This window comes from Protopterus annectens, chromosome 16.part0, assembly GCF_019279795.1.
Source record: "Protopterus annectens isolate FY-2018-M chromosome 16.part0, PAN1.0, whole genome shotgun sequence".
In the NCBI taxonomy this organism is placed as follows: Eukaryota; Metazoa; Chordata; order Ceratodontiformes; family Protopteridae; genus Protopterus; species Protopterus annectens.
In genome coordinates this window covers 646,301,231-646,373,319 of record NC_056750.1, presented here as the reverse complement: position 1 = coordinate 646,373,319, position 72,089 = coordinate 646,301,231, and positions in this window count along the sequence as shown.

Sequence of the window (72,089 nt, the reverse complement as noted above, 5' to 3'; positions counted from 1 at the left end):
CAGTTCTATAGCACAAGCCACCCCTAGTATTGGTGCATGAGAAGTTTTCCCAGTTAATGGAGGGGTAGTTGATGTGGCCCAGTATGACAGTGTTAGGTTGGACCCTAATATTCTCCAAGGTGCTTAGGAATGTGGAGTGTGAGTCTTGGGACATGGTTGGGGACCTATAGCAAGTTATGACCTGAATCACTGTCTTACCAATGTTAACTGTATTCATAACATGCATATACAGACACACACACACACACACACACACACACACACACACACACACACACACACATATATACATATACCTCTCAACTGTACAGATTTCTGCAGAATGTTCAGATTTTTACCTCATATTTTTGGTCCATTTCTCATAAATTGTGGTTTTCTGACAAATTATTGGCAAATCATTAAACATTAAAGTTAGAAAATAATGACAGACATTTGAGTTTCAGACTTCATACCCTTCAGAACTGCGGTGGTGGTGCTGCGGTGGCGCGTTTGCCCACAGTTGACAATCATTAGCGGACCGGAGTTCTGCTGTGGCAACCCCTAACCGGGAAGAAGCCAAAAGATACAACAACTTCATACCCTTCAGAAAGTTAATGTTAATGCAAAACCTGTTATTTTATCAACTTAGTAAGTTTGTAAGAGCAATATTTAAAAATTCTCCTATTTTTGGTCCTTTGTCCCACATTTACATATGGCTTTGTCCAGATTTCTTGCCCTAAGTGGTTGAGAAGTACGATACACACACACATATATATATATATATACACACACACACACACACACACACACACACACACACACACACACACACACACACATAGATATACACATATGCACACACACACACACATATATATATATATATATATATATATATATATATATATATATACATCAATCCATCCTCAACCCCACTTCCCATTTTGCATATGGGGTCGAGGTGTCACTTCAGCAGTGACAATCATCTTGGGCCAAGATTTATACAACTGGGTGGCTGACTGTGCTGGGGTATTTTATTCGTACCACACACTCAAACACACACTCTCACCTACGGCTAAATTAGAGTGCCCACTCCACCTACTGCATGTCTTTGGAGTGTGGGAGGAAACTGGAGCACCCGGAGGAATTATACGTGACCACAGGAAGGACATGCAGATTTCACACAAAAAGGCACCCCAGCAGAGAATCGAACTGGATAATCTCTTATATATATAAATCATCCTCCTTAAGGAAGAGTAAACCTGTCTGGTGGACATTTGCAATAAATAAACTCCATAATAAAAGGGAAAAAAATCTGCTGTTCAGGACCAAGAATGAGCAGGTGGCTAATTGGAAACAATCTCTTCTTAGTCTGAACAAGCTAAAAAGAGCACTAGTGAAATCCTCCAAAGCAAACTTTGAGTTCAAACTGGTGACATCTACTAAAGACAATCACAAGGCTTTCTTCACATATGTCCGCAATCTCAAAGGAAGCACCCAGATCTGCTCAGAACTGGTGGTCAAGGACACTACATACTCAAATGCCATAGACATAGCCAACCTGCTGGAAGACAAGTTCACTGAAAACTTTGCTCTTCTTTCTCCCCAATTAGTAAATCAGGACATCCCCAGCATCTGTCCCCTCCCCTTATCTCTAGGGAGCAAGTCATCACTGCCTCTCAAAGACAAAAAAATACAGCCTGCATGGGACCTGATAACATCTCAGGCTGCATCATATATGAACTCAGGCACAAACTTGCAGCACCATTAGGCACCCTATTCAACCAAAGCCTGAGTACTGGCTTTGTCCCAGCCGAGTGGAGGATGGCCACTGTCATCCCTTTGCAAAGAGGTTACGCGTCCACCAATCCAGGAAATTTTAGACCCATCAGCCTAACTAGCCTGATGTGCAAGGCCATGGAGCGGATTATCATGGACTTCATTAACAAGGACACTGGCACCCTCCAAACACTCGATCCCATAAAGTTTGGTTTCATCAAGGGGGGGTCATGCCTGATAAATTTGGTTGAGTTCTTTGAGACAGTCACCAAAGCCATGGATGAGAAGAAGATGGTGTGCACCACCTACTTTGACCCTGGCCAAAGCCTTTGATACTATTCACCACTATGGTATAACAGATAAACTGTCTCAACTAGGCATCAATCCATATGTTACCAAATGGATAGCAAACTGTGTGATTGATAGAACCCACCTAGTCAAAATAGGGGAAGCTACCTCAAGCAGTCGACCCATAACAAGCAGTGTACCCCAGGGATCAGTCTTGTGGTCTTTGTTTAGTGGGATATACTTTTCTGAGGTGCACACCAAAACTGGTGGGCTATGACTGACCAAGTTTGCAGATGACTGCAAGCTAGGCAATGTCATCAATTCCCCCAGTGATGTGGACATCCTCCAAGAGGGTCTCACCCAAACAAATGACTGGTGCCTGAAACATGATCTCAAACTGAATGACAAAAAATGTATCATCATCCCCTCTGGGAAGAGTGATGTCCCCACAAATTATCACATTAATAACAAGGACCTAAGCATGCAATCAGTCGTGAAGGACATGGGCACCCAGGTGGATAGCAAATTGACTTTTGGCCACCATATTGCCTTGACTGTATGGAAAGCTTTCGACATGGCCCATTTCATTATTAAGGGTATCTCATCCAGTGTCAAGGTGGTCAAAACGAGCCTGTATTCTTCCTTTATAAGATTCATTATTGAGTACAATGTCCCTTTCAGCATGTACCTAACAAAGCACTTGCAGGAGCTGGAAAGACCACAGAGGTTCCTCACCAGAAGAATCCAGGGTCTCAAACATCTACCCTACACAGATAAGCTAAAGGCCTTGTCCCTCTACTCAGTCTCCTAAAGACTCCTCAGAGGTGATCTCTGTCTGGCATACAAAGCAATCTCAGATCTTGCATTGATGGGACTGCTGCATATCCGCAGGTCAAGCTCCACTCAAGTAACCCACACACATAACCTCAATCTGGTCTGTGACAGCTATAGTACTTGTTGGCAGGACAGATTTGTGTCCCAGACACTCACCTTCTGTGGAATAAAATCCCTCTCCATGTCAAGCAGAGTATCTCACTGACCCTTTTTAGGGGCAACCTGGACAGCTGGATGGGGAACAGAAAATACTTATATATATAGTCCAAGAATGAATGAAACGTAGGTAAAATCCAAGGTAAATGTATTCACTCAGGTAAGCGCTTTCATGTTACACATATCACTTCTTCAGACATTCAAACAAACACTTCCTACCCAACTATATTTAAACAGTATTCAAACCGATCAAATCAAACCAATTAATGCTAAAAGTAATTAGTACTTAAAGTAAACCCAGTCATTCTGCAATATGTACAAAGTCATATTGGAAAACATTTCAAGTATAGATATTTAATAAACATTGTAACATAAAATGCATTAGTTAAAAACAATTAAAATATATATTTAATATGTTTCTCTGCCTTTCATTAAAATACTTTAATTTAATTTAATTTGAACAACCTCTTATTCTTTAGAACTGGTTTCAAGGGTATTCTATCATTGAGGCCCTTTCTTTTATTAGCTGTTAATCTGATAATCCACCTAGTTTCAGAGGTCTCTGTATGGTTCCTTATATCACCACCTCTCTCATTAGGAATAATTCTCTCAGTAACTGAGAACACAAAATTATGGTCACTGCCTTTAGAGGACACATGTTTGGCTAACGCATTAGTGGCAACACCATTCCTAATATTTAATAAGTGTTCCCTAATTCTAAATCTTAGCTGTCTGTCAATCTTGCCCACATAAAATGCAGAGCATTTCTGACAGACAGCCAAGTAGACTTTGTACATATTGCAGAATGGCTAGTTTTACTTTAAGTACTGATTACTTTAAGGATGAAAACGCTTACCTGAGTGAATAAATTTACCTTGGATTTTACCTACTTTTCATTCATTCTTGGACTGTGTTTAAACTAGGACATTCTGTGCCTTGGTTACTTTACCATTTCTTTGTGGATTTTTATAACTTTATTCTGACTTGGTGGAGTATTTATCCTAGCTGTTTCCTGTCTAGTGTTTTCTTGTATATATATATATATATATATATATATATATATATATATATAATATATATATATATATATATATATATATATATATATATATAGAGAGAGATATATATATATATATATATATATATATATATATATATATATATATATATATATATATATATATATATATATATATATATATATATATATATATATATATATATATATATACAGACACACACATGCATATGGACATATTTATATATATATATATATATATATATATATATATATATATATATATATATATATATATATATATATATATATATATATATACACACAATATCTATAGGGGTCACCATAGTGGAACTCCGGTCTGCTAATGATTGGCAATGGATTTTTATAGTGCCAATGCGCCAGCCCAATGCCCAACCTTCTAAGAAAGCATACCCATTCATGCACACACCTACCTGCATGTATTTAAACGTCACTCGAACACGGGGAGAACATGCAGACTCCACACAGAAGGCACTCCAGCCGAGAATCAAACCGGAGAGCTCCTTGTTGTGAGGCGACAACGCTAACTGCTGCACCACAGCTATATATAGATATACATACAAACACACACAGATATATATGACTATCCTTAAAAGATCTATTGGTATATGTGAGCATATATATCACATTAGAAAACACTTGGAACACAATGCCTTGGCTAAGCACACTATACAATATGATGAAAGCCATAGCTTCCTTTTCAGAGCCCTGGAGGTCATCTCACCTAGCATACGAGAAGGTGATATTAGGAACCATACTGAGTTCAGGGAGAATAACTGGATCATTACATTAAGGGCTGATAGAGGAAAGGGACTCAATGAGAGGGCATCACTTAGGAAATGTTGTAATATTAGATAATACTAGATAGTGCCAAGGATGGTCATAGATATATTGTAAACACATATATATATATATATATATATTTATATTTTTATATATTTTTGTTTTTTATTATATATATATATATATATCTATCTATATATATTCTTTCAGTTCATGGATAGTTTCTATGAATCGATTATAATATTCATTATTTACACATACATTTTTCATATGCTTTTTCATTTGAATATGGAAGATTGGTGGTACTTAACTGTGTCCACTATTTTTGTATATTAATTATATGTAGTTTTACATGTACTATGCAATTTAGAGAGGAAGTTATATTAACACCTTGAATTGGGACACACACACAAATATGTATATAAACATTTTTTACTTTTGTATATGTTTATTTTTATGATTTTATTTGTTTATGGTAACTTATTTAAGAAGTTAAGGTTATGTATATGTAAAAGGTTTTTAGTGAATGCCCTTTTAATACATGTTGTCTTTTGACATGTTGCTTCTTTAAGGCTATAATTGAAGTAGGGGCTAGATTGGCTAATAGTTTTTTGAATTTATGTATAAATGGTTTGAGAGAAGGATATTTATTAATGGATCTGATGAAGCTCTATGCGAAAGCACGCTCATCCGTTTTACTTGTTTGAATAATAAACTAGAGTGAATATTAGCTATTCCTGCTTTTGGTCCGTTTTTACCATTGTTGACATTTTAATTTTAAAATAAGCATAGTCACGGAGCATTTACTTGGTTGGCTAGCAGGAAATTTCTTGCTTTTGATCATTTAATAATTGTTTGCCTTTCTTTCCTGCCTTTTTCTCATCTGTTACATCACAAAGGCAACTAAGAATGGTAGAGTGACTAGGTAACGTCACTTATCCCAACTACAGTGCCATTCAGAAAAACAATGCCTCTTAAACAATGGCATTCAATTGTGCTTTATCAGTTGCAGACATCCAGCATCATACCTCAGATAATTAGTGTAACCTGGAGTCTGAACAAAAGCAGGGCTTTCAAGCTTAGTTTTCAAATGCAAATGTCTATCCTTTTAATTAAACTCTCAGTGTCACAAAGAAAGATGCTCATATGACTCCCCTTCCTTTCTGTCTGTTTTTGATTTTGCATTTTATTTCTGCACTGTATTTTTCTATAAAAGTGTATGTTCTTCTGATGGTTTGTATAAACATTTTTGCGTTGTATACATTGTTTTGTTGAGACAAGTCAGCGAGTTGAGGAAGAAGATTAACATCAAAATCTAATTCCGGCTATAGTGTTTTAAACTGTGAATGCAACACAAACCATTTTAGCCCAAGTAACACACATTAATCACAAGGGTCAGATTTCTCACACTTGGACAGTTGTTACTTTGAAAAGAATAATTAACGTGTCTACATTTTGAAGCCTGTCATTCAAACATTCCCTAAAAGGCTATATCAGAGATGGCCTCTAATGAAAATCAAATTAAGCAAAGTAATTAAAAATGTGGATTGATGCTGACTGTATAAAGTAGGTAGTCATAGGAATGTTGTAAAGTGATGAAACAAAAATCAAAACACAGTAAATGATCCCCTCATCACATGAGCTTCTTTCTGTCCCTCGAAAATGACATCAGGAAGGCAAAGGCATTGACTGTAAAACAAAATCATGTTACCCATGGCAGCTCCCTTCCGGGTCATTTTTGGGGTGTAAGAAATTGTAAAATAATGGTTACCAATTACTTTAATACAGAGACATTAGTAGTGCTAAAACATTCAAGATTTGCTGATAAACATGTTTTCCAGTTTTAGGTGTGGCTCTCATTTAAGCACAGTTGAAAATTAGCCCTACTTTTTTTTCTTGGATAAGTTTTACAGATTATAACTGAGCTACCAGAAATTAAGGAATATGTGATCTAGGTTTAACTTATTTGAAGCAAATAGAGTTTGCTTGGGAAAAATGTGCTTACAGCTTTAAAAAGAATTGTTGTCATAAACTGCTTGCTCTGTCAATGTATGTAAAATATGTTTGTAAAACATGCACTTCTGTTATGTTGCTATGTGGAGGTTTTCTCCCCAGGCCTCCGCTGAAAATGGGCATGCATCCAGTCAGACTATCCCAGTCAACAAATGTAAAATAAATAAAATAAAGATAAATAAAAAAACATCATTAGCCATAGTAATTTGTAAGTGAAAACTTGACAGGAGCATTGCTTAAGGAAAGATTAGAGGATGAACTTATTTAATTGATGAGAATAGTGTGGAGTGATGCAAAGTTTTAAACTAAGAAATTATTATGTCTCAAAACTTCATAATGCACCTCTTTTGTTCACAGATTCATAGCTGAATACTAGGCTAATTGTCCTTATGAGCCATTCTAAGCCTAGCCAATTATCCCTTCAGTTCAGATTACCCTTACCCTACTTCAAAGTCTATATTTATATTGTACAGATAGGCTAGTGATTAGTTCTGTGTGAGATGGTGATTACTTATAGGGTAAAACCACTGGTATTTTTAGGGATCATGTTGTGGAAAGACTATTAAAGTGCTTCCTCTTTCCACAAGTAGTACAGGGGCCAGTTCCTGGGGTAAATTTCCTCATTTCCATCCACAGATCCAGCTTATGCTTGAATAGGGAAAGGGATGAACTTTGCTTTATATGGAAGGGGAATCTGTTCTAGAGTAATGGTAACCTCTGAGATATGTACTTGTCTCTTCAAACCATCCTGTTTAAGTTAACAAAGAGGTTTATGTCCCTGGAAAGATTATTTCTTATACCATTTGACTTGCATATGTACAACAGGTCCATCAGTACTGGGTGAGAAGATGCCTTTTAAGCTAGACACAGGTCCCATCTCAGCAGACTGTAGCATACAAATGCAGTAACAGTGCTTTGAGGTGGTCCATATAGGGCATATGTTTTAGGCCCTGTATTCTATTTGTCAGGAGCCTCTGTGGGCATTTGAGTTATTGCTTATGTCGGGCCAGATACATGGCAAAGGGGGGATTTTACTCTAAGACCAGCTTGTAACAACAGAATAAATGGGGATAATGACATCCCTGGGTCTGGAAGCTATCCCTTTGTTTATAAGCTGGTTAGTATATTAGGGCTTCTTTACCAGTATGTTCACATGTTGGTTGAATGCTAGGTCACAGTCCACATATGTTGCCAAGTCCCAAAGTACTGGGTCAGCTCTTAGGGGTGTAGTGTCAATATGGTAATTTCCTGGAATAATGGACTTCTGAAGGGATATAATAATGCACTTTTTGGAATTGAGTTTTAGTGTATGGCTCTGGCACCAGTTGTTTGTTTGGGACAAGCCTACCTGTAGAATGACCGGATTATATGAGGATTTATTGAGGGCAACAAACTGGCAGATGTCCACAAACTTTGTCAGAGACCACTGGTGTTTGCCTTTATTTCAGGGAAATAAATGCCAAACAGGAGCAGTTCCAGCACTGAGCTTTATAGGAATCCACTGGCGACCAGACTTTTTGACAAGGTAGATTTCCCTAGTTTGACCTCCTGAGTCCTGTCTGTAAACCATCTAGCTACATAGCTTGGTCCTGCATGAAAGCTGTGGGGTATCAGTTACTGCAATTTCATGAGAGAGAACAGGTGGGAGGTGAAAGAGTAGTGAAGCTGTAGCTGAATTTATCATGTAGTATGTTTGCTATGTCTTCAGCTTTTGTGGTAGTGATGTGGTTCACAATCATCTTAACACACTGCTGCACAGAGAGTTTGAGGTTGTGAGCTTAGCCAAAGAAGGCTTTATGGTTGTTCTTTACATGGGTGGTATTTGCCTCAAACTTGGCTTTGGTTGATTTAATTAACCTCTTGAGTGGCTTTTTTATTTTAATGATGGATCTAGCCTGCTGTAAGGTATTGTTCTGATATTTGGCTATGATTATTTTCCTTTTAATGTAAAGCTTGTTAATGTTGTGGTTCCACCAGGGAGTTTTGTTTCTAGGGTTAGCCCTACACTTGTTTCTACAGGATACTGCTGTTTCTGTGAAGCTGTTGACATGCTGGTACAAGTTAGTAGTTTATGCTTCCATTTACTCAGGTGAGTTTATCAGGTTTTGGAAGGGAAAGATTGAAACTTGTCAGGGTATAGCTTAGAAGTAGGAAGTTTGCTTTGGGGAAATTTCTAAAACTTCACTGACAACACTCTACTAATAACTCACTCTTGTGCACAGTTAGAGATGTATCTACACCAAGAATTTTGGATTCAAGTTCTCTCACATTCAAAACAGTAATATGAGTTGTCAACTCACCACCACTACTTATGCACATAGTACAAATACTCATACACATAGTTTGCATCAAACACAAAAATCTACAGAAGTGGATGTTCTCTCGAAAAACTTACTTAAACACTAGAGACTTCCAAAATACAAGACTGTTGTAACTAACAAGTTCTCACAGCACCCATGACATACAGCAATAGCAGTGTCTCACCCACCAAGCCTGTAAGGCGAAACACACAAAAAACTAATTTTCTTGTCATTGAGACTGAATAGTGAGACACATGGATGCCCACTCACCAGGGTGGACAAGGAGATAAGTTAGAGTCAGCTGCCTGTCCGGTGCCAGGATTGGTCAGATCACACATGCACTCAGGTCACTCAGCAACAAGTACCATTATGACTCTGTCATAGTTCATGTTGTTGTGAACGACCTGGGATGTTCCTCAATGGACTATGAGCTCTCTGAGTGGACCCACCCTGGTGGAATCACAAAATGAATAGGCTGTATAACAGGAAGAAGAAAATCATGACAAAAATTCGGAGGTGCAGCACCCAGAATGAAACTAAACAAACAACTTAGAGGGCAAAGAAAGTCTACCAAAGCCAAATTTGAGGTAAGTTGGCCTCCCAGAACAGGGACAACCACAAAGCATTCTTTAGCTATGTCAAAAACCTTAAAGGAAATGTACAATTTTATGCAGAGCTCATTGTAAATGGAACCACTTATACTGAGCCAAAAGACATAGCAGACCTCCTGATTGATAAATTCATAGCTGGCATTAGACACCCATGAAACCCACTGCTGCGTGGAGCCCCCAGTTACCTCCCTGTGAATGAAGGCCCCCCATCTAGCAGCTGGGGTTACTCCAACCGTTACTTCCTCAGCTCGGCACCTCATGGAAGGCTGCACAGTCTCACAGTTCCTTCTTGTCAACGCACAAATATAAAGTGTTTTCCTTTTTTTTTTTTTTTTTTTTTTTATTTGTTGGCAAGCTGCACTCAGTCAGATCCGCTTCAGTGAAATAAGGGATCTGACTGTCTACAGCAGCGTGGGAACTAAGTTCCCATTTTTTTTTTTTTATGACTTTGGTCTGTGACAATTTTTTTGCTTTGGCCTTAGTTGTGTTGAAAGGTTGGCAGTGTGGTTGGGGCTGTGAGACTATTGCACAACGCTCAAGTATTTGCTTTGCATTTTTTTGTTAAACTCAAGTCACGCAATGTATAAGCACGTTGTTACTGTTATGCTTTTGTCTTGTTTTTTTACCACTTCATCCAGATTTGTGCTGAGACATTGGAGGTTAGGGACTGTGAGCATTCTACAGAATGTACTGATGCAGTAATGCATGCTAATGCGCAATTACATGTTTGCCTGGTATTTTCGGTTTGTTACTCATCAAAATTGGGTTCACACAATGCATGCTACTGCAGAGTGTTCTACCATTTTTAATTCATAAGTACAATGTTAAAAATGCCTAATGCTGGGAGGGGTGGTTAGTGGATGTGAAAATGTTGCAGAAGATACAGACGTTTGGATGCAATGCAAACCCTTTTCCCCTACTATTGCATATACCAACAATGTTCAACTGACTGATGCAATTACTTTAATTTTTTTCATTGCCCATAGTTATTGTGTTGAAAGGTTGGGAGTGTGGTTTTGGCCTGTGAGAATGCTGCAGTGTTCAACTGTTTGCCTGGAATTTTTTTTTTAATGTGGGGTCACGTACTATATAAGCACATTGTTATGCTATGCCTTTGTTTTTTTTTTTCACTTCATCCAGAATTATTGTGCCAAGACTTTGGGAGGCTGAGAATTCTGCAGAATGTACTGATATCTTAATGCATGGTAATGCAAATGCAAATGCAAATGCAAACACTGTTCTGCTATCTAGGTTTATAGTACTGTTTTAAACTATCCCTGATGCTATGCCTGGTTCTGCAGTTATTTTTGGCTGTTTGAATTATGCTGAGAGGTTAGGAGATTGATGGGGCCTGTACATTGTGTAAAATGCCTAATATTGAGAGGGTGGTTAGCGGCTATGAGAATGTTGCAGAAGGTATAGATGTTTGAATGTATACTAATGTAAACCCTGTTACACTACTATTGTGTATAACTACAATGTTCAACTCACTGATGCAATGACTCATTTTTTTCGTTGTCCATAGTTATTGTTTTGTAAGGTTGTGAGTGTGGTTAGGGCCTCTGAGAATGTTGCAGTGTTCCAATGTTTGCCTGGAATTTTTTTAATGTGGGAACACGTATTGTATAAGCACATTGTTAATGCTATGCCTTTGTTTTGTTTTTTTCCACTTCATCCAGAATTGTGCTGAGACTTTGGTGGTGGTGGGGGGGAGAATTCTGGAGAATGTACTGATATCTTAATGAATGCTAATGCAAACACTGTTCTGCTATCTAAGTTTATAATAATGTTTTAAACTATCCCTGATATTACACCTTGTTCTGCAGTTATTTTTCGCTGTTTGAATTATGCTAAGAGGTTAGGAGGTTGATTGGGCCTGCGAGAATGTGCACAATGTCCAGATGCTTTTGGTCTGTTCTCACTCACAAAATGATTGCATAGCACAATGCTGAATGCTGAAGCTACTAGCAGAAATTGACTTCATGTTTCATATCCTCCACGTAATGCATGGCACATTCCCTGGCTTTATGCTTTTGTCCACAGGTCCTGTGCTAAGGGGGGTTGTGGGAATGTCTCCCAATGTTTGATTGGCACCTCTACATCCCTCATAAATGAGGTTTTCTCGCAAATCCATGATTTTACTCCTTTTTTCAACAAATGATTTTGATTTGCTCAAGTGTGCCAAGAGATTGAGAGGTAGTGGGCAGGTGTATGGAAATGTTGTACACGTCATGCAGTGCCTGTCATTGTGACACTGCATTCCTAAATTTTGGCTGGTTTGTGGTAAATGTAAGGATAGTTTTTGGAAATGTCTTTTCTGCTCCATAGCCTTTATCTTGCCTCATAGTTAGGTGTGTTTCCCTTCAAACTTATTCTCTCCTAGTCATTTGTTCTTTCAGACTTTAGTAGCAGAGAGCTTGTAATATCAATATTTTACATTGTTTGGGGCCTCTTCACATGTTTGTGGGGGGGGGGGTGTAAGGAAAAGAATTGTGTAGAAAAAGCTGAGGTTCACCCCTCCAGTGTTAGGTATTTAACATAAAACTGTAACTTGGGTCATTCTCATTAATTTATTTGCCTACTGGTTAGTCATTCTTCAGTCTTTCTGCATGTGCTGCAATAGTGACTGATGTCAATGCAAGTCATTATGCAATATGTATTTTGTAATGCACTTCAATTGTGCCTATTGCCTATGTTAGTTTTTCACTACTGGTTACTATTACTCAGCAGTTCTTCGGCCTACAGTATGATACTGTGTACTGTATAGCTTGTGCTTATGAACAGCATTCAGTATTAGGTTGCTCATTCTTTTGTGCCTGAAGTCATACTAACGTGACTTTGGAACCTAATCCATTTTTCTGGTTTATATAGCTGCACTGCAGTTCTTTTGCCTAATGGTCCTTGTTTCTATTCAGCTCTGCCTACAGTGTAATGCCATCCTTAGAATGTATTCAGAATGCTAACGTTTGTTATTATGCAGTCTGGGTAGGACAAAGAAAGTTGCATAACATGTACCTAAAGTTTAGTGCTTTTTACTAACAGTATGACAAAAGGACTCTGTCTGCATGTGTAGTAGTTCTGCTTAACTTCCATTCCCAGTTAGAGATGAAGTGTACTTATTTGTCAGGAGCAGCAAAAAGAAAGCTTCAGCAGCAGAGGAATGAAGATGCAAAGAGACAGGGTTCCATTATGAAATTTTTCTGTGGGTCATCAGAGAAGGGAGATTCAGGAAAAAGTATGTCTTCAGGACAACACAATGGTTCTGCATTACAGCCTGCCCACTGTGAGGCCAGCATCCTTGTGATAGAAAGTGACCACTCTGTTGCAGCTATACCATAGGCTACCTCCTGTGCACCTACAGCCACTACCATGGGTGAAAGCATGTTAGCAAATGCAGATTCAACTTTAGAGGTGTTGCCTAGATCACCAGAGTTTGATACAGAAGTAGCCCATACTTCCATAGTGGCAGATGTGGCCTATGACTTGCAGGGAGTGTCAGGTATACCTTTTGAGGATCTAGGAACTTGGCCAGACTTGATAAGGAATGAGTTTAGGGTAGCTGCCATTCAGCATGGACATGTGCAAGTGGTGGTGCCACCGTTCCCAGTCAATGAACAGAAAAGAAGATTTACATCGGAGAACTATTTCCATGTGCTGCCTAATGGGGAGAGAGCAAAACACACTTGGCTGACATATTCAGTCTCGAAAGATGCATTGTTTTGCTTTGCATGCAAATTGTTTGGACATTCTAACCATATTCTTAGGTTAGGTGGTTACACAGCATGGGGAGACATGTCCAAAGCTTTACACAGCCATGACCAAGCACCAGAGCATATGGCATGCATGCTGAAGTGGAAGGAAATGGACAATAGAGTAAAGAGTAGACAGACAATGGACAATAAGAGGCAAGTAGTGGTTGAAAAGGAGATAACTCACTGCCATGGTTTGTTAGAATGCATTACTGCTATTGTCCGATACTTGGCAGAATGAAACACGGCATTCCATGGTATGAGTGATGCCCTGTACACCCATGGCAATGGTAATTTCTTAGGCCAAGTGCAACTTTTGTTGCAGTTTGATTCTGTCTTGGTTGAACATTTACATCGTATTAGAAATAAAGAAGTAATGGATCACGATCTTGGGAAGACATACAGAATGAAATTATCCAGCTGATTGCTATATTAAGAACCATTGTAGGGAAGGTGAAAGACGCTTGGCATTTTTCTGTGATTCTTGATTACATGCCAGACATCAGCAATCAAGAGCAAATAACTGTAGTAGTTAGGTATGTGGATATTTCAAGGACTGCAGCCACAGTTGAGGAACACGTTCTGGGATTTCTGCATGTGAAATGATACAACTGGAACAAGACTTACAGAAGCACTTCTTCAGACTCTGCAAAATCATCAGCTGGACATTAACAACTGTCGAGAACAAGGATATGATAATGGCAGCAACATGAAGAGGAAACGAGCTTGAGTCCAGGCCCGAATAAAACAGATGAATTCAAGGGCTTTTTATGTACCATGTGCCTGATATAATTTAAATTTTATAGTTAGTGATGAAGCACATTCATCACTACAGCCAGTGTCATTCTTTGGATGTTTGCAGAACATTTACGTACTCTGTTCAGGATCAACGGGCGATGGCAGATCTTGAAACGGCACATAAACATCACTGTGAATCCACTGTCAGAGACTCACTAGGAATGCAGGATAGACTCTGTCAAGGCAGTAAGATTTCAGTTGAAGGGAGTCACTGAAGCATTAGAGGAGATCGGTGAAGCTGTACGTACAAGTGATGCTGCAACATATCAACAAACAAGGGGACTGAGCCTGAAACTTATGTCATAGCAATTCATTGTATATTTAGTGGTTTGGTATGATGTGCTGACAGAGGTAAATCATGCAAGCAAAGTTCTGCAGAGTCCATCTGTTGATATCTCAATGTATGTCAAAGTGATGGCATCAACTATGGACTTGCTGAAGAATTACAGAGACAGGATTTCAACTTGCCATGGGTGAAACCTGCAAGATAGCAGAAGAACTGGATGTTGGCACCACATTTCAAGGAAAGAGGCAGAGGAAAGTAAAGTGCTTCTTTGACTATGGAGGAGAAGATGAAACTGTACAGGATCCAATGGTAAAACTACATGTAGAGTTCTTCAATATGCTGCTGGACACATCAATCCAATCATTTACTGACTAGTTTGAGCAGTTTTCAGAGTTTGATAAGGCCTTTGGATTTTTATCAAATATTAAAGCCTTGAGTGATGTTGCAGAAGACACATTGCTCCAACACTGCAAGGCTCTGAAAGAACAACTGACTGACAGGATAAGTGGCCACTGTGATACTGATGACTCTGACCTTGGACACGGACTGAAAAGCAAATGACTGATAATGAACCATCACCACTGACTGTGGTAAATGTCCTCATTCGCAACCACTTGCAAGACATACAGATAAATGCTTATGTTTCACTGCACATTTATTTGACAGCACCCTTTACACTGGCTACTGCAGAACACAGCTTTTCTAAGCTGTAACTCATAAAGACATACCTGCATTTGTCAATGAGTCAGGAGATACTTTCAGGCTTAGCTGTGCTCTCAACTGAGCATGAAGTGGGACAAAGTGCATCTATGGCAGTCTCAATGAAGACTTTCTCCAGAAGAAAATTTGCAAGATCCCAGTAAAACTCTAGGTATGTGCTCATATTTCCTTTCCAGTAATCTTTTATAATGCTGTAAGGCAGTAAATTTCAGGTAGCACCTTACCATGGATTGTATAATAAGCTCTGTATTCAGTGATTTTTTTTTTTTGCTTACTCCAGCAAGTAGGACCAAGTAGCACAATGAGGATGAAACTAGCAGGATGTTAGGCAAAGGCAGCTAGGAGCAGCAGCCCTCATTGTGAGGCCAGGACAGTTGGGAGCAGCAGGACTCATCGGGAGCAGCAGGACTCATTGTGAGGCCAGCACAGTTGGGTGCGGCAGGATTTGTCGTGAGGTTAGACAGCTGGGAGTGGCAGGAATCATTGTGAGGCTAAGGATGGGAGCACAGGAAGAACAGATAAGTGGCAGCAATCAAAAAAGCTGAAGAGGTATCTGCACATTGAAGATGAATGACACTCTGGTCTTGACTTCACCTGTTTCTCTCTGGGTTTGAGTCTGCCTCTGTCAGACTCAGTGGGTTCATATTACGTTATCAAAACTTTATAAGTGCAAATGCTATATGGTCGAACCCATATGTTCTAAATTTTAAAATTTCAAAAACGACAAAAAGAATAAAGTAAATAAAAAGCACAAAAAACCTATCAAATGGTTGTAAGCATGGGGGGGCAAGCCCCCCTACACTCCCCACGTGGGGGGGGGGCTGCACCCCCTACACCCCCCACTCTTTAAATATACCAACTCAGAGACCGTACTACAGTGCAGTAAAGGGATATCTTCCCTTTTCGCACTGAACGGAGATCTCCGTTAACATGTTCGAACTATGGCATTTGAACTTTTAAAAGTTCAACAACGTAATATGCACCCAGACTCAGTAATCCCCATGGCTCTCTTGTGTTTCTTTGGGTTTGAGTCTGTCTGCCTCAGGCTCAGTAATCTCCACTGTGCTCTCTCATGTGTTTGGGTTTGAGTCATCTGCCTCAGTCTCAGTAATCCCCATGTATTCTCTTGGGGTTGCTTGAGTTTGAGTCTGCCTCAGCCTCTGTAATCCCCATGGCTTTCCCTTGTATGTCTTGTGTGTCTGTAGTCTTTTCTATGTCTGTCTCATAGCTGTGTTGTGTACCTCTGCAGTGTGACTGTTCTGCATGTCAGTAATTGCCTTGAGTGATGTCAGTTTATCTAATGCTGCTTGTTTCAGTCTTGCCATATTGCTGTCATCGTCTTGTGTTTGGGAGTGGTGTCTCAGTTCTGTTTTGTAGCAGTGCTAACTTAGTCTTGTGCAGGTTTATGTTCAGTCTTGCTGTAGATTTGTCCTGGTCTTGTCTCTGTACTCTGGGGGTGGGTGCCTCTGTCCTGTGTCTGTGTGGGTCTTAATGTTCAGTTTTGCTGTTGTGCTGTCTTTATCATGTGTGGGTGTCCTGTGTGCAAGATTCTGTGTAGCTGTCTGTCTTGTCTCTGTTCAGTCTTGCTATAATGTTGTTTTTATCATGTGTGGGTGCCCTGTGTGCAAGAGTCTGTGTCTTGGTGTCCTTCTGTTCTATGTGAGGGAGTCTGTGTGGGTGTCTCTGTTCAGCCTTACTGTATTGCTGTCTTTAACTTGTATGTGCTGTGTGTGGGAGTCAGTGTGGGTGTCTTTGTATGGGAGTTAGTGTGGATGTCTTTGTGTGGGAGTCAGTGTGGGTCCCTTTGTCTTTGTGTACCTTTGTTGGACTGGCTACTTTGATGTGGTACAGAAGATTGTTGTAATGCAACAACATTGCTACTAATTGCCAGTCAGTGTGGGTGTCTTTGTGGGGGAGTCAGTGTGGGTGTCATTGTGTATCTCTGTGGTACTGGCTTCCTTTATGCGGTACAGAAGATTGTCATATAGTAACAACATTGTTACTAAATGCCAGTCATAGCTCTCAATCTCATGGCACAAAAAATCTGGACAAAGCCACAGATAATGGAAGTACAGCCCCAAAGATCTAGGCAAATTTTAAATATTGCTCTTATAAACAGAAAAATTTGCTACAATAAAAGGTGTTACCATGCATGTTCTGAAAGATATGAAGTTAAACTGAAATGCATGTCATTTAGTGAATTCAATCATCAATGATTTGCCACAAAAAAATCCAGAAAACTACAAACTTTGAGGAACAGACTATAAATGAGTCACATCTGGACATTCTGTGAAAATCTCGGCAGTTGAGGAGTATGCAGTCAGTGTCTCCACCTGTGAATGGCTACCTTGCTGTGGTACAGGAGTATGTCATAATGTAACATTGGTACTAAATGCCAGTCACTGTGTGTGTGTGCTTTTGCAAGTGGCTACCTTGCTCTGGTAGAGGAGTTTGTCATAATGTAACATTGAGACTAAATGCCAGTTGGTGTGTATGCACTCGTGAGTTGCAACCCTGCTGTGGTACAGGGGTTTCATAATGTAACATTGGTACTAAATGCCAGTCAGTGAGTGTGTGTGTGTGTGTGTGTGTGTGTGTGTGTGTGTGTGTGTGTGTGTGTGTGTGTGTGTGTGTGTGTGTGCACCTGTGAGTGGCTGCCTCGCTGTGGTACAGGAGTTTGTCATAATGTAACATTGGTAATAAATAGCAGTCGGTGTGTGCACCTGTGAGTGGCAACCTTTCTGTAGTAGAGGGGTTGCATAATGTAACATTGTTACTAAATGCCAATCAGTGTGTGTGTGTGTGTGTGTGTGTGCACCTGTGAGTGGCTACCTTGCACAGGGGTTTGTCCACACTGGCTTGTATATTAACCTTGTGTAATCTGTATGTGGAGCTTTTCTCCCCAGGACTCTATTGAAAACGGGTTCTTCTGGCCCAATGGACTATCCTGGTTAAACAACTGCAAATAAATAAATAAATAAATAAATGTAACATTGGTACTAAATGCCAGTCGGTGTGTGTGCAGCTGTGACTGGCAACTTTGCTGTGGTACAGGGGTTTCATAATGCAACATTGGTACTAAATGCCAGTGTGTACCTTGGCACATCAATTCTTAATGATCTGAATGTAGCGACACTAAACTGGTTTTTATATGGTGCTGGATGACTTTGACAGGGAAGGGGATGCAATGGCAATGTGGTCATACTTGATATTCTCCTTAGTAGGCCCCGCAACTTGAAACTTGCTGGGGGCCCCCAAAATGCTAGCACCGGCCCTTGATAAATTCCCCTCCAACTTTACCCCCCCAAACTTTCCTCAGGAAATATCATCAAATCTAACTCCCCTGCTATCAGGGGGGGGGGGTCTATATTAGCCAAAATATGGTGATACTGTACTTGAGGGCCTCACCAGATGCACAGTAGCAAGCCCCACCCAAAACCCACCCCCATGATATGTCATTCATGAATATGTGTTCCCTCCAAACGTACAACAAAATGTAAAAAGAAAACAATAAATAGTTTCACAAGGGGAGTCCTTACAAGTACAATATCGCCAAAAAATGATTACATCTGTGCTTATTCTGAATACAGTTATTTTATTAGCACACTGTGCTCCATGTTGTGACTCTGAGGAGGAAGCTTTAGGTAAGACTGTGTTACTTTCTTTCTATGCTCTTATGTCCACTTCTTTTATTACTGGTTATTTCAGCTTCCACACACACACACACACACACACACACACACACACACACACACACACACACACACACACACTCGTACCTACTTTTTTTTTTCTTTTGAGACCGGACCAGAACATATATATAAAGGTAAATATAATAGATAAGACTTTTGAAAACGTAGCATCAAGTCTGGATTATTTATAATAGTGATTAATACAGCTGTACTTGTACAAGCTTCTGAGTATTGATGTTTTATAAAACTTCCTGAAATGATTGTTTTGAGAATAGGACCATCACAAGCCAGTTTTTCAAAATTTACAGACTATTGCACATTTTATTACTTGCTACCTTTTATTTCAAATTTATTAACCACCTGGTTTATTTAATTGATGGGTGGAGTTTAAACTTAATTGTTGATGCTATTTAGAAGTTGTTTGGAATGGACAGTTTGTTTGCCTTGAAAAAGCCAAATATTCACCTATCTCTAGCCTTGAGCAGCATGCTACCCTCACATAGATTGATGCCACAGTACAAACAAAAAATGATGATGACTGGCTTAGGCTTTAGTGTTTTTAGTCAATATCAGTTTCACATTGTACAGTTGTGAGGCGGTGTTTCTATCTATATACAAGATAAATTCACCTCCTGTCTAGTTAGATTGGACAACTTCATGGAGTTACTCCAAGCTCAGGTTACAATGGTAGAATCCATCCTCAGTCAGTCATAGCTATTTACAGATTCCTCCATGTGGTGATGTCCTAAAATACTTGACCAAACTGAAGACAATCCAATTTTAAACAAACACTCTATGGGGATTTTAATTATCACCATCAACTGGGAACCCTACGCTGAAGCCCCCTTTGCTAGTGTAAAGTTCCCTGATTCTAAAAATTTCTGCCCCTGTAAATAGTTTGTCCCCTCATGAAGGAATGAAATGTCTCTACTCTACATCCTCTCCTCATGACACAGTAAAACACTAACTATACTACCCAGACTGTCATTAGTTAATGCATTCCAAGGCCAACTCCAAGCTGGAAGTGGTAACTATGCCAAAGTTTACTCTAAAGCCTTGCACAATCATTTGCATAAATGTGCATGCCTCAGAAAGAAATAAAAGAACAATAAGCATGAAATCAGTAAAACTGCTATGACATGATGCATGAATGATATTACAAAAAACAAAAAGCAAAAATCCAGAAAATTGTCAAAATAAAGGCAAGTATCCCACATTCAGGCATACTGATAAACTTAGCAAACTGAAAGTATACCCTTTACTGTAATGGTGACTGGAGCAAACTGGATGCACAGTATCAGTGTGGGTGATTCCACATCAAACAGACAAGGTCTGTTTTGCTCATTTTACATTCTAGGGTCTCAGGCAGGCCAACAACTGGTGTATTAGTCACAGTCTCAAACTGAATGCAAATAAATGCATCTTCATTCACTTTGGCACAAACAGTGTCCCTTCACACTATCAAATTAACAAGTACCCACAAAGTAGTAAGGGACCTGGGATCATATGTTGACTGTGACCTTCACTTCGACCACCATGTGTCCACTGTAGTAAGGAAAACTTCCTACTTAGCACACTTGATTAGTAAAGGCATCACCTCAAGAGCAAAAGAGGTTATAACCTTTCTATAGTTGGCTCTAATCTGACCCATAATTGAGTGTAACACCCCATTCGGCATGTACCATACAAAGCACCTGCAGCAACTGGAGAGACCTCAAAGGTGGCTCCAGAATGTACCTTACATAGACCAGGTAAAGTCCCTGTCACTGTACTGAAGTTCATTTTACTGAGACCACAATACCTAATTTTCAAAAGGCTGAAAACTCATTTGACTGAGCATTGTTATACTGAAAGCTTACAATGCAGAATTTCAAAATACTGAATTTTAAGTCATAGACATGCACACTTACAACACCAACAACTAACTCTTTTCAAAAACATAAAAACTACTTACTTAGCCCTTAACAGAAACCGGATGATATAACACCAAACTAGGTGGGGAGCTGTATCCCCCACACCCCCCAACTACATACACTAACTCCAGGATCACACTACAATGGGGAAAAGGGCATATACCTTTTAATTACTTTACAATATTGTACACACTGCTACTACTGCTGGGAGCACACAAAACATGCACCATATTACTTTAGATACTTCCCATAAAAATGGAGAGAGACATACCCACATTTAGAAACACTACTTTCTACACTACTATCGGTATTCTGACAGTCTGCACTTTAAGTTACAGTAATTTTTTTATGTTAAGCAAGTCACAGGTGAAGGGAAACACTCATCACATCTATGGCTTAAAATTCAGTGTTTTGAAATTCAGCACTGGAAGCTTGCAGCATAATGAAACTCCGTCAAATGAGTTTTCAGTATTTTGAAAATTAGGTATTGTGGTCTCAGTCAAATGAAATTCAGTATTTTGAGTTTTCAGTCATGTGAAGCAGATCCATATCCTCCCAGGTATGTATATGTATATATATATATATATATATATATATATATATATATATAAATATATATATATATATATATATGTGTGTGTGTGTGTGTGTGTGTGTGTATATATATATATATATATATATATATATATATATATATAGAGAGAGAGAGAGAGAGAGAGATAATTAGATATATATAGATAAAGATATACACGCACAAACACACACAGATATGCATACACACACACACACACACACACACACACATATATACATATATATATATATATATATATATATATATATATATATATATATATATATATATATATATATATATACACACACACACACACACACACAGAGACGTGTGTGCAAGGCATACATACATATATGTGTGATGCCTCACCACTTCCTCACCACTGGCAACAGCTGGGGATGTACAAACTGGGAAGATGACAGGTGCACACACAATAAAGTGCAATTTCCCTTAAGAGTAGTTGGGGGGTGTGGGGATACAGCTCTCCACCTAGCTGGTTTCTCCCTCTTTCTCTAGGACCCTGATAAGACTCCCCACTGGCACAGCTATAGAGTTGAGATCTCAGCTGAATGGCCAAGCTACAACCTCCAGCACCCTTTCTGTCCAAGCAGTACTTCATGTCCTTGCCCAAGTAGCTGACACACACACTCTTTGAAAATTGTTTTTTACACAAACACACACATGTGAAAGGCTGGCACAGGTTTACTAACTATGTTCCGTTTTGTTCAGACTATAAGGTAGTTTTGCTTCCCACCAGTCACTCCTTATCAGCTACTTTAAGGCCCTTAACAAAGGGTGTCCAATCCTACTGTGTAATGTAACTATTAATTCAAATGGTAGTTTGACCAAGAGCAAGGCTATTAGGAGTGGCCTGCACAGTGTCACCAAATAGATATGCAGGTACTCTCAGAACTTAAATATGTCTCACAAACATCAGCAACAATGATAGATTTATATATATATTTAATAATAATTAATAAAAGAACAAGAAAATACTCAGTAAATCATCACAGTAACATCAGAGTTCAAAATCACAGGAAATATTTAAAACAACATTGCAGGACAGTCTCAAATAAATACAGAAAACTTCTAAGCTATACTTCACTATATTCCTGTCTGAATCTAAGATAAATTACTGTACCCTAGTTAACTTACTTACAAAGCAAGGCAAGACAGATGTGAGTGGATGTTTTCATCGGGTCAAAGACAAAATACAAAATGCAAAATTATGGCTAGGCTTGTATAGGCCCTAGGGCTGATAGCCTAGTACCAACCTATGAACCTATGTACAGTCTCTCTCAGAGATTTCTTAAATTAATATCAAATATTACTGCTGGGTTAGCTTGCATGATGACATCACTTCTTGTCATCTCACCTTAGTTCCCAGGCTAAACCCCCATTGCTGGAAACTACCAGCATTTAGCATCTCCCTGTGAAAAATACATAGCTCTCAGATCTTTGCAGCTGCTGGAAGACATAAAACAATAAAACACTTACAAGACAATGCAGAAGACTCCCTAGTTTTAGACATCCTGTCTCCTTGCTGCAATGAAAAAACTTTTATGGTGCAGCTATAACACAATTTAATTTCAACACTTTTTCTGAAGGTTTGCAAGTTAACCTTCTATGTTCCAGTTTCTACTGTTAAATGATATAGATTTACACAGTTACTATAATGTGTATACATTTCTGTGTTTTTCCAGTAGGGTACACTGTGGAAACATTTTTAAGCAGAGTACTATACAAAATATTTCTTCAGCACAGATGTCTGTGCAAACCATTTTATATAACATACAGTTATAATACATTTGTAACACAAGCATATGAATCATGTTGATATTCGCAAATGACACACAACCATTTACAAAATTCCAGACAGCTGTGCTGGCAGTATCTCCTTCTGTCACACTTGTATATATATCATATTAATATTAATATTCACAAATGACTCATAACCATTTACACAATTCCAGATAGCTGTGTTGGCAGTATCTCCGTCTGTCACACTTGTGTATAAATTATATTAATATTCACAAATGACATATAATTATTTAAAAAATTCTAGCTAGCTGGGCTGGCAGTATTTCCCTTTTGTCACAATATCCACACATTTATAAATTATGAAAATAGAGCGAACTCAAATATGTGGAGCTGTATGAAATGCCAAAATACAATATTGTTTGAAAATTATGCATTTTATTTGCAGATGCATTAGGACAATCAAAGTATAAATTGTGAAACATCTTGGTTTATATACCTGTATTTATTACTTATTTGTTTTTGTTTAAGTGTGAAGTTCCAGTTTGTTGTAGCTGTTTTGCAGTGAAGGACTACAGAAGAAAGCTCCAAGGACAGCCAAACCCAGCTGTAAAATGTATATACATTTGGCAGACCAGTGATAATGAAATAACATCAGAAAACAGATGCAAAATTAATAGTCATGATGCATTAGTCACATTTCATTAATGTGCAGATCTTACAATGGTCATTTTCTATTCTGTATTATGTGGCATACCTCTCAGCTCTACAGATTTTTGTAGAATGTCCAGATTTGTACTTCATATTTTTAGTCCGTTTTTCACAAAATTGCATTTTTTTGGCAAATCATTGGTAGGTTATTAAAGTCAAAAAATTATGGCAGACGTTTGCGTTTAAGACTTCACACTCTTTAGAAAATTCATGCTAATGCAAAACCTGCTATTCTATCAACTTTATAAGTGTGTAAGAGCAATATTTAAAAATTGGCCTTATTTTGGGGACTTTGTCCCCCCATTATTTATTACTTTGTCCAGATTTCTTGCTGTAAAATGTTGAGAGGTATCTTATGTGGTAATGATAGGAGAGGCTTTGTAAACCAACATTGATCTTAATCCCTGCAGAGTTTGTTATTGTTATGGTAGGTAATAAGGAGTTTGAAAAAAAATGTTATCATTACAATGTAACCTAGGATGGGAATGGTTTATGAGTTTATGACTGATAAATACATCCATGCGTCCACACACACCCTTTTTTCCAGTCTTTGCTCATAGCATTTGGGTGTCAAATCAACACTGTCAAGTATCTAGAATCCATGTTTACACACCAGGTGGGCTGAACTGCCACAATTATTTTTCCATACAACACACATGCATGTAAGCTCACACCTATTGTCAATGTAGTGTGTCCACTCCAGCTACTGCATGACTTTGGAACATGCAAGGAAACCAGGACACCCTGAGAAAACCCGTGTGAACAGCGGTAGGACATGGAAGCTCTGCACAGGAGGCACGACAGTTGGGAATTGTACTTTAGAACATCTTGCTGTGAGGTGACAATGCTAACCACTGTGTCACTATGCCACCCTACCCAAGAAAGCTATATAATTGTATGTCTCTTAGTTAAACAGAAACATGGACAGAACTGTGTTACCACATGTTGAAACAATGCATCTCTAACTTTTCAGTAATTAACTATCTTTAAAAAAATAAAAATTATTTCCATATTTTTTGTTTACTGAGTTAGTCCCATTTGGCATAGAGATGATTCCTAATGGAGACCCATGGTAATATTTCTGTTTACTATTACAAAATCAAGGTTCAGAAACTTGACTGGAACAAGTCTGTACATAGAATACCAATAAGCAGGGCACTGAAGACAAGCAATATTGAAGCCTGACTTTGCACCCCTCCCTCTAGCACATGTTAGCACTTGCTTTTGGGTCTGGAGTGGTAGGGTGTTTTAGGATTTGAGATTTCTGCATGGTGTATCTCTGGCGTTATTGTTTCAGCAGTGTGTTTTGGTGATTCAAGTAGTTGCACTTCCAATCCTTGAACTTGTAATATTAGCCCAGTATTTCATACTTACTATAGAGAACTCCTCAGAAAAGTCAATTTTTTCTTCCCAAAATTGATTTTGCTTTCCCATAATTCAACAGTAAACACTTCACATATATTAAAAACATAATTTAATAATTGGTAAGAGTAAGAAATAACACACCAACACATGGCTGAAAATAAAAGGTGTTTAATAAAGGTAATGACTTTCTTAATCAAATGATTGCTACATTAGTCCATAATACACAAACAAAAGCAGATTAAAATTAATACCCAACCCTAACCAATCAAAATACATTTAAAACATATACATCCAATCAGAACACTTCCTTAAACAATGATATGCTAAACAGAACGAATGTCTGTAATATCCATTCAGAAACACATTTATGCATCAAAATCATAAAGAGCAATAAAAAGGCTGGAGTGGGTAAAGAGAACCCATAAGAATCATTAAAGAGTATTAAAATTAGTAAATGCAGCATCAGATCAGAGCATGCATTTCAGATGTTCTATCCAATTAACAAAAATTACAATAATACTCTTGACTAGATACTAAAAACCAAACAAAATCATGGAAAAACTATTGAACAGAACACCCCTCAAAGCTGAAAATCATTTAGTTAGATCATGGTACTTTAAAACTGGTTTATGGAAAACCATGTCATTCAAACCTGACCCCCTGCCCACTCTAAATTTAATAATCCAACTCAACTCTGTCCTCTCCATTGCATTATTAAAATCACCAAGCCTAGCCATTCTTTTGTAATGTCTCAAGGACCGTTAACTTGAACATATGTGAAGCACATTACATTTCAATGTTTTCACCAAAGCATTCAGGGTGTTGTATGTACAGATACTATACACATGTTCTCTAATCCTTTCCCTCATATATCTAGTTGATTTCCCTACATAAAAGGATTTCCAAAGCAAACAATGTGGAAGATAAATTAAATTAAAAGTGCTGCAATCAGCCATGGCATGGAAAGAATATTTTGTCACTGTATCAGACTGGATAAAGAAGTCACTATCATCCACAAAAACAGTTGCATTTAACACAAGGTGATGTACAAACAGCCTCTCTGGTGGAAGCATTACCTCTCCTGTCATTGAGGTAGCATAATCTTCTCTTAAGGAACTTCCTATTTTTAAAACATAAATCTGGTGCTTCATCTACCAGATATTTGATTCTTTCATAAGTCATAAGAACTTACCAGTGTGTTTTAAAGACACTGGTAACCAGATTCACAACATTGGTATAAAACAATGGAACCGGGACATATTGAGTCTTATTCACACACTTGTCTAGTGGGTCAGGCTGAGAAGAAAAATACGGTGTGGCACGGCTACTCCTGAGGTAACTAATCTGGGAGAGGTTCATATCAGTCTCTTGACTCTTATAACCTCTATCCAAGAGGTTACATTTAAGCTTATCAAGGTCATCAGTAAAGCCTCTTTGACTGGAATTCGGTCTAGAAACTCACATATCTTGGCCTTTCACCACATTGCTGAAGATGTGGTTGGGATGCATGCTACATCTATGTAGCAAGGTATTCCTGTGACAGTCTTACCTGATGAGGCTGGTTTCAAATGATTTATTTTACTTTTATTTATTTTACATTTGTTGACCAGGCTGGTCTAACTGGATACATGTCCATTTTCAGTAGAGGCCCGAGGAGAAAAGCTCCACTGTAACAGTCTATGGTAACACACTTAAGAAAAAAATATATACAAGAGTTTAACTAAAACTACTAAGCAGGAGATAGTAACTAATTAGAATACAGAACAACAGAAAAGCAATTAGTGTAACAAAAACACACAGCAATAAGAGCAGTATTATAATACAGAATAAAAAAAGTTTTTTTTTTTTTTTTAGCATCTTAGAGGTGATAGGGGGTAAAACATAAGCAAAGTAAGTAGTGGTAATAGGAGGTAAAATCATAAGAAAGAGGAAGTCACAAGCTGAATAGAGTCAAGGGAAAAAAAATGAAGTGGTGGGAGGAGTGGTATAAGCTAGATGGAGACAAGGCAGAGTGAGAGAAGGAGAAGTAATACTTATCTATATGATGGGTTTGTACAGTGCAGATAGAGGTGTTTGGAAAAGAGGTGGAAAGATGTGGAAGTAGGAAACGAGAGTCAGTCAGGAGAAGAGCAAGGGCAGAGCCAATGTGATTTGAGGTGTATCTTTAAATGTTTCTTGAAGAGGGGTGTTGAGGTCAAGGTAGTAAGTTCACTAGTGAGCTTGTTCCAGTGTGTACCCACAGCATTTGAGAAAAGGGAGTCACCTGCTTTGTTCTGAGATTTACATGTGGCTACTAGAAGTTTATTAGCTGAGCGCAGGTTAGTGAGATTTTTATAGGGGGAAATAAGAGTATTAAGAATAGGTGCATTAGAAGGGAAGTGGAGTATCCTGTGGGCAATAGTCAATTGGTGAAGTAGAATGAGATTTTGCAGTTCAAGCCAACCTAGCTGTCTGAGATTTAAGCAATGATGAGTCCGATATGGGGCACCTGTAGCAAACCTGACAATGTTGTGGTAGGATGAGGCTAGTTTTGATAGGTTTGTTTTTGATTGGTTAATAAAGGTTGGAGAGGCATACAGTAGTGTTGAGATGAGATGTGTTTGAGCTAAAGATATCCTAGTCTCTGGTGTGAGAAATTGTTTAAGTCTATAGAGTGCACCTATTTTTTTGTTAACTGTTTTTATAGTTAAATTGATGTGCGCATCAAAGTTTAGTTGATTATCTATTGTCACACCAAGCAGTTTTGTAGTGCTGTCGGGTGATATAATTGTGCCATTGTTAGAGACAATAGTAAAGGAAATTGGGATGGACTTATAAGTTGGAGTAATCAATAGTAACTTAGTCTTTTTAGGATTAAGGAGGAGACAGATGTGTTTGAACCAATTTTCTGCTGCAGTAAAAACATTTTGGGTACATGAATGTAGTTCAGCAGGAGACATTGCAGTGCAGATGAGTGTAGAGTCATCTGCATACTGAATGCAAGTGGAGGATGGGAGGGAGGTATTCAGATTATTAATAAAGATGGAGAAGAGGAGGGGACCTAGAATAGAGCCTTGTGGGACTCCAATGGAGACTGGCAGCTGGGAGGATAAATGACTATCCCAGAGTACTGCGTGTTGTCTATTTGACAGGTAGGAGTTGAACCACAGAATAGCCATTGTGTCAAGAGAAAGGGATTTAAGCATATCAATCAGGAGATGGTGATTTACCATATTGAATGCTTTTGAGAGGTCAAGAAATAATGCAGATGAATATAGATTATTGTTGCAATTTTTGTTGATGGTGTCTGTAAAGGAGAGAAGGGCAGTGGTGGTACTATGGAATGGTCTAAAACCGTGCTGTGAGTCAGCAAGTAGGTTATTATGGAGAAGGTGTTATAGAAGTTGTTGGTGGACACATCGTTCCATGATTTTAGCTAGAGGAGAGAGTAGGGCTATAGGACGGTAGTTTGAAAGTTCAGTTGTATTTCCCCCTTTATGTAAGGGGATGATATGGGAGATTTTCCAGAGAGATGGAATACTGGATTCGGTTATGGTTCTGTTTATTAAGATGGAGACTGGGAATGCTAGTACCTTTGCAGCTAGCTGCAGATACTCTGCTGGCAGTTTGTCTGCTGAGGGGGTACAAGGTTTAAGTTTTTGGAGTTGGTTGTGAATGAGGGCTGTGGATACTTTGTTCAACTTTAAAGAGGGTATTTTATTATTAGGAGGGTTGAGTTCAAGGGTTGTTGGTGGAGTTAAGGTGTTGGCAAGAGAGGTGACTGTTTCTGAGAAGAAGTTATTTATGATGTCAGCAATTTTATTAGGAGGGGTCTGAGTTAGGTTGGCAGGGGTGGGTGTTTTGGAGTTTCCAGGGTATAGGAGTTTCTTGATTCCAGACCAAAATTTTTGAGGGTTCTGTTGGGGGTTTTGTTGAAATTTAAAGTTGAAGTTTTTTGTCAAGGAGTATAAGTTTCTTTGTGGTATTTTTAAGGTGTTTGAAATGTTGGTGGTCAGTGGGGTTTTTGTGGTTCTCCATTTTGCCCAAAGTTTGTTTCTTAGTATCATTTTTTGCTTGGTTTCTTTGGAAAGCCATGGAGCTGCTTTGGACCTTATTTTAATTTGGCGAGATGGGGCATGGCTGTCCAGAATTTGGAGGAATTTATTATTGAAAGAAGTGACTGCCTCTTCGAGAGGAAGGTCTTTGAGAGGTGCCCAGTTGCAAGCTTTAAGTTCTAGGAGGAAGTTGGGAAGGCTAAAGTTTTTCTTACTGCGTATAGTTCGATATACTGACTGCATAGGACTATTATATTTTTGTTTAGAAATGTATGTAAGGAGGTGGTCACTAATATTGTCAGGGAGTATACCTGTTTTATATGCATGGGGATTGTTATTAACAAGTATCCAATCAAGAATACTCTGCTTCTTGGTAGGTTTATGTATTCTTGTAGGGAAGTTTATGATTTGTTGGAACATGTAGAGGTTTATGAGAGAGGTGGGTTTAGTGGAACAGCAGGAGTTCCAATCAATATTGAGATCACCTAAGAAGATAATTTCTTGTGGGATGGTAGAAGAGAGCCAGCTAAGGATATTTTCAAGTGTATTTATATTTTTCCCGGGAGGGATGTAGCAACACATAATATACATTGCTTTGTTCTTATTAATCTGAAGTTTGGAGCAAAGGAGTTCAGCATTTGTAGGGGAGGGAGGTTGGTAGTCTATCAGGCTAATTTGTAATTCAGATTTATAAAGTATGGCAACTCCCCCACCTTTTTTGTTTGGTCGATCGAGTCTTAAAATACTGTAACCAGGTGGGGTAATTTCATTGTCTTTGATTGCTGGTTTAAGCCAGGTTTCTGTTAGGCAGAGGATGTCAGATGAGTAGAAGTCAATTAGGGCATGGAGCTGGGTAATTTTATTTGTTATACTACGAATAAGGGGATTTCATGGCTTTAGTATTTTGGTCAGTGGGGGTAAGTGGAAAGGAGTTGTTAGGGCCAGGGTTGGGATGTATGTCCCCATGAACCAGTAGGAGCAGGAGAGGGGATGGAAATCTTTGTGTGTATTTCGAGTAGGTGAGGTAGAACCTTCTGGTTTTGTAGTATTTGTTGTGGTTTATTTGGTGAAACTGGGGAGGAAGGTATGGGGATGATGATGGCAGGGTAGGATATGGTATTGAGGTTGGGAGGAGAGTAGGGTTAGTTTGCTTTGATGATGTAAGGGAGTCTGACAGACTTAGGTTTTCATAGTAGGTAAAAGTGTAAGATATAACCAGGAAATTTAGGAATGTGAATGAACACAGTATGTTAAGGTAAATTAAAGTATTAGGTTTCATAGTGCTGGAAGTAGTAAAATGGGTGTGGTGTTGGGGGGGGAGGTGTGGATGGTGCTAGATAGGTTTGGAAGTGTGAAATGAGTCAGTATTGTGATAGGTGGTAAGATACTAGGGGGTATGGCAAGGCAAGTATAAGGGTGGAGACACAGGGGGTGGGTGGAATTTGGGGGTAGGGTAGGGGAGCGAAGTGAGCCCGCAGGGTGAACGGAGTGGGTTAACCCACTGAGGGAGTGGATCCAAGGAAAACAATCAGTGGAGATATGAAAGGTAAGGGTAGTTTGGATGAGAGTAGGTGGAAGGAGAGGGCTTAGAAAAAAGTGAAATAAGCAGGGTAGATAGGTGATAAAGTTCAGTAGAGGTCTAAGGGTAAAGTGGAGCTGCAGTACAAGAGGTTGAGTCAGTCTGTGAGCATGAGGAGTGGGAAGGTAGTTAGAGGGATAGCTTCTAGTTGAAAAAATGCCACCTGGTGGCAAGATGAAGTACAACAAGCTAAAGGTTTTGTTTGGGAAGTAGCAGGTCAGGGGATTCAAGGAGGGGAAAAAAAAGTGTAAAGACGTACAGGAGGATAAGTGTAATAAATGGGGAAAATTGAGAGTAGAAAAAAAAAGGTCTTTGCTGTTGGTAGCCTTAGCTGGGGAGTGTACAATGAACCTGAGGTGTAAATACAAGAAATAGTAGTTGTATTGCCTGTAGGTTAAAATAACATACTTTCTTTTCCTTGCTGGACTGAAGCACAGGGTGTACAAAGGTGCAATTCCTTAGTTTTGGAGATTGGGCAGCAGTTGCTGTGGTGGGATGAGTCAGTAGGTCAGCAGCAGATAGGGCAGATTCCCAACTGTGAATCAGTATGCCAGGTTGGTTCATTTCTTGATAGATAAGGTAACCTAGTAATCCTGATGTCTAAAAAATAAACAGACATTCTAAAGTGTTTAATAGAAAAATGAGGTAGTGGTATGTAGATACTTAAATTCATATAAGAGATCCACAGATCCAGTCCATAACATAAAAATATCTTTGACAAAATGATAATACAAATTAATATATTCTGATAAATGGGGAGAAGTAAAAACAAACTGATCCTCCCATTGAGCAGGCACCATATTGGCATAGCTATTGACACAAGAAGTGCCCTTCTAGACTGAATGCCAGTCAAAGAGGCTTTATGGATGACCTTGACAAGCTTAAATGCAACCTCTTGGATAGAGGTTATAAGAGTCGAGATATTATATGAGCCTCTCCCAGATTAGTCACCTCAGGAATAGCTGTTCCAGAACGTATTGAAAAGTATGTCAATATGACTTAGTATGTCCTAGTTCCATTGTTTTATCCCAATGATGTGAATCTGTTTACCAGTGTCTTTAAAATACACTGGTATGGTCTTATGACTGACAAAAGAATCAATGATCTGGTAGGTGATGCACCACATTTTTGTTTTAAAAATAGGAAGCCTCTTAAGAGAAGATTATGTTACCCCATGACAGGGAAGGGAATGCTTCCACCAGAGAAGGTGCATGGAATGTGGTAAATGCAAATATTGTGTTTTTGTGGATGATAGTTACTTCTTTATACATTCTGATACAAGGACAGAATATGTAGTTCATGTCATGGATAATTGTGGCACTCATAATTTAATTTATGTTGCATATTGTTTGCTGTGTAAATCCTTTTATATAGGGAAAACAAATAGATCTCTGAGGGAAAGGATTATAGAACATGTGTACAGTATCTGTATACAACACCCTGAATGCTTTAGTGAAACACACTGAAATGTAAGGTGCTTCACATACGTTTAAGTTTGTGGTCCTTGAGACATTGCAAGAGAATTCTAGGCTGGGTGATTTTAATAATGCAATGGAGAGGACAGAGCTGAGATGGCTTATTAAACTTAGAGCAGCAGACATAGGGTCAGGTTTGAACAGGATGGTTTTCCTTAAACCAGTTTTAAAGTCACCCAGTCTAACTAAATGATTTTCTTCTTTGAGGGGTGTTTCATTCAGTAGTTTCTCCATGATTTTGGTTGGTTTTCAGTATACAATCAACAGGATTATTATGTTTTTTGTTGATTGGATAGAGCATTTGAAATGCATCTCTTATTTGTTCTGCTTTTCCTTAAAAGATTCTTATAAGTTTTATTTTACCCAGTCCAGCCCCTCTGTTGCTCTTTATTGATTGGATGCTTTATCTGAAACGTGTTTCTGATTGGATATTACTGTCATTCTTTCTGTTTAGCATATATTTGTTTAAGGAAGTGTTATGATTGGATGTATATGTCTTAAACCTATTTTAATTTGTTAGGGCTTTGTATATATTTTAATCTGCTTGTGTTTGTGTATTATGGTCTGAAGCGATCGTTTGATCGTGAAAGTGCTTATCTTTTATTTTCAGCCATGCTTTGGTGTGTTATTTGTTACTCTTACCATTTATCTCATTTTTACCTGGTAATGCTCTGTTAGTCCACTTGTGAAGATTTTGTTCTTTTATCATTTAGTATTTGTTTGACTTTCTTTCCTGCATTTCTCTCATCAATTACATCACAAAGGCTACTAAGGATTTAATTGCTTTGCTGTTGATTATTACATAAACCCCGCATTTGCATGGGTCTGCGTCTGTTTTAAAAAATCTGCAAAGAGATAGGCTACCATCCAATGCCCCTCTGTTCATTAAAAGGCACCCAAGAGAGCTACAAACACTAAATTATTTTTTAAACTGTTTTTTTCCTGCACTTTGTGACTGCTGCTCTTTTAATCTTTTTTTACATTAAGAACTGTGCTGCTGTATTAACTGAAAGTTCCATTTTTTTCTATAAACTGTACTGCTTCATTTATTTACTGGAAGTTCTAGTTGCACTTCTGTGACTGTAGTTTTGATTGGATTCAAATTTGCTGGATGCAGTTCTGACTATTGGATTGAGCACTAAAATGAGGATATCTTTTTTTAGGAGTATCCCCCCGTGCCTCATGACAGGAGCGTGCAGTAGGATGAATCCAATAGGAGGTTACTGATTCAGAGCTTAATTTGAGCTTTACTATTGGGTTTCTTCATTTAATTGCTTTGCTGTTGATTATTACTTAAACCCCACATTTGCATAGGTCTGTGCATGTTTAAAAAGCTCCAGAAAGATAGGCTCCCAGCCGCTGCTCCTCTGTTCATTAAAAGGCACCTGAAAGAGCTGTGAACATTAATTTATTTTTAAACTGTTTTTTTCCTGCACTTTGTCACTGCTGCTCATTTAATCTTTTTTACATTAAGAACTGTACTGCTTTATTAACTGAAAGTTCCATTTTTTTTCTATAAACTGTACTGCTTCATTTATTTATTGGAAGTTCCGTTTGTGATTCAGACTTTGCTGGATGCAGTTTTGATTATTGGACAGAGCACTAAAACTAAGATCTTTTTTTGAAGTGCCTCCCATGCTTCGTGGCAGGAGTGTACTGTAGGACTAATTTAATCCACAGTTTTGTGCTTTACTATTGGGTTTCTTCATATAATTGCTTTGATGGGGGGGTTTGTGCACAGAGCGCCTACATGCACTACCTTGCTGAGGGGTTAATCACTGGCAGTTATAGATGCAAAACTGTGAATAGGCAATTTTTTCCTTGGAATTGACTGCGATTCAGCTGATTACCCAGAGACCCTATTAGCAGCCCCATTACCACTTAAATTAATAACATCAGACACTGTAGAAATCCCTCCTAAGTACAAACCTTATTTATTTATTTTATTTTATTTTACATTTGTTGACTGGGCTGGTCCAGCTGGATATATTTCCATTTTCAGTAGAGGCCCGGGGAGAAAAGCTCCACATATAAACCACCATCAAACAAAAATGTTTACAATAAACAAGAAAGGTATTACAATTTAAATTATGGGAAGACTATGAGACACATTACATTAATACATAATACACCTACAGATCATTTTACAGCATGAATATCTAGGGCAACCCCAAGATATTGTTAAAATACATTCATATCCTCGGTTATTCTAGTTTACCCCAGACAGTTACTATTTCCAAGGGGTTAAACAGTAACAGTAGAAAAAGGAGGAAGTATAAAGAGATGGCAGGAATACTACCTTCAGGATACATCCATAGCCAAGTAGTACAGATAGTTTATAGGTGCCTAAGTAGTAGAGATAGCTTATAGGTGCTACTACTTCAGAGGAGTAGACAGGAAAGAGTGGAGGAAAGTAGGAAGTCAAGAGATAACAGCAGAGAAATCCAGAGGATTACTCTGGGTAACAGCAAGGGCATAGCCAGTGAGTTTTAAGGTGTTTCTTAAGACTTTGTTTAAAGAGAGGAAGGGAGGGAAGTGAGGTTAGGTCAGATGGCAAGAGGTTCCATTGTTTTCCAGCGGTATTGGAGAACAGTGAGTCCCCAGCTAAGTTGTTAGACGTGGTGGTACTGGCTAGAAGTTCATTGGAAGTGCGTAAGGAATTAAGATTTCTATAGGGTGCTATAAGGTTGTTGAGTACTGGTGTGTTGTTGGGTTGGTAAAACATCTTATGAACGATGGTAAGTTGGGAAAGTTTCAGAAGGTTTTTTAGTTCAAGCCAGTCTAGCTGGTGAAGGTTAAGACAGTAGTGAGTTCTATATGGGTTTCCACTGGCAAATCTAGCAATACTATTATAGGAGTTGGCTAGTCTGGTAAGATTATTTTTTTTAGATTAGTGTATATGGGTGCAGCATACAGAAGAGTTGAAATTAGATGGGAGTGGGCGATAGTCATTCTCACTGTTTGAGTTAAGAAAGGTTTTATCCTATATAGGGAGCCCAGTTTTTTATTAACAGATTTAATGGTGTTATTAATGTGATTACCAAAGGTGAGGTTATTATCAATTGTGATTCCTAATAGTTTGGTGGAAGAGTCGGTGGATATAAGGGTGCCATTTTTGGATTGGATGGAGAAATCTATGGGGGGGACTTACTGTTTGTTGTAAACAGTAGTAGCTTGGTCTTTTTGGCGTTCAAAAGAAGGCACAGTTTCAAGAACCATGCCTCTAGTATGTTGAAAGAAGTCTGAGTTAAAGATTGAAGTTCATATATAGAGTTGGCAGAGCATATGATCATAGAATCGTCAGCATATTGTATACAGGTGGCTTGAGGAATAGTTATTTGAAGGTCATTGATGAATAAAGAGAAAAGAAGAGGGCCAAGAATAGAGCCGTGAGGGACTCCAAGGGATATAGGAAGGTGAGATGATAGTTGATTCTCCCAAAGAACTACTTGCTGTCTATTACTAAGGTAAGACCTGAACCAGAGAATTACTTTGGCATCAAGAGAGAGGGATGACAGGGTGTTTATGAGTAAGGGGTGGTTAACCATATCAAAGGCTTTAGACAGGTCGAGGAAGAGTGCTGATGAGAGGGTGCTATTATTACGGTTGTTATTAATGGTGTTGGTGAAGGATAGGAGAGCTGAGGTGGTACTATGAAAAGGCCTGAAGCCATGCTGACAGTTTGCTAGAATGTTATGTTGAATTAAGTAGTCCATTAGCTGATGGTGAATACATTTTTCCATACTCTTGGCTAATGGAGAAAGGAGAGCTATAGGCCTGTAGTTAGAATAGTTGTTAGAGTTACCTCCTTTGTGTAAGGGAATAATGTGGGAGATTTTCCAGAGATCTGGAATGGTTCCTTCAATTATGGTACGGTTTATCAGGATGGATATAGGATAGGTGACTACTTTAGCTGCTTGCTGTAGGTATTCAGATGGTAACTCGTCGACAGAGGGGGGTACAAGGCTTAAGTTTGTGCATAAGTTTTTGGATATAAGAGGTAGAGATGGGTTGTAGTTGGAATGTTGGCCGAGTATCAGGTGGGAGTTAAGTAGATCTGAGTTGTCTGAGGCTAGTTGACTGGCTAGAGTTTGTATGGTGTCTATGAAAAAGCTATTAAAGGCATTGGCAGTTTGATGGGAGGTATTGTTTTCTGACCCTAGAGGGGAAGGAGTGCTAGAGTGGCCAGGACGAAGGAGGTTATTTAAGCTTGCCCAGAATTTGTGTGGATTATTGTGGTAAAATTGCTGTAGTTTACAACAGTAGATTTTTTGTCAGAGAGAATAGCTTTTTTGTAGCATTTCTCAACTGTCTAAAGGTTTGTTGTTCTGAGGTATTTCTGGTTGCTCTCCACTTAGCCCAGGATTTATTTCTAAGTAATATTTTTTGTCTGGTATCTTTTGAGAGCCAGGGGACAGGTTTGGATTTTATTCTAATAGATCGTTTAGGTGCATGCCTGTCGAGGATTGTTAAGAATTTGTTATTGAAATTTATAACAGCTTCTTCAAGAGGGAGAGTTTTAAGAGGGTTCGAGTCACAGGCACTAAGTTCCATTTGAAATAATACAGGCTTAAAGATTTTCTTGGTTTGAGAAGTCCTATAGTTGGGGGCATTGGTAATGTCATTCCTTTGTCTTATGATGTAAGTAAGCATGTGATCACTTACATCATCGGGCAAGGTTCCTACTTTATAAGTATGTTCTTGTTTATTGATTAGTATCCAGTCTAGTATAGTTTCTTTATTGTTTGGTTTGTTAATTCTAGTGGTGGTGGTGATTGTTTGGTTAAAGCCTTGCAAATTAATATGAGAAGAAGGATTATCTCTATTGATACTATTCCAGTCAGTATTGAAATCGCCTGTTGTATAATGCTAAGGTAGGATAGAAGTTTTGAAGAGCTTGAATGGGTAAAGAAGTTGTTTAAGGTAGTACAGAGGTAAGGTAGGGTAGTAAAGAAGAAAAAATGCTAAGGGTGGAGAGGCTGATGAAAGTAGTGTAGGTAGGGGTAGTAAGAGACAGAGTAATGGAAAAGCTATAAAAGGATGGGTGTGGCTAAGGTAAATTGACTTGAGACTGGGATAGGTTGGATAGGAGAGAGGGTGTGGTTTTAGGAATTATAAGGTTAGGACCCCTGGGGGTGGGTGGGAATTGGGGGTAGGGTAGGGGAGCAGGGTGAGCCCGTAGGGCAAATGGAGCAGGTAGAGCAAAGAGGTGCTGAGAGGTAATCAGTTTTACAGTGAGGCTGTAATTTACAAAACTTTTAGTAGGTATGTGGCACTTCTTTGAGACACTAATTCCTGTGCAATACTGGTGGAGTCCTTTTTGTCTACTTATTATGGGAGAAGGAATAAGAAGCAGTAATATAGCAGCAATCTTTAGATAAGGTAAGTTAGTTTCTAGCTCTACTGTCTTACTGCCTAACTGACTTATAGGTTAAAGTCTTCTATTTCCTTTCAGGGGGGTTAGCTATGCATAAAGTTAAACTTGGATAGCTGAAAATAGGTTCATACAGCAACTCTAGAGAAGTTTACTATACAGGTAAGATACAGGGATTACAAACTGTGTACTTTGCTGCCCTCTAGTGGCAAACAAAGGAAACTACACCTAATCTTAGAACAAGTTTGTGAAAAAGGGCGGAGAAGAGTGGGTTGGATGGCCTCGAGGTAGGTCCACAGGTGTGCTGGCCCAACAACAGGAATATGATAAACAATATAATATGTTAGAATTACAGTAAAGATCAGTAGGTTATCACCTACACAATGAGGCAGTAGGAAGCACTTCTAGGTAGTTCAGGGTAGGTTCTACCAATAGGGTATTCTTTCAGTTCAGTTGGGAAGTTCCTTAGATGTACTAGGTAGCTGTTGGAAAGATAGCCCATGTCACAGCACAAGGCTTCAAGCTGTAAGAGAAAAAAGAGAAAACTGAGAAAACTATGAAGAATGCCTGGTTGATGTCCTTGCAGTAGAGGAAAAGAGAGATGGTGAGGTAGTGTGGAAGTAAGTAACGGAGTGAAGTAAGAGAATCACTAGAGTTTTACACTGGTGGACAGAATATTGACTCTAAAATAGTAAAACTTAGGCACACAAATCACAAAATAAATTAAATAAAACACACATTCTTAGTGTGAGACACAATACATTTAGATGAACTACTAAGCAAATAATTAGCTAGTGGAATTATATCAACAGTGTACCGTGCCAGACTCTATAGAGTAGGAATGTTAAACAAGGCTGCTTATCCATTGAAACAGAGAATTTGCAAAGCAACATAAAGTACACGCTGCTGCAATAACTTTTCTGAGGTATGGAACACTTAGATAATCATACATATAACTTAGTAAAATAATATATATAGGCTAAGGTAGACAGAAAAATTCAGCGATCACAAGATCAACATCAAACAGAGAATATACAATATAGGACTGTTGTGGCATTCACTGCGTTCGGATATTATACACATTTAACCTCCTTCAGACTTCCAATGCGTTTTCTTAACATTATCCCCCTAGCGTATTAGCATAGACAAAAATAACGGCAGCAGTTGTGGTCTGTATGTTTTACTGCTGGTTGAAGTGCTTATGGAGCTAGGACTGTAGTTTTGTACAGATAACATACAATACCTAAATGCAATGTCGTTGAAATTCACAAACACTTTTAAATTATGTAACTAATCCTGGTGGAGCAGACAGGACTAGAGGAAACCATTTTGCTCTGTGAGCAGCTCAGGAATTAACTTTAGTGCCTGAAGGTTTTATAAGATGGCTAAAATATCACTGAGGAGTAGCGAATGTTAAGTATCAGCGCTCTGTGTCTGGGCACAACTCGAGTGAGTTACAGCTGGTAACAGTGCTCTGCGCTAAGTTACCTGAGCAGACCAGGAATTAAATTCAGTGCCAGAAGGCTTTAAAGATGGCTAAAATATCGTTGAGGATTAGTGAATGTTAAGTATCAGCGCTCTGTGCCTGGGCACATCTCGAGCAAGTTACAGATGGTAACAGTGCCTAACTGACTTATAGGTTAAAGTCTTCTACTTCCTTTCAGGGGGGTTAGCTATGTATAAAGTTAAACTTGGAGAGCTGAAAATAGGTTCCTACAGCAACTCTAGAGAAGTTTAGTATACAGGTAAAATACAGGGATTACAAGCTGTGTACTTTGCTGCCCTCTAGTGGCAAACAAAGGAAACTACACCTAATCTTAGAACAAGTTTGTGAAAAAGGGGGGAGAAGAGTGGGTTGGATGGCCTTGGGGCAGGTCCACGGGTGTGCTGGCCCAACAACAGGAATATGATAAACAATATAATATGTTAGAGTTACAGTAAAAATCAGTAGGTTATCACCTACGCAATGAGGCAGTAGGAAGCACTTCTATATAGTCCTCCTTCTGTGAACCTCATTGGTCAGTCCCTGTAAAAAAAAACAAAAAAAACATTTAACCAGACCCCCTCTCTTCTTCCTCTGCTGAGTCATCAGGAACAAACCCTGCATTATGGACTGCCAGTATCCCACTGTTTCTCCTGCCAGTCTGTTTGACATAGATCCAATGTCCAATAGCAACTGCCTTAGGTACACTGACAACTCTTTACTCCATAATCACTCAAGTACCATTTCTGAGAGATGCACCTATACCAAAAATCTAGAATCACTGCTCCCGTGCCCAGAACAGCACCACTGAACAGGTTGTCAGCTCGCACACCACTCCTCCTGCTCATAATATGCACCAGACACACAAATCATTATATGTAGAGACACTCTCCAGGAACTTAACAAAACACCAGAGACCTCCAAAACACAAACATGCTACACCTAGCACTACATCCAAAACACCCAAAACACACAAAAACACTCACACCAGTGCCTCACCAACTAAGCCCTCAAGGCAATGCACATCTAATTCAAATGTTTTAGTTACAGGTGACTCTATCATGAGACACACAGATGCCCCAGTCACCAGGCTGAACATGGAGAAGGTTACGGCCAGCTATCTGTCTGGTGCCAAGATCTGTCAGGTCACACATGCATGCAAGTCTCTCAACAAATACTGTTATAACTCCATCCTAGTTCATGTTGGTGTGAATGACCTGAGATGTACCTCTTTGGATTATATGAAGTGAGACATGTGGAGATCTGTGAACGTGTGTACCAGGCAGGTATGTCTCTAGCTTTGATCTGCATTTTACCCTCACCTAGGATGATACCACAATATAAACAGAAAATGAGTGATTTCAATAATTAGCTTATTTTCTGGTGTCTAAGGGGATCCAGTTCTTTTCAGCCTGGAATGGCATGGCTGATAGGCCACACTGCTTTGCCAGAGATGGTGTTTACCTGGCACCTTTAGGCTTTCGGGTGCTGGTAAAGTCAGTTGACTTCCCCGTAGTGCCTTTTTAGGCAAAGTCACAACAACAAAATTACTGCCCTATAAAATGTCTAACACAAAGAAATTAAAGGTCATGCTGCACAACACTATGAGTTTAAAGCAGAAACTGCAGTCTATGAAAGCACTCCTACCCCTGGAAGATTTTGACATCTGTGCAGTGACAGAAACCTGGTTCAAGGCTGCAGAAAGCACTCGGGCCCTGCAATGCTACAATGCCTTCTACACTTTCAGACCGCAAACTGAAGGTGTGAAAACCAAAGGAGGTGGAGTAGCTATCTTCATTAAAGATATTTACGCCTCTAGACTGGGAAGATAGGATAACTCTATGGAGTTACTCCTAGTCCAAATTACCATGGACAAGCCCCCCCCATTCACGTCATCATCACAAGTCCACTTCTATGAACCACAATGCCCACACAGCTTATTTGAAGCTCCTTGTGCAACCTAACACTCTAGCTATCGGAGATTTCATCTATCCATTGACTGACTGGGAAATGTATATGAGCCCAAACACACTCGCACAAAAGTTCCTGGACTTCTTAAACTCAAATGCCTTGGAACAAATAGTGCATTATCCCACAAGGGCTGAAATATTATAGACCTGGTTCTCAACAATATGAGTGACTGTTGCAATAACTTAACTGTGAGGCCCACACTCGTTAAAACTGACCATAAGCCAGTCACTCTTGAAGTAGCAGTAACACCAGAACTTCTCATAGGAGAAGTCAGGCTAAAAAACTATACCAAAGCAGACTATACCCTCTTAAGGGATGGTACAAATGAATTCTAATCTCTAGTTTCCAAAGATGACAATGGCAGCTATGCTAAGGCATGCCCTGTATAAACACTTACACAAATGTATAGACACAGCTGTGCCTGACAGGATAAAAGCTCGATCCTCAAGAACAAAAACAAACCACCCTGGTGGACATCTAGCATTAATAAATTACACAATAAACTAAAGAAGTTGCTGTCTAAAAATACAAAAGTGAGACCCCAGAACTGGAACAGCACCCCTAAACAAGGAAATAAGACAGCCCCTAAAAACATCAAAGTGCAACTATGAGAAAACGTTAGCAACCATAGCCAAGGATAATCATAAGGCTTTCTTTAGCTATGTCCGCAACCTAAAAGGCAAGACCCAAATGTGTGCTGAAATAACTGTGGATAGCATCACACACAATGACCCTTTGGAAATTGCAAACTTGCTATCAGACACCCCTGTATCACCACCAAATCATATTGCAAACCAAATCATCACCATCTTCTCCTACCTATATCTTCAAAGAGCAAGTCTTCAATGCTCTCTCCAAAGCCAAGAACACAGCCTCTACAGGACCAGATGGCATACCGGGCTACATTTTTAATGTTCTAAAACAAGAGCTAGCTACCCCATTAGGAAGCCTATACAACCACAGCCTATGTACTGGCTTTGTTTCCACTGAATGGAAAACAGCGACTGTTAACCCCCTTCACAAGGCTGGCTTGGCTACTGACCCACGTTACTATAGACCTACAAATTTAACCAGCCTCATCTGTAAAGCTATGGAAGAAATCATCATGGACCTCATAAATAAGGATATAAGTGACCTCCAAACCCTTCATCCATCCCATTTTGGCTTTGTCAAGATGAGGTCATGCCTACTAAACCTAGTGGATTTCTTAAAAAACTGATCAGAGCCACAAATGAAGGCAAAGCTGTGCACACAGCCTATCTTGACTTTGGCAAAGCCTTTGTTACAATACCACATTCGGGCATCATAGACAAACTTGCACAGTTGAATGTCAATCCCTATGTTGTCAGGTGGGTTGCAAACTGGCTCACAGACCGAGTACACACAGTCAAAGTGGGAAACGTTACCTCTACCAGCAGACCTATCTCCAGTGGAGTGTCACAGGGGTCTGTGCAGGGTCTTCTCCTGTTTGGCATATACTTCTCAAAAGTGCAGGCCAAAACAGAGGCACTTTGGCAAATCAAGTTTGTGGAAGACTGTAAATTAGGTGCAATCCCTGAACAATATCTCCATACCTCAGAAGGGGCTTACATGGATCAATGATTTGTGTCAAAGACATGTACTTAAACTAAATGCTAAAAAATGCATCATCATTCCCTTCAGCAAAAACAATGTCCCTTCTGACTATAAAATAAACAATAATACACTAAGCACCAATTCAGTAGTGAGAGACTTAGGAACACAAGTTGACTGTGACCTCTACTTTGACCAAGTGTTTACTGTAGTGAGGAAGGCATTCTATGTTGTTTACCTGATTAGCAAATGTATTGCCTCAAGAACAAGATAGAGGTCATAACTCACATGTACTTGATCCTCGTCAGGCCTTCTATAGAGTATAATGCTTCCTTTGGTATGTACCATCTCAAACACTTGCAGCAGCTTGAGAGACCTCAGAGATTTCTTACTAAGAAAGTTCAGGGTCTCCAGTATATGTCTTATGTGGAAAGAGTGAAGTCACTATCATTGTACCCTGTGATATATAGACTACTTAGAGGTGACCTATGCCTGGTTTACAGGGCCGTCTCTGACCCACATCTGATGGAAATGATGCACATCTGTAAGTTGAATCCGGAGACCTAAATCTAGTTTGCAACACAAATAGGACCTGCTGGACAGACAAATACTCTCAGAAGATGCCACTCCTCTGGAATAGGCTTCCATTTCATGTCAAGCAGAGCACCTCTATGACCCTATTTAACTGCAGCATGGTTGACTGGATGGGAAGTCTTACATTTCTATTGGGGATTGCCTCTGCTTCTCTCCTGGACATGGGTAATTGCTAGTAAAATCTGGGCATACATTATCTTCTGTTTGGGCATAGTCATCATTTCTTATTTAGTATACTGGGTCTAAATGGTTAGGATTGTAAGGACACTCAGGTCAATAGCCTGGTAACATCCTATGAACCTATGAGAGTGGCAGAGTGATTAGGTAAGGACTGCGGTGGTGCTGCGGTAGCGTTGTCGCCTCACAGTAAGACGTTGTCCGGTTCAGTTCTCAGCAAGAGCGTCTTCTGTGTAGAGACATGTGTGAATGGGCGTACCTTCATGGAAGGTTGTGCGTCAGGACTGGCAACCTGGCATGTAAAAATCTACTGCCAATCATTAGCGGACCGGAGTTCTGCTGTGGCGACCCCTAACCGGGAAAATCCGAAAGACACAACAACTTATCCCAACTACAGTGCCATTCAGAAAAACAATGCCTCTTGAACAACGGCATTCAAATGTGCTTTATCAGTTACAGATTTCTAGCATCATACCTCAGATAATTAGTGTAACCTGGAGTCTGAACAAAAGCAAGGCTTTCAAGCTTAGTTTTCACGTGCAAATGTCTATCCTTTTAATCAAATTTTCAGTGCCACAAAGAAAGATGTTCATATGACTCCTCTTACTTTCTGTTTTTGATTCTGTATTTTTTCTACACTGTATTTTTCTATAAAAGCGCATGTTTCTTCTGATGTTTTGTAAGAACCTTTTTGCATTGTATATATTGATTTGTTGAGACAAGTCAGTGAGTTGAAGAACATTAACATTAAAGTCTTAAATTCCAGCTATAGTATTTTAAACTGTGAATGCAGCACAAACCATCTTAGCCCAAGTAACACCTATTAATCACAAGAGTCAGATTTCTCACACTTGAACAGTGGACTTCAGTTGTTACTTTGAAAAAAAACAATTAACTTACCTAATTTTCAAGCCTGTCATTCAAACGTTCCTTAAAAGGCTGTATCAGAGATGGCCACTAATGAAAATCAAATTAAGCAACGTAATTAAAAATGTGGATTGATGCTGACAGTAAAAAGTAAGCAGTCACATCATTGTTGTAGAGTGATGAGATTAAAAAAAACCATGGTAAACAATCCCCCTCATCATAGGGGCTTCTTTCTGCTCCTCTAAAATGACCTCAGGAAGGCAATGTCATTGACTGTAAAATAAAATTATACTACTCATGACAGCCCCCCTTCGGGTCATTTTGGGGTATAAAACAAATAGAAAATAATAGTTACCACCTATTTTGATAGAGAGACGTTAGTAATGCTGAAATGTTCAAGAATTGCTGAAAAACTTTTTTCCATTTTTTTTTTGGTGTAGTTCTCCTTTAAGCACAGGTAACAATTACCCCTACTTTTTTGATAAGTGTTACGGAATGTAATTAAGCTACCACAAATTCAGGAATATGTGACCTGGATTTGCCTTGTCATCTGAAGGCAAACAGAGTTTGCTTAAGAAAAGTGTGTTTACAACTTTAAAAAATACATCATGAACCATAACAGGAGCATTGCTTAAGGAAAGATTACAGGATGAAGTTACTTAATTGATGAAAATTGTGTGGAGTGATGCAAAGTTTTAAAATAAGTAATTTTTATGTTTCAGAACTCGATACTGCACCTGCTTTGTTCAAAATTCATAGATGAGTACTAGGTTAATTACCTTTGTGAGCTATTCTAAGCCTAGCCAATTATCCCTTTAGTTGAAATTACCCTTACCCTATTTCAAGGTCTATATTTATATCCTACTGATAGGATATTGATTAGTCCTGGGTGAGAAGATGATTACTTATAGGGTAAAACCATTGAGTATTGATAGGGAGCATATTGTGTAAAGACTATTAAATTGCTTCTTCTGTCCATAAGTAGTACAGGGGGCAGTTCCTGAGGTACATTTCCTCATTCCCATCCACAGATCCAGGTTATGCTTGAATAGGGACAGAGATAAACTTTGCTTTATATGTATGGGGAATCTGTTCCAGAGTAGTGGTAACCTTTGAGATATGTACCTGTCTCTTCAAACCATTCTGTTTAAGTTGGAAAGATTATTTTTGATACCATCTGACTTGTATATGTGCAATAGGTCCATCAATACTGGGTGAGAAGATGACTTATAAGCCAAACACAGGTTCTATCTCAGCAGACTGTAGCATACCGATTGCAGTGACAGTGCTTTGAGGTTGTCCATACAGGGCATATGTTTTAGGCGCTGCATTATATTTGACATTTGAGTTATTTCTTATGTCTGGCCAGACACATGGCAAAGGGGGGATTATACTCAATGACTGGCCTGATAACAGCAGCATAAATGGGGATAATGACATCCCTGGGTCTGGAAGCTATCCTTTTGTTTATAAGCTGCTTAGTATATTAGGGCTTCTTTACCAATATGCTCACATGTTGGTTGAATGCTTGGTCACTATCTACATATGTTGCCAAGTCACAAAGTACAGGGTCAGCTCTTAGGGGTGTATTGTCAATGTAGTAATTTCTTGGAATAATGGATTTCCCAAGGGATATAATAATGCACTTTTTGTAATTTAGTTTAAGTCTATAGCTCTGGCACCAGTTGTGTGCTTGGGACAAGCCTTCCTGTAGAATGACTGAATCATATGAGGATTTATTGAGGGCAACTAATTGCCAGATGTCCACAATCTTTGTCAGAGACCACTGGTATTTGCCTTTATTTCAGGAAAATAAATGCCAAACAGGAGCAGTCCCATCACTGAGTCATGTAGGAATCCACTGCTGACTAGACTTTTTGTCGAGGTAGATTCCCCTAGTTTGACCTCCTGATTCCTGTCTGTAATCCAGCTGGCAATCCCATGGGCAATGTGGGGGCTTACACATGGCTTGGTCCTGCATGAAAACTGGGGGGGGTGTCACTTACTGTAATTCCCTGCAAGATAATTGCTGGGGGATGAAAGAGTAGTGAAGCTGTAGCTGAATTTATCATGTAGTATGTTTGCTATGTCTTCAGCTTTTGTGGAAGTCATGTGGTTCACAATCAGCTCAACACACTGCTGTACAGAGATTTTGAGGTTCTGAGCTTAGCTAAATAAGGCTTTATGGCTGTTTTTTACATGGATGGCTATTTGCCTCAAGCTTGGCTTTGGTGGATTTAATTAACCTCCTGAGTTGCTTTTTTTATTTTAAAGATGATGGAGCTAGCTTCCTGTAAGGTACTGTTCTTATATTTGGCTGGAATTATCTTCCTTTAATGTAAAGCTTGTTAATGCCGTGGTTTCACCAGGGAGTTTTGTTTCTGGGGTTAGCCCTACATTTGTTACTACAGGATACTGCTGTTTCTGTGAAACTGTTGACATGCTTGTACAAGTTAGTGGTTTATGTTTCCATTTACTCAGGAGAGTTTATTAGGTTTTGGGGAGGAAGGGTTTGAAACTTGTCAGGGTATTGCTTAGAAGTAGGACATTTGTCTTGGAGAAATTTCTAAAAATTCACCAACAACCCTCTGCTAATAACTCACTCTTGTACAGTTTGAGTGATGCATCTACACCAAGAATCTTGAATCCATGTTCTCTCACATTCAAAAGAGGAATATGAAAGAGGTTGTCAACTCACCACCACTACATATCACATAGTACCATTACTCGTATACACAGTATGCATCAAGCACAAAAATCTACATAAGCAGAGCTTTTCTGGAAAAACTTACCTGAACACCAGAGACCTCCAAAACACAACACTGCTACAACTAACACAGTTCCCACAGTATCCATGACACAAGGCAATAGCAGTGACTCACCCACCAAGTTTGTAAGGCGAAACCCTCAAAAAACAGGTTTTCTTGTCAGTGGAGACTCAATAGTGAGACACACGGATGTCCCACTAACCAGGCTTGACAAGGACAAAGTCATGGTCAGCTGCCTGTCAGGTGCCAAGATTTATCAGATTACACATGCACTCAGGTCTTGCAGCAACAAGTACCATTATGACTCTGTCATAGTTCATGTTGGTGTGAATGACCTGGGACATTCCACACTGTATTATATGAAGAGAGACATGGTTGAGCTCTCTGAGTGTGTGTCACAGGCAGGTATGTCCCTAGCCTTGAGCAGCATACTACCCTCACCCAGAATAATGCCACAGTATAAACGATCTCTTTGTGGTAAATGCAAATACTGTGTTTTTTTTTTTGAATGATAGTTACTTCTTTATACATCCTGATACAGGGACAAATTATGTAGTTCATGTCATGGCTGATTGAGACACTCGTAATTTAATTTATTAATTTAATTAATGTAATTTAATTTATGTTAATGTTAAATTAAATTTATGTTAAAGTCACACAGCCTAACTAAATTATTTTCATTTTGAGGGGTGTTTTGGTCAATAGTTTTTTCCATGATTTTAGCTTGTTTTTAGTAACCAATCAAGAGGAATAGTATTGTTTTTTTTTTGCTTGAATAAAACATTTGAAATGCATTGCTTACTTGATGCTGCTTTTACTTATTTTAATATTGTTTAAAGATTTGTATAGGTTTTCTTTTACCCAATCCAGTGTCTCTATTGCTCTTTATTCATTGGATGCATTGTCTGAAATGTGTTTCTGATTGGATATTACTGCCATTCATTCTGTTTAGCATATCTTTGTTTCAGGAAGTGTTCTGATTGGATGTATATGTTTTAACCTATTTTGATTAGTTATGGTTGTGTATTTATTTTAATCTGCTTTTGTTTATATATTATGGTCTGATGTAGTGATCATTTGATGATGGCCGTGCTTACCTTTATTAAACACCTTTTATTTTCAGCTGTGTGTCAGTGTGCTATTTTTTACTCTTAGTTTATCTCAATTTTACCTGGTAATACTCCATTAGTCCACTTGTGAAGATTTTGTTCCTTTATCATTTAATAATTGTTTGCCTTTCTTTCCTGCATTTCTCTTGTTACATCACAAAAGCTACTAAGGCTTTATTTGCTTTGCTGTTGATTATTACCTAAACCCCGCGTTTGCGCGGGTTTGTGCCTGTTTTAAAAAAAAGCTACAGAGAGATAGGCTGCCAGCCATTGCTCCTCCGTTCATTAAAAGGCACCAAGAGAGCTACAAACACTGTTAGTTTTAAACTGTTTTTTCCTGCACTTTGTGACTGCTGTGCATTTAATCTTTTCTACATTAAGAATTGTACTGGTTTATTAACTGAAAGTTCCATTTTTTTTGCTATAAATTTATTTACTGGAAGTTACATTTCTACTTCTGTGACTGTAGTTTGAACTGGATTTAGACTTGCTGGATGCAGTTCTGAATGCTGGATTGATTACTAAAACTAGGATATTTTTTTTTTCGAGTGCCCTCCCTATGCCTTGTGATAGGAGCATGCAGTAGGACTAATCCATTCAAAAGTTATTGATTCAGGGCTCAGTTCTGAGCTTTATTATTGGATTTCTGCTTTGTTGTTGATTATTACTTAAAACCCACATTTGTGCAGGTCTGCATTTGTTTTAAAAAAGCTCCAGAAAGATAGGATCCCAGCTGCTGCTCCTCTGTTCATTAAATGGCACCTGAGAGAGATACAAATGCTAAGTTATTTTTAAATTATTTTTTTCCTGCATTTTGTGACTGGTGTTCATTTTATCTTTTTTGCATTAGGAACTGTACTGCTTTATTAACTGAAAGTTCCGTTTTTTTTTTTTTTTTTATAAACTGTACTGCTGCATTTACTTACTGGAAGTTCCGTTTGCACTACTGTGACTGTAGTTCGGATTAGATTCAGACTTGCTGGATCCAGTTCTGATTGTTGGACTGAGTACAAAAGCTAGGATATCTTTTTTTTTGAGTGCCCCCTACATGCTTCGTGGCAGGAGCATACTGTAGGACTAATCCAATGCTCAGTTTTGTCCTTTACTATTGGGTTTCTTTGTTTAATTGCTTTGCTGTTTGTTTGTGCACAGCACACGTACACTCACTACCTTGCTGAGGGCTAACCACTGGTGGTTTTAGATGCAAAACTGTGAATAGACAATTTTTCCCTTGAAAGTGTTTGTGATCCACCCAAGTATCCTGAGAGCCTATTACCAGCCCCACTAACATTTAAGTTAATAACAGCAGACATGAGAAATCCCTCCTAAGTACCAACCTCCTTCTGTGCACCTCATTGTTTAGTCTCTGTAAAAAAAAAAACTAACCCGACCCCCTCTGTTCTTCCCCTGCTGAGTCATCAGGAACAAACCCTCCATTATAGACTGCCAGTATCCCTCTCTTTCTTCTGCCAGTCTGTTTGACATAGATCTACTGAGAGTGTAGCAACTGCCTCAGGTACACTGACAACTCTTTACTCCTTAATCACTCAAGTACCATTTGTGAGAGATACACCTATACTAAAAATCTAGAATCACTGCTCTCGTGCCCAGAACAGCAACACTGAACAGGTTGTCTCCTCACACACCACTCCCCCTGCTCATAATATGCACCAAACACACAAACCATCGTATGCTAAGGTACGTTCCAGCAACCTACCAAAACACCACAGACCTCCATAACACAAACAGGTGACACCTAGCACTACACCCCAAGCACCCAATACACATAAAAACACTCACACCAGTGTCTCACCAACAACGCCCTTAAGGCAATGCACATTCAATCCAAATGTCTTAGCTACAGGTGACTCAACAGTGGGATACACAGATGCCCTACTCACCAGGCTGAACAAGGAGAAGGTTACAGTCAACTGTCTATCTGGTGCCAGGCTCCATCAGGTCACGCATGCACTTAAGTCTCTCAACAAGTACTGTTATGACTCCATCATAGTTCATGCTGGTGTGAATGACTTGAAATGTACCTCTTTGGACTGTATGAAGACAGACATGATGGAACCCTCTGAACATGTGTCCCAGGCAGGTATGCTTCTAGCTTTGAACTGCATTTTACCTTCACCTAGGATGATACCACAATATAAACAGAAAATGATTGACATCAATAATTAGCTTAGTTTCTGGTGTCATTCTAAGGGGATCCAGTTTTTGTCAGCCTGGAATGACATGGCTGATAGACCATGCTGCTTTGCCAGAGATGGTCTTCACCTGGCACCTTTAGGCTTTCAGGTGCTGGCAAAAGCATTTGCCTCCCCAATAATGCCTTTTTTATGCAAAGTTACAACAACAACATTTCTGCCGTAAAAATGTCTAACACAAAGAAATTAAGGGGCATGCTGCTAAACACTAGGAGTTTAAATCAGAAACTGCAGTTTCTGGAAGCACTCCTCTACCTGGAAGATGTTGATATCTGTGTAGTCAGTGAAACCTGGTTCAAGGCTGCAGAAAGCACTCCAGCCCTGCAAGGTTACAATGCCTTCTACACTTTCAGACCGCAAATTGAAGGTGTGAAAACCAAAGGAGGTGGAGTAACTATCTTTATTAAAGATATTTAAGCCTCTAGACTGGTAAGACAGGATACCTCTGGCGTTATCCCAAGTCCAAATTACCATGGGCAAGACCACCATCCCTTCAAGTCATCATCAGTTACAGGTCCTCTTCCATGAACCACGATGCCCACACAGCTTATTTGAATCTCCTTTGGACAATCCAAGTGCAACCTAATACTCTAGCCATGCGTGATTTAAACTATGCATCCTCTGACTGGGAAACTTGTATGAGTCCAAACACACTCTCACAAAAGTTCCTGGATTTTGTAAAATCAAACACCTTGGAACAAATAGTGCATTATCTCACAAGGGGCTCAAATAGTCTACTTGGCCCTCACCAATATGAGTGATTGTTACAATACCTTAAGTGTAAGGCCCACACTGGTTAAAAATGACCATAAGCCAGTCACTCTTGAAGCAGCAGTAACACCAGAACCCCTCATAGCAGATGTCAGGCTAAAAAACTATACCAAAGCTGACTATACCCTCCTAAGGGATGGCACAAATGAATTACAAGCTCTAGTTTCCAAAGATGACAACAGCAGCTATGCTAAAGCATAGACTTTTGGCCTGAATAAACACTTAAGCAAATGTATAGACACAGCTGTGCCTGACAGGATGAAAGCTCGTTCCCCAAGAAAAGAAAAACAAACCACCCTGGTGGATATCTAGCATTAATAGATTACACAATAAGATAAAGAAGTTGCTGTCTAAAAATACAAAAGTGTAATCTCAGAACTGGAACAGCACCCTCCTTGTCTAAACAAGCAAATAAGACTGCTCCTAAAAGCCTCAAAGTGCAACTACGAGAAAAATTTAGCTACCATAGCCAAGGATAATCATAAGGCTTCCTTCAGCTATGTCCGCAACATAAAAGGTAGGAACCAAATGTGTGCTGAAATAACTGTGGATGGCATCACACACACTGACCCTGTGGAAATTGCAAACTTGCTAGCAGACAGGTTTGAGGAAATTTTCACCCCTCTATCCCCCCCTCAAATCATACCATAAACCATATAATCACCATCTCCTCCTCTCTGCATCTCCAAAGAGCAAATGATCATTGCTCTGTCCAAAGCCAAGAGTACAGCCTCTATGGGACCAGATGGCATCCGGGCTGTGTTGTTAATGTTCTAAAACAAGAGCTACCTACCACATTAGGCACCCTATTCAAAAACAGCCTATGTACTGATTTTGTCCTCACTGAATGAAAAACAGCGACTGTTATCCCCCTTCACAAGGGTGGCTTGGATACTGAGCCGGGTAACTATAGACCTATAAATTTAACCAAACTCATCTGTAAGGCTATGGAACAAATCATCATGGACTTCATAAATAAGAATATAGATGATCTCCAAGCCCACGATCCATCCCAGTTTGGCTTTGTTGAGGGCAGGTTGTGCCTACTAAACCTAGCGGATTTCTTTGAAAAAGTGACCAGAGCCACAGATAAAGGCAAAGTTGTACGCACAGCCTATATTGACCTGGCTAAGGCCTTCAATATAATCCCGCACTCGGGCATTATACAAAAACTTACCCAGTTGAATATCAATCCATATGTTGTCAGGTGGGTTGCAAACTGGCTCACAGATGGAGTACTCTCAGTCAAAGTGGGAAACTCCTACCAGCAGATCTCTTTCCAGTGGAGTCCCACAGGGGGTCTGTGCTGAGCCCTCTCCTGTTTGGCATATACTTCTCAAAGTTCAAGACCAAAATGGAGGGACTGTAGCAAACCAAGTTTGTGGAAGACTGCAAATTAAGTGCTATCCCCGAATGATGTCTCCATACTTCAGAAGGGCATACACAGACTGGTGACTGTTGTCAAAGCCATGGAATAAATGCTAAAAAAATGCATCATCATTCCCTTCAGCAAAAACAATGTCCCTGTTGACTATAAAATACACAATAATACCCTAAGCACCAATTCAGTAGTGAGACTTGGGAACACAAGTTGACTGTGACCTCAAGTTTGACCCACTAATCTACTGTGGTGAAGAAGGCATTCTATGTTGCTCACCTGATTAGCAAAGGCACTGTATCAAGAACAAGAGGTCATAACTCCCCTGTACTTGACCCTCATCAGGCCTACTATAGAGTATAATGCGCCATTTGGTATGTACCATCCCAGACACTTTCAGCACCTTGAGAGACCTCAGAGATTTTGAAGTAAGAAAATTCAGGGTCTCCAGTACATGTCTTATGTGGAAAGATTGAAGTCACTATCATTGTACTCTGTGACATATAGACTACTTAGAGATGACCTATGTCTGGCTTACAGGGCCTTTTCTGACCCACACATAGCTCTCAAACCTCTATCTTCAAAATGAGGAACAGTAGCCCTCCTAATGTGGAACAAATGGGCAAAATGTGGAACACATACTAATGGCTTACTAACAGCTTCAACAGGGAAGGTCATAAGATTGTTAAAATACACTGGTATTACTTATAAAAAAAGATCTTTTAATGAATTAATATGATTTATTTCCATTTACCATGGATATCAGTTTAAAAAATTGCTAATATTGAATGTGTGACAGACCCTTTCAAAGTGGAACTTTGAAGAACATGAACTTTTAATGACCGGAAATGAGATACACTTGAGAGGTATAGACCCACATCTGATGGAAATGCTGCACATGTGTAAGTCAAATGCATCTATAGTCACCTGCTTCAGACAGCTAATCTAGCTTTCAACATAAATAGGACCTGCTGGAGAGACAGATACATCTCTGAAGAGGTTGTCACTCCTCTGAAAAAGGTTTCCAAATTCATATCAAGCAGAGCACCTGTATGACCCTGTTTAAACACAGCTTGGACAACTGGATGGGGAATGGTAAATTTCTATTGGGGGCTGCCTCGGCTTCTCTCCTGAACATGGGTAATTGCTTGTAAAATTTGGGCATACACATTATCTCCTATTTGGGCAAAGTCATCATTTCTTATCTAGTGTATTGGGTCTAAATGGCTAGGCTTGTAAGGAGCCTCACGTCAATAGGCTAGTAATATCCTATGAACCTATAAGAGTGACAGAGTAATTAGGAAAGGTCACTTAACTCAACTAAAGAGCCATTCAGAAAACAATGCCTCTTAAAAAAATGACATTTAAATATGCTTTATCAGTTACAGACTTCCAGCATCATACCACAGATAATTAGTGTAATCTGGAGTCTGAATAAAAGCAGGGCTTTCAAGCTTAGTTTTCAAATGCAAATGTCTGTCCTTTTAATCAAATTCTCAGTGCCACAAAGATAGATGTCCTTATGACGCCTCTTACTTTGTTTTTGATTTTGCTTTTTTTCTACACTGTATTTTTCTGTAAAAGTGCATGTTTCTTCTGATGGTTTGTAAGAACCTTTTTGCGTTGTATACATTGTTTTGTTTAGACAAGTCAGTGAGTTGAGGAAGAATATCAACATCAAAGAATTTAATTCAAGCTATATTATTTTAAATTGTGAATTACAATGCAAACCATCTTAGCCCAAGTGACACCTATTAATCACCAGGGTCAGATTTCTCACACTTGAACAGTGGACTACAGATGTTACTTTGAAAAGAACAATTAACTTAGCTACATTTTGAAGCCTGTCATTCAAACATTCCTTAAAAGGCTGCATCAGAGATGGGCTGGCCAGTAATGAAAATCAAATTAAGCAAAGTAATTAAACATGTGGACTGATGCTGACAGTGCAAAGTAGGCACTCACAGCAATGTTACAAACTGATGATATGAAAAGGACACAGTTAATGATCCCCTAACCATAGGGGCTTCTTTCTGTCTCTTTAAAATGACACCAGGAAGGCAAAGGCATTGACTGTGAAACAAAATCATGGTACTCATGGCAGCCCCCTTTTGGGTCATTTTGGGGTATAAAAAATTAGCAAATAAGAGTCACCATCTACTTTGATAAAGACATGGTAATGCTGAAACTTTCAAGATGTGATGAAAAACATGTTTTTCCAGTTTTTGGGTGTGGTTCTCCTTTAATCACTGTTGACAATTAGCTCTACTTTTTTCATAGATAAGTGTTACAGAATGTAACTAAGCTACCACAAATTCAGGAAGATGTGATCTGGACTTAACTTGTCACCTGAAGGCAAACAGAGTTTACTAGGGAAAATGTGTTCACAACTTTAAAAAAGACATCATGAACTATATTAATATGCAAGTGAAAACTTAACAGGAGCATTGCTTAAGGAAGGATTAGAAAATGAACTTACTGAATTGATGAGAATAGTGTGGAGTGATGCAAAGTTTTAAAATAAGTAATTTTTATGTCTCAGAACTTGATACTGCACCTGCTTTGTTCATAGATTCATAGAGGAATACTAGGTTAATTGCCCTTGTCAGCCATTGTAAGCCTAGCCAATTATGCCTTTAATTCAAATTACCCATAAACTATTCCAAGGTCTATACTGATATTTTACCAATAGGATAGTGATTAGCCCTGGGAGAGATAATGATTACTTATAGAGTAAAACCATGAGTGTTTATAGTGACCATATTGTGGAAGGCCCATTAACGTGCTTCCTCTTTCCATTAGTAGTAAAGGGGGCAGTTCCTGGGGTAAATTTCCTCATTTCCATCCACAGATCCAGGTTATGCTTGAATAGGGACAGGGATGAACTTTGCTTTATATGGATGGGGAATCTGTCCCAGAGTAATGGTAACCTCTGAGATATGTACCTGTCTCTTCAAACCATTCTATTTAAGTTGACAAATAGGTTTACATTCTTAGAACGATTTTTCTGATACCATTTCACTTGCATATGTGCAATTGGTCCATCACTACTGGGTGAGAAGATGCATTATAAGCCAGACACAGGTCCCATCTCACCAGACAGTAGCATACCAAATGCAGTGACAGTGCTTTGAGGTGGTCCATATGGGGCATATGTTTTAGGTCCTGTATTCTGTTTGTGAGGAACCTTTGTGGGCATTTGAGTTATTGCTTGTCTGGCCAGATACATGGCAAAGGGGGGGAATAATACTGAATGACTGGCCTGATAACAGCAGCATAAATGAGGATAATGACATCCCTGGGTCTGGAAGCTATCCCTTTGTTTATAAGCTGCTCAGTATGTTAGGACTTCTTTACCAATATGTTCACATGTTGTTTGAATGCTAGGTCACTGTCCACATATGTTGCCAAGTCGCAAACTAGTGGGTCAACTCTTCAGGGTGTATTGAGAGTGTAGTAATTTCCTGGCGTAATGGATTTCCCAGGGAATATGATAATGTACTTTTTGGAATTTAGTTTTAGTCTATGACTCTGGCTCCAGTTGTTTGGGACAAGCCTTCCTGTAGATGACTGAATCATATGAGGATTTACTGAGGGCTTCTGACTTGCAGATATCCAAAAATGTTGTCAGAGACCACTGGTGTTTGCCTTTGCTTTAGGGAAATAAATGCCAATAAGAAGCAGTCCCAGCACTGAGTCCTGTAGGAGTCTACTGGTGAGACTTTTTGTCGAGGTAGATTCCCCTCCTGAGTCCTGTCTGTAAACCAGCTGGCAATCCCATAGGCAATGTGAGGGTTTGCACCTAGTTTGGTCCTGCATGAAAGCTGGGGGGTATTAGTTACTGGAATTTCTTGAGAGATAACAGGTGGGGAGTGAAAGAGTAGTGAAGTTGTAGCTGAATTTATCATCTAGTTATGTTTGCTATGTCTTCAGCTTTTGTGGAAGTGATGTGGTTCACAATCAGCTCAAACAGAGATTTTGAGGTTGTGAGCTTAGCTAAAGAAGGCTTTATGGTTGTTCTTTACATGGGTGGCTATTTGCCTCAGACTTGGCTTTTGTGGATTTAATTAACCTCCTGAGTTGCTTTTTTATTTTAATGATGGATCTAGCCTGCTGTAAGGTACTGTTTTTATATTTGGCTGAAATTATCTTCTTTTAATGTAAAGCTTGTTAATGCCGTGGTTCCACCAGGGAGTTTTGTTTCTGGGGTTACCCGTACACTTGTTCCTACAGAGTACTGCTGTTTCTGTGACATTGCTGACATGCTGGTACAAGTTAGTAGTGTACATTTCCGTATACTCAGCAGGTTTTATCAGGTTTTGGGGGTGCTAAAGCTTGTTAGGGTAAAGATTAGAAGAAGGATACTTTCTTTGGAGAAATTTCTAAACATTGTAATGGCTGCTGAAATCTCTGGTTTCAATTTTATTTCAAGGGAAAGTTTCATGCTCTGATCTGATGAGTAAAGATGAGATCCAAAGTGCAGACCATAACTCTCCCATATTTATAAGGATCAGGTCAAGGATGTTGCCTCCTTTAGTGGGTACACTCACTAGTTGTTACTGAGCATCTATATTAACAAAGTCCAGGAAATTCTGTACTTGCACACTAGAGGAAGTGTAAGAAAATGGTTTTGGGTTTAATGTTATGTAATTCCAACTCTTTTAAGTAGGCAATGTGGCTATTTTGGTTCATATAGGGAGTTCTATAACTGTTTATAATGTGGTAAAGGAATATACTAATGGTATGATGAATATGAAGAAATTTTAATGCATCAAGTTATTAACCTGCCTAGATGTTAGACTCTTCCAGAGAAACTTTGAGGGACCTCCACTCTTTTCTCACTTGCATTGTAGGTGGTGTCAGTCTGTAGAAGGCACTATGGCCCAGCACAGCTGAAGTGCGCTCCACTGATATAAACCATGTCTCAGTCACAGTGCAAACATCTATGTCCCCCAAGGTGAGGCAAACTTATACCACCCCTGTCCCTCTTGGATACATGAAGCATCTATGTTCAGCTCATCTTTGGGTTATTGGTATATGAAATATAAGGGCTAAAATCTAGCATGGGACTGTAAGGCTGGGCCTCTTAGGATCCTCACAGATCAATAGCCTGGTAAGTACCTATGAAGCTATACATAAGGAAACAGGAGCTATAAGGATGTGAGTGAGGATGGAAAGGAAGGGTATACTTTCTATGCTGGGGCAGACACACATTTCTTGAGAAGGAAAAAGGGGGAGGATGTAGGGGGCAAAAAACCCATAAAACAGACAAAAACTGACAAAGGAGGGGCTGCTACATTTGGTGGTGGTAAAAGTGGAATTATAGGCATGCAGAGAAATGTAGGACATTGGTTATGGGAGGACTGGTCAACATACAGGTGATGGAGGTGACACACTAGGAAAGGGAACAACTGTATGGGGAAAAGGGTGAGTATAACCCTTCTTTTTTCACACTGCCTGGACTAGACCCAGGGAGAGATCTGCCAGCACCCTGTCTTCCCTCCCTACTGGGCCATCTACAGACATCCAGTGCTGGCTTTCAGCTACTGGTCCAGCTCCACCAACTCTCACCACATGGCAAATTGCATACCCCTGGCAGTACCATTGAGGGTTACAAAAGCACTCCTCACTGTTCAGTGACCACCAAACACAACTAGAGATGCGCAACTAGGCCACCCTTCAGCACCCATTGGGGAGGCAGATCCAGAACCATGTGGAGTGCTGACGTTGGGCCTGATGGGTGATGTGGATCTGGGCCTTGCTACCAGCAGAACCATAGCAGATGATGCAGAAAATAGAAACATAAAGAGATAGGTATAAAACAAAAAGCATCAAAGCAAATACTAAAAAGACAAGAGGAGAAAAGGTTGGGAGAAAAGAAAAGCATTATTTATGTAACATATCTGCATGGCATCGGTTGTGGTGCACATCAGTGAGTGAGCCTCTTAATGTGGCATTGGTTACTGTACACATCAGTGAGTGAGCCTCTTAATGTGGCATTGGTTACTGTACACATCAGTGAGTGAGCCTCTTAATGTGGCATTGGTTACTGTACACATCAGTGAGTGAGCCTCTTAATGTGGCATTGGTTACTGTACACATCAGTGAGTGAGCCTCTTAATGTGGCATTGGTTACTGTACACATCAGTGAGTGAGCCTCTTAATGTGGCATTGGTTACTGTACACATCAGTGAGTGAGCCTCTTAATGTGGCATTGGTTACTGTACACATCAGTGAGTGAGCCTCTTAATGTGGCATTGGTTACTGTACACATCAGTGAGTGAGCCTCTTAATGTGGCATTGGTTACTGTACACATCAGTGAGTGAGCCTCTTAATGTGGCATTGGTTACTGTACACATCAGTGAGTGAGCCTCTTAATGTGGCATTGGTTACTGTACACATCAGTGAGTGAGCCTCTTAATGTGGCATTGGTTACTGTACACATCAGTGAGTGAGCCTCTTAATGTGGCATTGGTTACTGTACACATCAGTGAGTGAGCCTCTTAATGTGGCATTGGTTACTGTACACATCAGTGAGTGAGCCTCTTAATGTGGCATTGGTTACTGTACACATCAGTGAGTGAGCCTCTTAATGTGGCATTGGTTACTGTACACATCAGTGAGTGAGCCTCTTAATGTGGCAATGGTTACTGTACACATCAGTGAGTGAGCCTCTTAATGTGGCATTGGTTACTGTACACATCAGTGAGTGAGCATCACAGTATGGCATTGGTTATTGATGCAATGAGAAAAAATTGTGATTCAGGAATATTCATTAGAACGGTCCTCATTAGCATGAATGTTAGAAACTTTGACATTCTGCCATATAAGCTCCCACATCTGTCATAGGCTTCATCATGCTACAAAAGATTGATAAGCATCAGACTGAGCATTTTTGAATATAGCTATGAAAGATTTGTAAGTGCAATTGTTTATGAAAGGTTAAGTGTCTAGAAAATATATTATCAATTACCCGTGTATTTTTATGATTCCTCAAGATATCCCAGACAGACAATTATTATGCAGAATGTTTATGTTGTTATTTCAAGGTGCAATAATCTTGTCACTCTGCTGGGAAGTGTTATCTTGATTGTTGGTCTACTGCCATCCCAGGAAAAAAAGGGGTGGATTAATATGAGGAGCAGGCTAACTTTCATGTCATTTACGTTTGTTCTGTGAGCTGTCACAGTCCATGGAAATTTATAAACCAAGCACTGACTCATAACAAGTACTTTTTAAGGACTTGCACAGTGTGTAAATTTCAACTTTAATTGCTATGTTACTGACTTGTTTTATGTTCTGTTGGTATAATGGGGGAAATGTGCATTGTGTACACTACTTAGAGGAACACTTAATACATAACAAATGCCTTTACAACAAGAGATGCATGCAGGTCACTTCAAGTGCTCTGTAAAGTTGATTCTGTGTTTGTTTGTTGGGAAGGTAGGAACAGATAGCAGTGTGAGAAGTAGCGTATAAACTGTAGAACTTTATGCAGAAACCATGCAGACTTCCAATATTTATAGTTATGTCCCTACAAAGTATGAGCTGAACAAATTCTGACTGTTCATACAGCACACCTTGACATGAATCTCTCATTTACATGTGTGTGTAGCAATGCTAACATATTTTATTCTCACATGTTTTTTGCCACCCCAGCTCACTAGAGGTATTTGCTGTGTAGGGCAATGACAGGTAGGAGCATAATATTTCTCGCAGCTATATTTCTTTTAATTTTCAGATGATTCATGGCAAAATGTGAGAAACACAGGAAATGCAAGTTTTTCCATGCAGAGAATGTGATTCTGCAACAGGCATTCAATCTCAACGGTCAGTGGATGATCATTCGTGAAAGATCTGTTGGATTCTTCAGTGTCTCTGCCTGTTAAGATGTGACTTGACGTAAATACTGCTGATGGCCAGAAAGGAAGTTCATTTCATGTAAGACAACAAAACATTGACATGGTCAGTACTACCAAAACTTGGACAGCCTGCCTGGCATACCTCTCAACTTTACAGATTTTCGTAGACTGCCCAGATTTTTGCCTCATATTTTTGGTCTGTTCCTCATAAAATTTGTAATTTTATGGATTTTTGTGGCAAATTAGTGAGGAATTAATTCACTAAATAATGAGAGTTATTTGAGTTTCAGACTACATATCCTTCAGTATATGCATGTTGATACGATATAATTTATTCTAGCAGCTTTCTAAATTTATAGAGCAATATTTAAAATTTGTCCCTATTTTTGAGGCTTTGTCCAGATTTATTGTGCTAAGAGGTTGAGAGCTATGCTGGCTGGTACAGGAGTGGAGAGTTGGTGGAAGTAGTACATTGATCAAATCACCAGTAACAGATATTGAGGAGTTCCTGGCCTCTCTGCATGGGGATGTCTGGACAGTTTCACAATCCTTGGTGGAGGATTGACATTAGTGCAGACATAAGAAGGCTAGCATGCACCTCTGATGGTGATACTTCTGGTGAGTTTGCCTAACATGGAAAACTTTGTGCTAAAGTAGCTCAATTTGTAGGTTAATAGAACTTACAATAACAACAATCTAATTTTCAGGAACATTTGGGCTTCAAGTTCAGAGGCCACTGGCACAAAATATGTTGCCTATTCTTTTCATGCATCACTATATTACATAGCAGTATTTTCTTCACAGGACTACAGCTACTGATGAAGGGTTTTAACCTTGGTTTGGTGATCTGTTTTGGTATTTTCATGGGTGCTGTGTTATCAGCATCCTTCATCATGCATATAGGGGTGCCTGATATGGGCCAACTGCCCGATTATGATGATGAGGGTAGCTTAATCTCAGAATGGTCAGGAGCCACAGTGTCAGTTGTAGACATGTACAATATGATAGTTACATCCTTAAGCTATTCCATAGACACAGCTTTTGTGTCTGTGCACCCTCCCTGCCCAGAAACATAGGTTGATACACATGGACAGGAATATGTAGATAGATCTATCTGAGAAAGGATGGCATTCTCTGCAACACAATCCAATTTGGTTGCCACAAGCTCTACAGATTAAGATGACAACTTTATTGGATGTTTTCATGGTGTCTGAGCATTAATTGGTACCATATGTCTCCCAGGTTAGGTCTGTCTATTGTAACTAACAAGTTTTTGTGCATAGCTATAATGATGGGCAAGCACTCACAAATATGGACTAGTTAGGGTGATGACCGGAGGGAGTGCATGAGCCACATGTACATGATGGACATGGTGTTGGGAACATACCTTGCTTGGTGCTCCTGTGCAGCCACATAACTCTGCCAGTGCACATCCTGTTGCCAGTCCACCTGTGTCTCTATTGATAGGGCTGCTGTTGATGAGGGAGGGCATTGTCAGGAACATGCACCACTACCTTCACTATATCATTCAGTGTTGAGGGATGTGCATTGTAATGTGGATGTATAGGTGTTTGTGCTGAGTTTAGTCAAAACATGAGCCACCGTATGTGATTACAGAGCTCTCATCATCTCAGCCTGGTGTGAATTGTGCCTGTAATCTTCCCAGGAGAGGGTTCTTTCCAAGGACTGGGGCCTGGATGGTCAGCACAAATCTCTCTGGGGAGTACCATAGACCTGTCCATTTGATCCTACCACAATGCTGCTGCAACTTCTGATAGTGCTGTGTCCCAGCGTCCACATTCACAGACTATGGCATCTGCAGTATCCACCACCACATAGTCTATTCACACAGCACTGAATACAGCACCCTCTCCTTACCCAGTTTACTCAGTCATCCAGTTGTCCTTGACATGTCTGAGACTCATGCATACATTGCTTGTTAGTGTAAATGACTAAAGTAAAACATGAACAAGTTTAGGAATCTGTCTCGTTCCAATCTCACCACCACGAGTGTTAAGGAAAAAAAATAGTGGTTTTCTAACTTCACTGATGAGCTTAGTCGCAATAATTCCTGAAAAAAAACCCCCATAAAACTAAGGTAGTGTTCCAAAGCAAAAAGCCTTTATTCATTACAGGCAAGGGATCCTCAGTAACAAAAAATCTGACATATTTTACAAAGTTAAACATATCAGCTTATATAAACTTAGAAGTAAGTGTGGAAAACATATAAATTGTTTAATTTTAAATGAGCCTATTCAAGGCAAACAATATAAACAGGGCCATAAAAAGTGCATTTTAGAACAGCAAGTACCCACACACTCACACTACTACTAATTAGGTCAAACTAAATCCTAGTCAAGGAAAACACTACCTATTTGCACCCCACATTCCCAAATCAGGTATTAGGAAAAGTATAACATGCAAATAAGAAAAAAAAAGACTGACGTATAACTAAAATCACTTTCGGCTAACTAATGCAATAAAGCCTTCATCAGCTCTGTGACAAGAACTAAAATCATATACATAGGTATTTAAGTAAACTGAATAGATAATTAAAAACACAGCTATGCCTTGTCATTCCAAGGGGATCCAGTACCTGACAGCCTGGGAAGACATGATCAACAGACCACGATGCTTTTCCAGAGATGGCCTGCATCTGTCTCCTATGGGCTTCAGGCTTCTGGCAAAGGCTTTTGCCTCCCCCAAAGTGCCTTTTTTAGGCAATGCCATGAGGTCAAAACTACCAACATGACAATTTAATCAAAATACAAATTAAAGGTCACGCTGTTAAACGTTAGGAGTCAAAGCATGAAACTGCACTCATTGCAAGCATTTGTAACCCTAGAAGATGCTGATCTTTGTGCAGTCACAAAAACCTGGTTCAAAGTTGTGGAGAGTGCCACAGCCATACCAGGTTATTATCATCCTATTACACATTCACACCCTAAACCATGAGCAGCAAAGCAAAAGAAGGTGAAGTTGCAATATATATTAAAGACATACACACCTCCAGGCTGTTCAGACAGTATGACGTACAGGAGACACTCCAGATGCAGTTAACCATTGCCAAGACCCCTATTCAAATTATAGCTAGCTACAGGCCCCCAGCTTTGACTCAAGATGCCCACTTCACCTATCTGGACCTCTTTGAATCTATCAAGATTCAACCCTTTACCCTGATCCTGGGTGACTTTAACTATCCAACCATAGACTGGAAGAACTACTCATGTCAAAACACAAATACCCAGAAATTCCTTGATTTTTGTCAATGCAAATGCCTTGGACTGGCTGGTTGACACCTCCCACAACAGGTGATAATATCTTGGACTTGGTATTAACCAACATGAGTAACCACTGCATGACTACAAAGCAGTCACTTTCAAAGTCACCATCTCCCCCAACTAGGGTCCAACAAAAAAACTCCTCCAAAGCTGATTGCAACCTCCTGAGGAAAGGTATAAACAGCTTCACAGTCCCCTTCCCCTCCATAGGAACTGGCACATATGTCCAAATCTACACCAAAGTATTATATGAGCATTTATATAACCACATGGAATCAGGAATACCAGACAGGACTAAATCCTCCTCCTCAAGGAAGAGTAAACCTGTCTGGTGGACATCTGCAATAAATAAACTCTATAATAAAAGGAATAATTGCTGTCCAGGACCAAGAAGGAGCAGGTGCCTAATTGGAAGTAATCTGTCCTTAGCCTGAACAAGCAAATAAGAGTACTAGTGAAATCTTCCAAAGCAAACTTTGAGTCCAAACTGGCCACATCTAGTAAAGACAATCATAAGGCCTTCTTCCCATATGTCCGCAATCTCAAAGGAAGCACTCAGATCTGCTCAGAGCTGGTGGTCAAGGACACCCCACACAAAAACACTATAAATATAGCCAACCTGTTGGCAGGCAGGTTCAGTGAAAACTTCACCCCTCTGCCCCCCCATCTGTAAATCAGGACATTCCCAGCACCTACCCCCCCTCCCCTTATCTCTAGGGAGCAAGTCATCACTGTCCTCTCAAAGGCAAATAATACAGCCTCAATGGGACCTGATAACATCCTAGGCTGCCTCCTACATGAACTCAGGCAGGAACTTGCAGCACCACTAGGCACCCTATTCAAGCAAAGCCTGAGTACCGGCTTTGTCTCAGCTGAGTGGAGGACAGCCACTGTCATCCCTTTGCAAAAAGATGGAACATCCACCAATCCAGGAAATTACAGACCCATCGGCCTAACTAGCCTGGTCTGCAAAGCCATGGAATGGATTATCATGGACCTCATTCACAAGGGCATTGGCAACCTCCAAACACTCGATCCCATACAGTTTGGTTTTGTCAAGGAGAGATCATGCCTGTTAAATTTGGTTGACTTCTTTGAGACAGTCATCAAAATCCATGGATGAGGGGAAGATGGTGCACACTGCCTACCTTGACCTGGCCAAATCCTTCAATACTATTCCTCACTCAGGTATAATAAACTGTCTCAACTAGGCAACAGTCCATATGTTACCAGATGGGTAGCAAACTGGCTCACTGATAGAACCCACCTAATCAAAATAGGGGAAGCCACCTCAAGCAATAGACCCATAATGAGCGGTGTACTCCAGAGATCAGACTTGGGGCCTCTGTTGTTTGGGATACACTTTTCTGAGGTGCAGGACAAAATCAGTGGGCTATGGCTGACCAAGTTTGCAGATGGGTACAAACTGGGTGCGGTCATCAATTCCGCTAGTGATGTGGACATCCTGGAAAAGAGTCTCACCCAAAAAAATGACTGGTGCCAGAAACGTGGCCTCAAACTGAATGCCAAAAAAAGCATCATCATCCCCTTTGGGGAAAGTGACACCCCCACAAATTATCACATTAATAACAAGGTCCTATGCAAGCAATCAATGGTGAGGGACTCAGGCACCAGGTTTATACCAAATTGACTTTTGACCACTATATTGCCTCCATTGTACGGAAAGCTTTATACATGGTCCACCTCATTAGTCAGGGTATCTCATCCAGGGACAAGGAGGTCATAACATCCCTGCATTCTTCTCTTATAAGACCCATTATTGAGTATAATGCCCCTTTTGGCTTGTACCTCACAAAGCACATGCAGCAGCTGGAGAGACCACAGAGATTCCTTACCAGGAGAATCCAAGGCCTCAAATATCTACCCTACACAGACAGGCTAAAAGCCCTGTCCCTCCACTATGTCTCATACAGAGTCCTCAGAGATGACATCTGTTTGGCATACAAAGCAATCTCAGACCCCACCTTGAGGGGACTGCTGCATATCCACAAGTCAAACTCCACTTAAGTAACCCATACGCACAACTTCAACCTGGTCTGTGACATGAATAGGAGTTGTTGGCGGGACAGATTTGTGTCCCAGAGACTCCTCTTCTGTGGAATAGACTCCCTCTCCACGTCAAGCAGAGTATCTCATTAACCATTTTTAAGTGCAACCTGGATAACTGGATGGGAACAGAAAATAAACACCTGGGATTCCACCTGTCCTCCTGCTGGACGGAAACATCGGGTGCTGACTTGTCGGAACATGGGCTAAATTCTTGGCTAGGCTTGTAAGGGTCTCAGGGTCAATAGCCTAGTAATGTCCTATGATCCTATGATCATAAACATTATCTAACTAGAACACTATAAATACAAATATATGGGTCACTGTTGTATTATCGAAAACACAATCTGTCGAATTGTGTTTCTGATAATACACTTGAGTGAAAGCGCATATTGTCGACTATGCACTTTTGCTAAAGAAATCAACATAAAAAAAATAACATTAAACAGTGTTATACAGGGGGGCAAGCCCCCCTGCACCCCCATGTGGGGAGCTGTGCCCCCCACCCCCTACTTTATTTTTCTCACTCCGAGATTACATTACAGTGGGGATAAGGGAATATTCCCTTATCCCCACTGTACCACGATGTCAGCGATAGCTTCGTTAGTTGTAAATCAACACTATACACTGATTTACAACTAACGGTGCATGCAAACTTCTTGCTTTCTTTAATTTCTTACTCCTCATTTAGCAAAAGTGCATTTTTGATAAAATGCACTTTCGCTAAATTGTGTCCGCCGAAACATGATTTCGGTAAACCATGTTTCGATATTGTGACAGTGACCCAAATATATACATGTCTAATAATATCTAATATGTAGAAGTATGCATAAAAACTAAGTTATGTACAGCTTAATAAATTATTTCAGAAAAAATATTTTATTAACAGCTCCAAAAATCTGTCATGACAGTTCTCATGTGTACAGCCCCGGAAAAAAAAAAGTTTAAATTCAATGAAAACCTATAGAAAAAAAACACGCAGAAATATAGAAAACATTGAATGAAGTCTCTTCAGCAGGTCCTATTTATATTGCAAGCAAGGACTTTAGAATGACCAATATTGGTGCTGTTTGTTGGTCCATCACATTGGGGTCTGACAATATTTTGTATGCCATGCATTGATCTCCCTTCAACAGCCTGCAGGAGACAGAATACAGGAATAGGGCCTTGAGGCAGTCTGCATAGGACTTGTTACTTACGCCCTGTATTCTTTTAGTGAGGAACATCTGTGGACATTTCGGTTGTTGGATATGCCTGGCTAGGTACATACCAATGGGGCACTGTACTCAATGATAGGTCTGATGAATTTTGAATACAGTGGAATAATGACATCCTTAGACTTAGATGCCATACCTTTTCTTATAAGTTGCACAACATAGAATTATTTCTTCACTACAGTAGACATGTGATGGTGGAAGGCTAGATTACTGTCTATGTGTGTTCCCACATCCCTGATTACTGGTCAGCTCTTAGGGGTGTGTTGTCAATTTGGTAATTACCAGGGGAGGATGACTTTTTGTAGTCTACTATTATGCATTTCTTGGCATTTAGTTTTACTACATGGCTCTGACGCCAGTTATTTGACTTTTTCCTCATATATTTTCTCCAACTCATGTTGCTGTTTTTCATTGCATCCTACTATGAAAAATAAGTACTATGTTTTTATCATTACAACATTTTTTTACTCTTATGTTTTATAGTATAGCATTATACTTTGTGATTTAAAATATTTGTACTTGATTTTTTAAAGATTGTGATTGTGGAACTTTTCTCCCTGGGAGCTTCCCTGAAAATTGGCACTTTCTGGCCCAGTCAGACTTTTCTGATAAACCATTGTCAGATAAATAAATACGTAAAGAAATAAAGTTGTCTGCATCAGCTCTTTCTGGAGAATATTTGTGTTGGTGGGGGATTCTGTGATCCTTCCTAATTTGCAATCATCTGCAAATTTAGTCAGCCATAGGCCAATGACATTAGCTTTGACTTCAGAGAAGTAAATGCCAGAAAGGAGCAGTCCCAGGACCAATCCTTGAGGGACTACTCTTGTGACTGCCTCTTTATAGAGGTGGACTCCCCAATTCTAACTTCATTGGTCCTGTCTGAGAGCCAGCTGGATATGTACTAGGTGACATAAGGGTTTATACTTAACCTTTTGAGTTTGTCAACAATGTCCAAGTGGAATATTGTGTCAAATGCCTTGGCCAGGTCAAGGTAGGCAGTGTAAATCATTTTGCCATCACCCATTGCTTTAGTGACTTTCTCAAAGAAGTCCAACAGGTTGAGTAGGCATGACCTGCCCTTGATGAAACCCAACAGTGTTGGGTCCAGTGTCTGGAGGTTATCTATATTATTTCTGGCCTTTCCATGATAATTCTATCCATGGTTTTGCATATGAGACTGGTGAGACTAATGTGTTTATAGTTTCCAGGATCTGTGGATGGTCTACCTTTGTGCAGAGAGATGACTGCTGCTGTCCTCCAGTTTTCCACAGTGAGAGAATACAAGATTCCTGGATTGACATATTTATGAGAATAGAGACTGGATAGGCTGTGACATCTGCAGAATTGTTAAAGCATTCTTCTCTAAGGTTGTCTGAAATGCATGGGACAGGTTTTTGTTTTAAAAGTTGCTTTTTAATAGAGGTAGTGGGGAGAGGTTGAAGGATGAAGTCTGAGGAGTTAACAGGAGGTGGTAGGCATATGTCAAAAGTGTCTGAGAAATATCTTTAGTGAGGGTTGCTATATTTCAATGAAGCATGAGTTAAATTGGTAGCTATTGCATGGGGAGGGTTATTAGGATGTTTTTTTTTTTGCCTGTTGACTGACGGAGGACCTGACATTTTTGGAACTGTGTCTATGGCTGATTTGTAGGTCATCATACTTTTATTTCTTGTCTAAATTAACTTTTATTTGTGGCATGATTATGGTGTTCTTTAAACCACTGCAGGGTCTGAGGAGTTCTTAGTTTACTCCATTCCTTTCAGATCTTGTCCCTTGTATCCATAAGAATTTTACTGGTATTGGATGCACAGCTGTTAAAGTGTATCTAGGAATAGTTTGTTAATTTTTTTTCTCAAATATTTTATTACAACTCAACAAGTAATTAATAAAATATAACATTTGAGATATATATATATATATATATATATATATATATATATATATAAACTAATAAAAAATATCAAAACACAACTAAGATAATTATTTACAAAGGTGTCTACTGTTTATCCAAAATTCTAAATATTCATGTTAAAGTCCTTGTTACTGACATATTGTTGATTGTTTATTCAGCAAATTAAGTTTCATCCAGGTATTATAAGAAGTGGTAATTCTTATTGTTCTCATCTTGCATTGACTGTAAGAAGTTCCAATTGACACACCTCAGTTGCAATACTTATACATTCCTTTAAAGTAGGAGACAGTTCATTTTTTTCAGTTCTTAGTCAGTACTTTCCTTGCAACTGATAGAACACTTCAAAATAGTGGATAGTTTATTGTTTTAACACAAGTAGGTATTGGAGTGTTAAATAAAATGAATTATTTAGTTAAATTAAATTGATCATTAAACAGAACTTGTAGAAAGGCATTAACATTATCCCAAAATGACTTAATAACTTTACAATCAAAAACATGTGTTGCCCATCTGCTTTAATACTCATTTTACATCTTCAACATTCTACTTTTTTGATCATTATTTCCATTCTTTGAGGAGTAATAAAATATTTATGCATACATTTCCAAGAGAATAATCTCCATTTTTAATGAGAAAGTAGTTTGAAGATGATTTCTATACCAGCATACCCCATGCTGATGTCATCAAATATGCAGATGACTCTACCATCATCTGCATGGTGAAGTATACTTCAGAACTACTTACACTCACCCAAAATGCTTTCATCTCCACCGAAACCTGGATGTATAATAACCATTTTCCCCTAAATGCTAATAAAACCAAACTCATGTTATTCACCCCCCAAAAAACAACCCCTTAATCAATAATGAATTTGCCGTCAGCTCACTCAACAGCACTTACCTTGAAGTAGTCCCATATAACAAATTTCTAAGGGTTGTCATAGATGAACACCTAACTTTTGACCAGCATATTAAACAGACATCAAAAACACCCATCAGAAACTAGGCATCCTGTACAGGCACAAACAGTTCCTCAACTGTACAGCAATACTATTCCTTGTTCTTCTTTGTACTTCCATCCTTGCTCTATGGTACACCTGTCCTTATTAATATACAATCCTCTCTTAAATCCAAACTGGACTCATGCTACAATAAAATTGCAAAATTTGTACCAGCTCCAAACACTCCTTCTACCACTGCGTACTACTCCAATGTCTAAATTAGCTAGAACTTCCCCAACATCTAACATACCTGCAAATAACCACAGCTCATAAGCTAATCTATAAGCATTCCAGTTGTTTTGCTCTCTCCTCTCTGTTCACCATGTATCACCCAAATAGATCTCTGTGCTCAGTCAATCAGATGATCCTTAATGTAGCAAAACCTAACCTTTCCGCTGGTCAAATGCATTACCCATATGCTATAGCAAGGCTATCGAATGCTCTTCCTCCTTCAGTTAGGTCTACTAGCAACCCTGAATGCTTTAAGACTTTGCTGAAACAACACCAGTTCTCCCATTGGCTATGTACATGTACCAGCACTGACTAAAAAAAAAAAAAACAACATTCCTAGCCTTCATACTTTTCCTCTCCATCTCACTTACAACACAGACACCTCATATATACATTCAGTGCTTCCAGCTTACTAAGTCCAACATGTGCCACCCAGCCACACATAATCTACTATATCAGTTACCTACCATATGTTCTATTAACTCTTGATGCCTATATAACAACAGCTCTAAGCCTGCACCTCACTTTCAGTATCTTTAATCTGATGCTCTCTATCTTTCCCTCTCTACTGCAAAATTGCAATACTGTATTGTTCATACATTTGCTATTATCCCATGTAATCAATTGCATTCTTGTTTGTCTTCCATACTTAAAATCTAACATCTGTATAACTAGTATTATCTATTTTATTGTAGCACCTATTCTGTAATGTAGTGTTCAGTAGCATCACAGCTTGATTTCTCTATTTTGATTCTGTAGCTTTATCATGTTTTTTTTTAATTTTTGGAGCTTTTCTCCCTGGGCCTTTACCGAAAATGGGGTCATCCTGGCTCAGAAGACCTCCCCGTAAACAAATGCAAATAAATAAACAAATAAAAGCATAATTTTTTATCCTCTTCTCTTGGATAGCAGTTATTTATGTTTTTTAAATAATCCCAATAACTTCCATTGCATTGTTTTGTTGTACTTTTAACCTCTTTATAGATTTTAGATAACAATCCTTTTTTTATATATTCTGATGCATTAAACTGATTAAAAGATCAATAGACTTAGGGACACTATACTTTACCAATGTCTGCACTGAGTTAATTTTATTTTCTATTAAGTATTTCTAGTTTTGAATATCTAACCACTGTTCATTTATTAAAGTACATTTTACTGTTATGTATTCTACTCTTTTATTTATCCATTAACTGGAACCAATGTATCACATTATATTATTTAAATGCCATCATTGTAGATGAGTTAAATGTACATATGTTATTTTGAGTATATGCTATAGGAAATAAAATAAAAAAAATATATATATTCTGGTTTCTTATAAATAAAATTCCCGAAGCCTGTTATCATCATAGTGATATATGAATAATTAACTAATTGGTTCCAATTATCTAAGATATGACCTTTTAATAACAACATTGGTTGCTTACTATTATATTTGATGCAAACAAGTCAGTTGATTGGATTTTAACCAGATATTTTCTTGTATTTCTTTCCATTTGTCATTACAGTAATTATTCAACCAAAGAAAATTTGTTTTTTATAACTGATGATAAAGACTATAAATCTAAATCTGATAGACCAATGCCTCCAGAAGACAATCGCTAAAATGATGTCATAGAGCTATTCTAGATTTGTTAGGATGCCAAAGGAATCTAAGAATTAAGGAATTATGCTCTCATTTTTTTTGGAGGAGGGAAAGATAAAGATTTATGTACAACATTTTTGGCAGAATAATAAGTTTTATTAATGAATGTCTCTCTTCCATTAAAAAGATA